General features: G+C 43.1%; 2 protein-coding genes across 2 annotated transcripts; both read left to right on the forward strand.

Annotated features, from left to right (window-relative positions):
- Positions 1 to 26,406: 26,406 nt before the first annotated feature.
- On the forward strand, positions 26,407 to 51,745 carry LOC139266289 (extracellular calcium-sensing receptor-like). Its single transcript, XM_070884116.1, is given in 8 exon segments — positions 26,407 to 26,691; positions 27,901 to 28,734; positions 28,917 to 29,144; positions 30,964 to 31,087; positions 31,187 to 32,080; positions 33,161 to 33,213; positions 43,322 to 43,441; positions 51,641 to 51,745. Coding segments are annotated over 8 exon segments (2,616 nt in total). The 5' UTR covers positions 26,407 to 26,433.
- Positions 51,746 to 51,854: 109 nt separating this feature from the next.
- LOC139265450 (extracellular calcium-sensing receptor-like) lies at positions 51,855 to 59,613 on the forward strand. The gene is made up of 5 exons (XM_070882460.1): positions 51,855 to 52,112; positions 53,314 to 54,147; positions 54,328 to 54,555; positions 58,479 to 58,602; positions 58,709 to 59,613. The coding sequence occupies exons 1-5, from the start codon at positions 51,855 to 51,857 to the stop codon at positions 59,611 to 59,613; spliced, it is 2,349 nt and encodes a 782-aa protein (XP_070738561.1).
- The last annotated feature ends 9,319 nt before the right edge of the window (positions 59,614 to 68,932 follow it).

Here is a 68,932-nt window from a genome sequence, read left to right on the forward strand (position 1 = left end):
AGTTGTAAGCTCAAACCATAGTGACCTTGGTCTCTTTAATATAACTCCAAAGTGAGGCAGCAGCATGGTCGACTGTCTTTTATACCTGCTTGCTCCAGGGTGCACAGGTGACTCATAGGTCTCCCACAGGTGTGCCCCGTAGTGGCAAGTCTTACACATAGGTGAGGTTTGCATACATAACATCACTTCCCCCCAAAGTCTTATCTACAGGTTATTTACAGGTAGAGGCAATCTGGCACTCTGCGTTCCTAGGTCAATCGCCTGAATTGAAGTCCTGGCATGGGTGAGTTGGTCAGATCATTGCGGCACGGCAGCGCAGCTGGTCTGATCAGACTGTCGGGCATGGTAGGTTCATCCTCGTGGTTGACAGCGAGGTCGATTGCTGGTTGGGTGTGTGTTGGTGGATCATAGATAGTAAAGTCTTCTTCAAACTGTTCTTGGTTGTCCGCGAATCGCAGTTTGGTCTGATCCAAGTGCTTTCTGCACATTTGTCCATTCAACAATTTAACAACAAACACTCTATTCCCCTCCTTGGCTAAGACAGTGCCAGCAATGCATTTGGGACTGTGACCGTAATTTAGAACAAACACCGGATCATTAACCTCAATGTCACGCGATACCACCGCAGGATCGTTATGCCGGTGCCTCCGGGTTTCTATGTGATCATTGAGATCTGGGTGGACTAAAGAGAGCCTGGTTTTGAGCGCTCTCTTCATTAACAATTCTGCAGGGGAAACCCCAGTGAGTGAGTGGGGGCGCGTCCGGTAGCTGAGCAGGACTTGAGATAACTGGGTCTGCAAGGAGCCGTCCGTTAAGCGTTTCATGTTCTGCTTGATGGTTTGGACTGCCCGTTCCGCTTGACCATTGGATGCGGGCTTAGATGGGGCAGACCTGACATGCTTAATGCCATTGCGGGTCATGAATTCATTGAATTCCGAGCTGGTGAAACATGGTCCATTATCACTAACAAGGACGTCGGGTAAACCATGGGTGGCGAACATAGCCCTGAGGCTTTCAATGGTGGCAGTGGACGTACATGATGACATTATTATACATTCAATCCGTTTAGAATAAGCGTCCACTGCTACTAGAAACATCTTTCCTAGAAAAGGGCCAGCGAAATCTATGTGGACCCTGGACCACGGTTTGGAGGGCCATGACCACAGGCTTAGAGGGGCCTCCCTGGGTGCATTGCTCAACTGTGAGCAAGTGTTGCATTGATGTACGCATGACTCCAATTCGGAGTCAATGCTAGGCCACCAAACATGCGACCTAGCGATAGCCTTCATCATGACTATGCCTGGGTGGGTACTGTGTAGGTTGCGTATAAATGTTTCCCTGCCTTTTTTTGGCAAAACCACATGATTCTCCCATAGGAGACAATCCGATTGGATGGACAATTCATCCTTACGTCGATGAAACAGTTTAATTTCATCTTGCATTTCCCTGGGAACCGTCGACCAGTTCCCATTGAGGATGCAGCTTTTTACTAGTGATAGCACAGAGTCTTGGCAAGGCCAGGTTCTGATCTGGGGAGCTGTGACGGGTGACCCCTCGCTCTCAGAAGCATCCATTACCAGAAGCAAGTCTGCGGGTTGCGCCATTTCCATCCCGGTGCTGGGCAATGGCAGCCTACTGAGGGCATCAGCGCAGTTTTCAGTGCCTGGTCTGTGGCGGATTACATAGTCATATGCCGACAATGTTAGTGCCCATCTTTGGATGCGGGATGAAGCATTGGCGTTGATACTTTTGCTTTCTGAGAGAAGTGAAGTAAGTGGTTTGTGGTCGGTTTCGAGCTCGAACCGGAGACCAAATAGATATTGGTACATTTTCTTAACCCTGTATACACATGCCAACACTTCTTTCTCAACCATACTGTAGGCTTTTTCAGCCTTGGATAAACTTCTGGACGCATATGCAACCGGTTGCAGTTTGCCTGACACATTTGCTTGCTGTAACAGACAACCGACCCCATACGACGACAAGCTAGTACTAAACGTTTACATGGGTCATACAATACAAGTAACTTGTTGGAGCATAGCGGGTTTCTGGCCTTATTAAAGGCTGTCTCTTGAGATTTACCCCAAACCCAGTCGTCACTCTTGTGTAGCAATAAATGCAAGGGTTCCAGCAAAGTGCTGCTCAACCCCGGTAGGAAGTGACCAAAATAGTTGAGGAGTCCCAGGAACGAACGCAGCTCCATCACATTCTGTGGTCTGGGTGCATTCTTGATGGCCTCCGTCTTGGAGTCCGTGGCTCTGATGCCGTCTGCCGCAATCTTTCTCCCCAGAAATTCGACTTCTGGTGCCAGGAAAACACACTTGGAGCATTTCAGCCTGAGTCCCACTCTGTCCAGTCACTTTAGAACCTCTTTCAGGCTGTGCAAGTGTTCGGTGGTGTTGCGACCAGTGATCAAGATATCATCTTGGAACACCACAGTGCATGGAACCAATTTCAGCAGAATCTCCATGTTTCTCTGGAAGATGGTCGCAGCTGAGCGAATCCCAAAGGGGCATCTGTGGTACACGAACAGTCCTTTGTGCATGTTGATGCATGTCAATTTCTTTGAGGATTCAACCAGCTCTTGTGTGATGTAAGCAGAGGTTAGGTATAGCTTGGTGAACGACTTTCCCCCTGCTAGCGTTGCGAATAAGTCCTCCGCTTTGGGTAGTGGGTACTGATCCTGTAATGAGACTCGATTGATCATTACCTTGTAGTCCCTGCAGATTCTGACCGTTCCATTGCTCTTTAGCACTGGCACAATTGGACTGGCCCACTCGTTGAACTCGACTGACGGTATGATTCCCTCTCGTTGAAGTCTGTCCAGCTTGATCTTGACTTTCTCTCGCATCATATATGAGACTGCTCAGGCCTTGTGATGAAAGGGCCATGCCCCAGGAACAAGATGGATCTGCACCTTGGCGCCTGTGAAGTTACCAATGCCTGGCTCGAATAACGCTGGGAATTTGTTTAGCACCTGGGCGCACGGAGCGTCATCAACGTAGACAGTGCTTTGATGACGTCCCAGTTCCATTGGATCTTTCCAAGCCAGCTTCTGCTGAACAGTATTGAGCCATCGCCTGGTACAATACATAGTGGTAAATCATGCACCATTCCGTTCTATGATACTTTGACTGCTGCACTGCTGATAACAGGTATGAGTCCTTTGGTGTAAGTGCGCAGTGTTGTTGTGAATCGGGCTCAGTTTTGGCCTCTGTGCCTCGTTGCCCTACAGTTTCTCAAAAGTCTTCTGGCTCATGATTGATTGACTCGCTCCCATGTCCAATTCCATGGAGACTGGAATGCCGTTAAGTTTAACTTTTAACATTATTGGAGGGCTTTTGGCGGTGAAGGCGTGTACCCCATATACTTCCTCTTCACCCTCAGGTTGTGTTGCCTCTCCTGCTCGTTCAGCGTGATCCACGCTGGATCATTCATCCTCTGCTGACTCTGCCACATGGTGAGTCAGAGGTCGCTTGCACATTCGCTGGAGGTGCCCCATTGTTCCACAGCCCTTGCACAGATAGTGTTTGAATTGACATTGATGGGCTCTATGACTGCCCCGCAGCGTCAACATGGTGTTAATGGATTTGCATTCACACTCCACAGTGGCCTCTGAGTCACCCTAGGCCTGGCCTCTGCGGTCGTGTGGGCCCTACCATGTACAGTTCTGCCTGCTGAAGGCATTATTTTATGCACAGTACTTGCCGGTGAGCTTCAATGTTGCGAAGCTATCTGTTTCGTGTTGTCGCTCGTGGATATGAAAGCCTGGGCTATCGTGATGGCCTTGCTCAGATCTAAGGATTCAGCAGACAGTTGTTTGCGAAGAATGACCTCGTGGCCGATTCCAAGCATGAATAAGTCCCGCAACATTTCCCCAAAGGTTCTGCAAATTTGCACTGTCCCGCAAGGTGTCTTAGGTCGGCGACAAAGCTCACCACTTTCTGGCCCTTGGAGTGATGGTGCGTGTAAAAGCAATACCTGGTCATTAAGATGCTCTCCTTCGGCTTGAGGTGTTCCCGGGCTAGCATACACAGCTCTGTGTAAGTCTTGCCCGTTGGTTTGTCCAGTGCCAGCAGATTTTTGAGGAAGCCATATATCGAAGACCCACAAACAGTGAGGAGAATTGGCCTGTGCTTGATCGCTGTCTCAGCCGTGTCCGCTCGTTGGCCATGAAGTACTGGTCGAGACGCTCAATGAAGGCTTCCCAATCATCACCCTCAACAAATCTCTCAAGAATATCAACGGCAACCATTTCCATGTGAAAGGTCGTGATCTGTAACTCGTCGCCAGTTGTTAAGTTCAGAATAATTCCATGAGACTGTGTTGTAAGCTCAAACCATTGTGACCTCGGTCTCTTTAATATAACTCCAAAGTGAGGCAGCAGCATGGTGGACTGCCTTTTATACCTGCCTGCTCTAGGGTGCATAGGTGACCCATAGGTCTCCCACAGGTGTGCCCTCTAGTGGCAAGTCTTACACATAGGTGAGGTTTGCATACATAACATGATGCATTTTGGCAGAAGGGATAGTGAGAGACAATATAGACTTAATGGCACAGTTCGAAAGAGTGTGCAGGAACAGAGGGACCTGAGAGTTCATGTGCATAGATCTTGGAAAGTGACAGGTCATATTGAGAGAGTAGTTTGCAAAGCGTATGGGATCTTGGGCTTCATAAATAGAGTTATTGAGTACCAAAGCAGGGAAGTTATGCTGACCCTTTATAAAGCTCTGGCTAGACCACAACTAGAGTATCGCATCCAGTTCTGATCACCACTTTAGGAAGGATGTGAAGGTTCTTCAGAGGGTGCAGAGGAGATTTATCAGAATGGTTCCAGGGATTTCAAGGTTAGGTTGGAGAAACTGAGGTTATTCTCCTTGGAGCAAAGTTGAGGGGAGATTTGATAGAGGTGTACAAGATTATGACGAGTTTGGATAAGGTAGACAGAGAAAAGCTGTTCCAGTATCTGATGGTACAAGGACTTGGGGACACAGGTTTAAAGTTTTGGGCAAGAGATATAGGGAAGATGTGAGGAAGAACTTTTTTACGCAGCGAGTGGTGAAATCGCTGCTGATGAAGATGGTAGACTCAGAGATGATGAATTATTTCAAAAGGAAATTGGATGGGCATTTGAGGGAAATAAACTTAGAGGGCTAAGGGATAGAGCGAGGGAATGGGACTGAATGGATTGCTCTACAGAGAGCCGGCCTGGACTCATTGGGCTGAATGGCCTCCATCTGTGCCATAATTAATCTGTGACTCTATGGGCTAGACTTTCTATAAGTTTTCCATCACTACCACCTACTTAATAGATTGAGTAGACTGGGTCTTTACTCGTTGGAGTTCAGAAGGATGAGGGGTGATCTTATAGAAACATTTAAAATCATGAAAGGGATAGACAAGATAGAGGAAGAGAGGTTGTTTCCACTGGTCGGGGAGGCTAGAACTAGGGGGCACAGCCTCAAAATACGAGGGAGCCAATTTAAAACCGAGTTGAGAAGGAATTTATTCTCCCAGAGGGTTGTGAATCTGTGGAATTCTCTGCCCAAGGAAGCAGTTGAGGCTAGCTCATTGAATGTATCCAAAGTCACAGATAGATAGATTTTTAACCAATAAGGGAATTAAGGGTTACGGGGAGAGGGCGGGTAAGTGGAGCTGAGCCCACGGCCAGATCAGCCATGATTTTATTGAATGGCGGAGCAGGCTCGAGGGGCTAGATGGCCTACTGCTGTTCCGAATTCTTATGTTCTTAACATCCATTTTAACGCTGAGATGAGGTATAACACCCAGATATCACCCATTTAGCCAAAAGATGGAAACTTACGCCCATTTATCGCTCACTTATCACCCAGCATTACTTTCGGCATATAGTTAACGCTGAGAATTAATAATACCGCCTGCCCATTTTTTGTTGCCGTAAACGTCAGAAAAATGGAAACTAACGGCCATAATATCGCCGAGCGTCACTGTCGGCATCTCACCCACATATCGCTGAAAATATTGCTCGCAAAAACAAACGCTGAGAAAAAGCTGCTCTCACCTGACCTTAACCCCGCGATAGGACGCCATTTTGTAAATCGGAGAACTTTTCATATAAAAGGGTGCTTCAACTTCTGGGAAGTTTTGATGTACTCTGGAATTATTTTAAGGTGATTTGAAAATCTGAACAAACATCTTATCATACTGTGGATGAATTGAATTTATTTTATTTGTTTTAGTAGGTAAATTTATTGTTTGTGAATAATAGGCATAATACTGATTGTTATTATAATGGGGCCTGTAATTTCTCAGCCTTTCTTGATGACTACGCATGTGCTGGAGACTAGAGATGGCAGAAGGTATATTGAAGAGCATTATGTGCCCAATCAAAGAGGTGGCAGCCTGAGGAGGAGGAGGAGGACGAGAACTTACACCTGTCATACTTACAGGGAGAAATGGTCTTATCTGAGAAAATACGCAACACTGTTATGTTAAATAAATGAAATTTAATGCTAATATTTGTATTAATTCATACCTATAACTCAAAAAACACCACACCCCACACCCACCCCACCCCACAGCAAATTTATAACATTTATATAATTTATTAAATTTTTAACATTTCCAATAAGACTACTAGCACAAATAACACAAATGCAAAAAAACAAGGTAACCCCCCCACCTCTCCCCCTTCCCCAAAATCTCTCAACATTGATTCACTAGTAACAAAAGCAAGATCAATACTGTCACAACTACAACTCCTGCAGCCATGCACCTCACTTTCCTTTCCCCCCACCCCGAATCTTCTCCCTACCTCTACCCCTTCCCCTACCCCTCCTGACTCCAAGCCACCTTGCCGCAGTGCTCCTCAGGCACTGCTCCATTGGGGGGGTGGGGGGGGAGATGACGGCAGATCTGCTGGTTGGCTGGATGCTGAAGAGAACGTTCCCGAGGAGGGAATGTCCTGCAAGCCAGAAGCAAGAGCTTCCTCCTGGCTCGCATGTATCGTTGGCAATAGGGGTGCAGCACCTTGGGGTTCAGTGCCACATTCCGGAAACACTGGTAGCCCTCTGGCACCAGCATTCCTGGCTATCACCTCCAGGGCCACCACCATCCATGGCATGTTCTCCGTCATGGTTGTGGATATTGTGGCCAGCTGTTGTGATATGCCCCCCATTGTCTGGAGGATCCACTGACCTATGTCAACACTCCTCCTGGACAAATGAACCATGTCCCCGCTGAGATCTGCTGATCATGGAGCAGTCCTGCTGCGTCGAACCACGTCTGTGGGGTCGGCGCTGGCATGGAGACATTTGGGAAAAGTGCTTGGGCCCATTACCTCCACGGTGGAGGAGGACATGGCTGCAGGAGCACTAAATGTCACTGGTGTACTTGACATGGAGCTTGTTGCTGTAGGCTCCTCCAACTCCTCACTGTCATCAGTGGAGAAGGCACCCTGCAGCTCAACTGGTGAGATTTGGGATTCCTCACCACCAGAACGATGATCCCCCGCCAACACCGCCATTGGATCCGCACCTTGCCTTGGTGCTGTTGCAGTGACTGTGCTCTTGGCTGAGTTACAAAACATAAATTAGGTTATTAGAAGAAAAGGGGGTCCTAGGGCCACAGGGTGATTCAAACGCTACACACAGCTTATGCACGAGAACAGCACTACTGCTATCAAAATAATCCCAGACATCACATTTAATGAACATAACCAAATTTTGCATTACAATGATTTTCATGAGCCCATCATTAATTACATAACACTTTCATCAATCATCTATCATATATTGTACGGATATGAGTGGGTGTGGCATCTATTGACTTTACATCATGCAATGGTGTATACTTTACTCATTTGGCATAACATCTGGTTCTGCTGCTGCACGCGTGGCCAACCGTATGTGGATCCCCACTAGTGCCAGTGCCAGCTCCTCAAGGTCGTTCAGCTCACACATGACTGTTGGGCCGACACCCGTGCACCTCTGCTTGGCCCTATTCTTCATAAGCTTCTTTTGCAACAGGTAACAACAGTACGACATGGCATAAGATCATTTTGTAAGATCATTGCTAGGTACTGTCACAGATATTGGTACAATACATAACCGACAGAGGTTATAATAATAATAATTATTATTATCATTATTAACCTAAAGACGTACACCGTAAATGTAGGATTTGAGTAAAACATTACGGGTTTAACTGCAATATATCAGATCTGAATTTATTTACTCACTATAATTCCAATTCCAATTATATAAATATATAAGTAAATGTAAATAAATGTAATAATTACTCTGCCAGAGCCGACAAGGTCATTCCAGCGCTTGCGGCACTGGTTGCCCTCATGCACCTCATGTGTCACCGACAAGACCACCTCAGTGATTTTGGCCCAAATCTTCTGATACACCTTTGGGCTGGGCTTCCCGTGCCCATCCTGGGTCAATTGACCCCAACGTGACTCCACCTCCTGCAGGAGGGCAGCATTTGCCTCATCGGAGAATCTCCTCACTCGTTTTCGTATTCCCATCTCCAATTCCTCTCCAACCTCACTGCCCTCACCAGCCTCCTCCACTTCTACATCGTCCTGTCTCACCTCCTCCAGGCCTTCCATTTTATTACTTTTTCCCCTGATATTTCTGTCTCACCAAACTAAATAGTGCTAAAATTTATTATTACTCCTCACAAAAATCGTTCCAACCTCCCACAATAGCTTAACAAACCACAAAGAGCCAGACAACAAACCCACACATGCTTTCTCTTCCTCTCTGCTCTCTCTCTCTCTCTCCTCTTCTGTGCATGTATTGATAACCCCTGACCTCCTGAAACGCGGGAAAAGACCATTGCTATGGCGTTGCTATGGAAGCCGACATTTTACAACAGAAGAAGAAAAAATACCGCCAATGCCCATTTTACATTGCTACCACTAACACCAATTTTATAAAGTGGAAACTTGGGGTTTGAAAATGGGCGATAATCCAGCGATCCCAAAACCCATAATAAACGTCAATGCAGGAAATAACGGCCATTTTTGGGTGATCTGCACAATAATGGAAAGTCTCGCTCTATGACTCTAAGTGATATGGAGCCGTGGCAAACATGGTGCTTTAACATACACATTAATTATGTTTATTCAACATCTACCACATATCCACACATTTTATAGAACTATACATAAGTATCTATGTGCGAGAAAGCAGACATTGTGACAAGTACATTTTACATAGCTGCCCCTGAATTTCATACAGAGTAGGTGGGAAACTATAACTATTTTTAAGTTACAGTACATAGTCCCTCTTTCTTCACCCATTCTCACCGAAGCATGCTTTTTTTGTGAAAGCCTAGCCGAGTATTTTGGGCTCTGACCTTAGACTGCATTCCAAAAATCAACACGTTGGTATTTTGTTACATAATTGTAACAAAATGCTGATATATGAAATAAGTCCATGTACCAGTTTAATTAAAACTTTTTAAAGTTTTTGAAAGCATTGGAAAGTTTTTCAGATGTAAAATCAATGCAAGAGATTGAAATAAGTTTCTGTGGGCGTGCCTTAGTTTTTGCAGATTTTATGGGCGTGTCCTCCATTAAGCATACGCTGTGCACTGTGCTCCTTGCCTTAATGATGTAATACGCTGCGCAGAACTCTGCAGTGCCGAACAGCAAGTCTACTTTTGGGCCTTGTACAAGGTAAGTTCATATACTTTGTGGAGTTCGATGGCGTACTCTGTAGCTACGCCGCTGACCGCAATGTTTATCAAGGGGCTATAGGGAGGGGGGGGGGGGGGGAAACTAAAACGATCACTATCACTAAATAAAAAGTACTCAGTAAAATAATGGGACTAAAGATGGACAGGTGGATGGCCTGCATCTGAGGGAGTTAAAATATGTGGCTGCAGAGATAGTGAATGCATTGGTTGTAATCTACCAAAATTCCCTGGATTCTGAAGAGGTCCCAGCGGATTGGAAAACCGTAACTGTAATGCCCCCATTTCAAAAAGAAGGGAGACAGAAAGCAAGAAACTATAGACCAGTTAGCCTAACATCTATCGTTGGGAAAATGCTGGAGTCCATTATTAAGAAGCAGCAGCAGGACATTTGGAAAAGCATAATACAGTCAAGCAGAGTCAGCATGGTTTTATGAAAGGAAATTCACATTTGACAAATTTTCTAGAGTTCTTTGAGGATGTAACAAGCAGGGTAGATAAGGGGGCACCAGTGGAGATGTTGTGTTTGGATTTCCAGAAGGCATTTGATAATGTGCCACATAAATGGTTACTGCTCAAGATAAAAGCTCACGGGGTTGGGGGTAATATATTAGCAGGGATAGAGGATTGGCTAACTAACAGAAAACAGAAATTGGAGAAAAATGGGTAATTTTCCGGTTGCAAACGGTAACTAGTGGGGTGCCACAGAGATCGATGCTGGGGCATCAACTATTTACAATCTATACTAATGACTTGGATGAAGGGACCGAATGTAATGTAGCCAAATTTGCTGATGATACAAAGATGGATGGGAAAGCAAGTTGTGAGGAGGACACAAAAAATCTGCAAAGGGATATAGACAAGCTAAGTGAGTGGGCAAACATTTGCCAGATGGAGTATAATGTGGGAAAGCGTGAGGTTATTCACTTTGGCAGAAAAAATAGAAAAGCAAATTATAATTTAAATGGAGAGAGATTACAAAGTGCTGCAGTACAGAGGGACCTGGGTGTCCTTGTGCATGAAACAAAAAAAGTGAGTATGCATGTACAGCAAGTAATCAGGAAGGCAAATCGAATGTTGGCCTTTATTGCAAGGGGGTTAGAGTATAAAAGCAGAGAAGTCCTGCTACAACTGAGAGTGAGAGAGACTGGGGCAGGGGATGGTGGGGGGGAGGGCGGGGAAGAGAGAGATGGGGAGAGACTGAGACTGGGAGAGAGGGAGAGAGAGAGTCGGGGTTGGGGTTGGGGGGGAAGAGAAAGAGAGAGAAAGACTCGGGGGGAGAGAGAGAGAGAGGTTGGGGATGAGAGAGAGGCTGGGGAAGAGAGGGAGGCTGGGGTAGGGAGAGAGAGAGAGAGTCTGGACGAGAGAGAGAATGGGAGAGAGGGAGAGTGAGAGTGGCTGGGGGGGTGGGTGTGGAATGAGAGAGAACTGGGGAGAGAGTGAGGGAGACTGGGGGGGAAGGAGAGAGTGACTGGACGAGAGAGAGAGAGACTGGTAGAGAAGGAAAGTGAGAAGCTGGGGAGAGAGAGAGGCTCGTGGGAGAGTGAGAGAGATGATGGGGGTGGGGGGAGGAGCGGAGAGAGAGTGAGAGACTTGGGGAGAGAGAGGCTGGAGGAGAGAGAGGCTGGGGGAGAGTGGTAGAGACTGGGGGAGAGTGGGAGAGATTGGGAAGAGAGAGAGTCTGCGGGAAAGAGAGAGACTGGTAGAGAAGGAAAGTGAGAGGCTGGGGAGAGAGAGAGGCTGGAGGAGAGAGAGGCTGGGGGAGAGTGGTAGAGACTGGGGGAGAGTGGGAGAGATTGGGAAGAGAGAGAGTCTGCGGGAAAGAAAGAGACTGGGGGAGAGAGAGAGACTGAGGAGAGAGAGACTGGGGAGAGAGAGAGAGAGAGACTAGGGGGCAGTGGAGAGACACGGGTGGGGGGGGGGTGTTATACATGTAAACTTGTATTTACTCTGTACAGCCACCAGAGGGCTCAACCCCTGGAGTCCCAAGGGATCCCATCATCCCTTGGGAGCACAGGTATTTAAGGAGGCTTCACAGGTTGGAGCGACACTCTGGAGAACTGCCATAAAAGACAAAGGTCACACTTTACTTTGAACTCACAGTGTTTAGTCTGACTCTTTCTCCATACACAACAAATGGTGACGAGATACAGTTAGCAAACCCAAAGATGCAGAGAACAGTGGGCATCCTGGAGAAATTAGTGGAGGGTGATGATTGGAAAACTTTTGTGGAGCGACTCGACCAATACTTCATGGCCAATGAGCTAGAGGGGGAAGAGAGCACTGCCAAATGAAGGGCGATCCTCCTCACCCTCTGTGGGGCACCAATGTATGGCCTCATGAAGAATCTGCCCACTCCAGCGAGACCTGCGGAGAAATCATACGATGATTTGTGCACACTGGTCTGAGAGCATTTGAACCCGAAGGAAAGCGTTCTGATGGCGAGGTACTGGTTCTACACCGACAAAAGGTCTGAAGGCCAGGAAATGGTGAATTATGTCGGCGAGCTAAGATGCCTTGCAGACATTGCGAATTTGAAGGACATTTGGAGCACATGCTCAGAGACTTTTTTGTACTTGGCATTGGCCAAGAAACCATACTTCGCAAACTTTTGACTGCAGTGACCCCAACCTTGAGTAAGGCCATAGTGATAGCCCAGGCGTTCATTGCCGCCAGTGAAAATACGAAGCAAATCTCTCAGCATACAAGTGCTGCTACAAGTACTGTGTACGAAGTGATGTTGTTTTCTAATTTTAACGTACAAGGCAGGTCACACATACCTGCAGCTACACATCCGCAGATGTCTCAGAGTCCACCATCAAAGGTGATGAATGCAAGGCCATTAACACCTTGTTGGCGCTGCGGGGGTGATCATCGTTTCCATTCATGCTGGTTCAAAGGATACGTTTGCAAGGGCTGCGGAACAATGGGAACCTCCAACGAGTGTGCAGGCGAGCTGCAAAGCCTGATAAACCTGCAAACCATCATGTTGCAGAGGAGAACAGATCCATGGAGGATCACGACAAACCAGAGCCTCAGATTGAGGAGGCAGAGGTACATGGGGTGCCCACATTCACCACGAATTGTCCCTCGATAATGCTGAATGTTGAACTAAATGGACTCCCAGTGTCAATGGAGCAGGACACGGGCATGAACCAGTCCATCATGGGCAAAAAGACTTCCAAAAGGTTGTTGTGAAACAAGGCCTCAAGGCCGGTCTTAATTCCAGTTCACACGAAACTAAGAACTTTCACAAAAGAACTGATACCTGTAATTGGCAGTGCTACCATAAAGATCTCTTACGATGGAGTGGTGCACAAGCTACCACTCTGGGTGGTACCAGGCGATGGTCCCATGCTGCTCGGCAGGAGCTGGCTTGGAAAGATACGCTGGAACTGGGACAACGTCCGAGTGCTATCGCCCGCTGATGATACTTCGTTAAACAAATTTCCTTCGCTGTTCGAACCAGGCATCAGGAAATTCCAAGGAGCAAAAGTGCAGATCCACCTAATTCCGGGGGCGTGACCCATCCATCACAAGGTGAGAGCAGTACCGTACATGATGAGAGAAAGGGTAGAGATCAAGCTAGACCGACTGCAAAGAGAGGGCATAATTTCCCCGATAAAGTTCAAAGAGTGGGCCAGTCCTATCGTCCCAGTCCTCAAGGGAGAAGGCACCATCAGAATCTGTGGTGATTACAAAGTAACTATCAATCGTTTCTCCCTGCAGGACCAATACCCACTACCAAAGGTCGATGACTTCTTTGCAACGCTGGCAGGAGGAAAGGAATCATCGAAGGCCCTTGCATCACTTGCATCAACATGCACAAAGGTCTTTTTGTTTATAACAGATGCCCATTTGGAATCCGATCGGCGGCGGCGATATTCCAGAGAAACATAGAAAGTTTACTGAAGTCGGTCCCGCACACTGTGGTCTTGCAGGACGAAATCTTGGTCACAGGTCGGAACAGTCGAGCATCTGCAGAACCTGGAGGAAGTTCTTAGTCGACTCAACCACGTGCGGCTCAGGTTAAAATGCTCAAAGTGCGTTTTCCTGGCACTTGAAGTGGAGTTCCTGGGAAGGAGGATTGCGGCGGACGGCATCAGGCCTACCAACGTGAAGACGGAGGCAATCAAGAATGCACCTAGGCCACAGAATGTGACGGAGCTGCGGTCATTTCTGGGACTCCTGAACTACTTTGGTAACTTCTTACTGGGTCTCAGCACACAGTTAGAACCACTGCATGTCTTACTATGAAAAGGGGACGAATGGGTTTGGGGCAAAAGCCAAGAAAATACCTTTGTAAAAGCGAGAAAATTGTTCTGCTCAAACAAATTGCTTGTGTTATATGATCCATATAAGTGTTTGGTACTAGCATGTGATGCGTCATCATATGGCATCAGAGGTATACTGCAACAAGCTAATAATTTCGGGAAATTGCAACTGATTGCTTATGCATCCAGGAATCTGTCTAAGGCTGAGAGAGCCTACAGCATGGTTGAGAAAGAAGCGTTAGCTTGTGTTTATGGGGTAAAGAAATGCATCAATACCTGTTTGGGCTAAAATTCGAATTGGAAACTGACCATAAGCCACTTATATCCCCGTTCTCCGAGAGTAACGGGATAAATACCAATGCATTGACCCGCATCCAGAGATGGGTGCTCACATTGTCCGCATACAACTACGCCATCCGCCACAGGCCAGGCAGAGAAAACTGCGCCGATGCTCTCAGTAGGCTGCCATTGCCCACCACGAAGGTGGAAATGGCGCAGCCCACAGATCTAGCCATGGTTATGGAAGGATCTGAGAGTGAGCAATCACCCGTCACTGCCCGGCAGATCAAAACCTGGACAAGCCAGGACCCCTTATTATCTCTAGTCAAAAGCTGTGTGCTTCATGGGAGCTGGTCCAGTGTCCCAGTGGAAATGCAGGAAGAGATAAAGCCATTCCAGTGGCGGAAAGATGAAATGTCAATACAGGCAGGCTGACTTCTGTGGGGCAATCGAGTAGTGGCCCCCAAGAAGGGCAGAGACACCTTCATCAATGACCTCCACCCAGGCATTGTAATGATGAAAGCGATAGCCAGATCCCACGTGTGGTGGCCCGGTATTGATGCGGACTTAGAGTCCTGCTTTTGCAGATGTAATACATGCTCGCAGTTAAGTAATGTACCCAGGGAGGCGCCACTAAGTTTATGGTCTTGGCCCTCCAAATCATGGTCTAGGGTACACGTCGACTATGCAGGCCCATTCTTGGGTAAAATGTTCCTTGTGGTTGTAGATGCGTACTCCAAGTGGATTGAATGTGAGATAATGGCGGCCAGCATGTTCGCTGCCACTACTGAAAGCCTGCGGGCCATGTTTGCCACACACGGCTTACCCGGTGTCCTGGTGAGTGACAATGGGCCACGTTTTACTAGTGCTGAGTTCAAAGAATTCATGACCCGTAACGGGATCAAACATGTCAATCTGCCCCGTTTAAACCAGCGTCCAATGGTCAGGCAGAGAGAGCAGTGCAAACTATCAAGCAAGGCTTGAAGTGGGTAACTGAAGGCACACTGCAGACACGCCTATCCCGAGTCCTGCTTAGCTACCGCATGAGACCCCACTCACTCACTGGGGTCCCACCTGCTGAACTGCTCATGAAAAGAGCACTTAAGACAAGGCTCTTGTTAGTTCACCCTGATCTACATGAACAGGTAGAGAATAGGTGGCTTCAACAAAGTGCATACCGTGGTAGCGCAAATGTGTCACGCGAGATTGAAATCAATGATCCTGTATTTGTATTAAATTATGGACAAGGTCCCAAGTGGCTTCCCGGCACTGTCGTGGCCAAAGAGGCGAGCGGTGTGTTTCGGGTCTAACTTTCAACTGGACTCATTCACTGGAAACACTTGGACCAAAGCAAACTCAGATTTATGGACTATCCTGAGCAACCCACCTTGGACCCTACCTTTTTTGATCCCCCAACATACACACCAGTGGCAACCGGCACCACGGTTGACCATAAAGCAGAACCCATCATCCACAGCAGCCCAGCAGGGCCCAACACACCAGGCAGCCCAGCAAGGCCAGCTGCACAGCAGCCCGGCGAGGGCCCAACAAATGATTCAACAACACCAGCTTTCACACCGAGATGATCAACCAGGGCAAGAAGGGCCCCAGATCGATTTACATTGTAAATCGTCACACTATTGACTTTGGGGGCTGAGTGTTGCTATATATGCAAACTTGTATTTACTCTGTACAGCCACCAGAGTGCTCATCCCTTGGAGTCCCAAGGGATCCCATAATTCTTTGGGAGCAGAGGTATTTAAGGAGGCTTCACAGGTTGGAGAGGCATTCTGGAGACCTGCAGTAAAAGACTAAGGTTACACTTTACTTTGAACTCACAGTGTTCAGTCTGACTCTTTCTCCATACACAACAGTGGGGAGAGACACATGTGGGGGTCGGAGGGGGGATCAGAGGGGAGAGAGTGAACTCAAGGAAGACCGCTCACGTTCTTTCAACTCCCTACAAGGGACATCGTTGGAGTGGATGATATGCAGACGTCACGACACTGTCACTATTCACCAGACCCAATAAACCTGTTAACAATCTGTACACAATGTCCCATCTATGGGCTGGGGCGAGGGCGGGGTGGGGGGAGCATGCACTTGTGCTGGGGTAAAGTACTTCGACTGGGGGAGGGATGTACTTGGACTGGATTAAGGCACTTCGGCTGGGGAAGAGATGCACTTGCACTGGGATAAGGCACTTAAGCTGGGGGAGGCTTGCACTTCAGCTGGGGTGAGGCACTTCAGCTGGGGGAGGCATGCACTTGGACTGGGATAAGGCACTTTGGCTGGCCTTTGCTGTCTTCTGGGGAGCTCTGTCCTCTGTCGCTTCAGGAAGTCAAAGTGGATCAAGTTACAATTTGCAAAGTCAGTGAGACCTTGCAATGGGCGGTTCAAGTTACACATTCCAGTGAAACTTCAGGGAGTGGCTTGTCCTCTAAGGGGACTAATCATAGGCAAAGAGTGGAGCATCTGTGCAGTACAAATAAGCGCATCTGTGGGCGAAGTTGGGGTCGGGAACCAGTTGAGGCGGGGACTTTCTGTGCCCGGCGCAGATGTCCCACCCCCACCGCTGAATTCAGCTTACTGCTCCTCAAAGGAAGTGAAGCGCAATGTGGAATGCTCCACATTCTTTCAGGGTGGATACCAGGGCAACACTGGGGCGCTGAGGGAAGCGCTACACAGATGCCCTGCATTGCACGGATGCACGTCAAAGCCCCTCCCCTTCATTTAAAGCCGTTGGCCACTGCACGCTCTGCAAGGGCTCTGATGGCCTCCACTCGGTCACCAGGGCAGCGTGCATCCGGGCCAGCAGCCCGGCACCCAAAATGGAGTGCTGGGCTGCACAATAGTGGCCTGGACCACGCTAGGGCCGCCATCATAGAGTCGACCTAAGAGTCGGCAGGCAAACAAAGATGGCGGCCCGGGGCGTGGCGCCATCCCCTTTAAGGAACACCTCGAGAGCGGATGTTGGCCAGCTTCATGACCCGTGACCCGCGAAGCTCGCGCCGACATCCACTCACGCGAGCCTCATGGTCCGTGGTGCAATGTTACCCACGGGGCGCTAAGGTGTGGTGACGAATCACCGTGCATGGAGATGATGTCAGTGTCGGTTGTGCGGCGGCACAGGATGCTTACTGCGGGGTGCGGTGCTGCCGTGACAGCGCCTCCACAAACTCCCGGGCAATTTCCAAGTGGTGGTAGTTCCCCCCTCACCTGGATGAAAATCATCTCTGCCCCCTTAGTGCCCCCTGGAGTTGCTAAGAAGGCTATAAAAAGGGGATATTTCACCCACGTTATGTTATTCTATCCTTTCTATCAAAGTGAATAACCTCACATTTCCTCACATTATACATCATCTCCCACCTTATTATCCACTCACTTAACCTGTCCATATCCCTTTGCAGGTGCATTTTCTCCTTCCCACAGCTTACTTTCCCACCTAGCTTTGCATTGTCAGCAAACTTGGATACATTGCACTCGGTCCCTTCATCTAAATCATTAATGTAGATTTTAAATAGCTGAGACCCAAGCACTGACCATTGCAGCACCTCACTAGTTACAGCCTGCCAACCGAAAAATGAACCCTTTATCCTTATTCTCTGTTTCTTGTCCATCAACGAATCCTCTATCCATGCTAATATATTACCACCAACCACATGAGCTCCTATGTTGTATAGCAACATTTTATGTGGCACCTTATCGTTGAAAATCCTAATATACTACATCCACTGGTTCCCCTTTAACTAACCTGCCAGTTATATCCTCAAAAAATGCTAATCAATTGGTTAAACATGATTTCATTTTCGTAAAACCATGTTGATTCTGCATAATCATATGTTCTTCTAACTGCCCTGTTACCACTTCCTTAATAATGGATTCCAGCATTTTCTCGATGACCGATGTCAGGCCAACTGGCCTATAGTTCTCTGCTTACTCACTCTCTACTTTTTTGAATAGCGGGGTTACATTTGCTACCTTCCAATCCACTGCACCTGTTTTTGAATCTCGGGAATTTTGGAAGATCACAACCAATGCATCTACTATCTGTGCAACCATCTCTTTTGGAACATTAGGATGTAGGCCAGAAGGTCCAGGGGATTTGTCAACTTTTAGTCCCATTAGTTTCTGACTTACTTTTTCTCTACTGATATTAATTACTTTAAGTTCTTCACTCTATTAGCCCTTTGGTTCCCCACTATTGTAGGTATATGTTTGTGTCTTCTACTTTGACGGCAGATAAAAAATATTTGTTTAAAATCTCTGCCATTTCCTTATTCCCCATTATAATGTCTCCTTTCTCAGCCTATAAGGGGTCAACATTCATTTTGCTATGCTCTTTCTTTTAACCTACTTGCAGAAGCTCATATAATCTTTTTTGTTTCTTGCTGGTTTACAATCACATTCTATTTTCTCCCTTTTGATCATTTTTTTGGTCATTCTTTGCTGGTTTCTTTAGCTCTCCCAATTCCCAAGCTTATTACTATTCTTTGCAACATTATAAACCTCGTCTTTTAAGCTCCTTTAGTTAGCCACAAATGGATCATTTTTGCCATGGAGTTTTAATTTCTCAGTGGAATGTAAGTATAGCTTACTAGTAACGTAAGATCTCACCGAATCATTACTTTATTGCAAGGGACCTGTCACCATGTTATATAAAAACGAACTTGCACTTGTACCTTTGTTTAAAAAGGGAGAAATGGATAGACCGAGTCACTAAGGACCAGCCAGCCTAACGTATGTGATGGGAAAATTATTGGGAAAAAATTCTGAGAGACAGGATAAATTTTCATTCTGAAAGACACTGATTATCAAGCATAGTCAGCATGGATTTGTTAAGGGAAGGTCGTGACTGACTAACATTATTGAATTTTTTGAGGAGGTAAAAAGGAGGGTCGATGAGGGCAGTGCGTTTGATGTAGTGTATATGGATAAGGTCCCACATGGCAGATGGGTCACGAAAGTAAAAGCTCATGGGATCCAAGGCAAAGTGGCAAGTTGGATCGAAAATTGGCTTAGAAGTAGGAAACAAAGAGTAATGGTTGATGGATGTTTTTGTGACTGGAACCCCAGTGGGGTTCCACAGGGCTTAGTACTGGGTCCCTTGCTTTTTGTGGTATACATCAATGATCTAGATTTGAATATAGGGAGTATGATTAAGACGTTTGCAGATGACACTAAAATTGGTGCATGGTTGATAATGAAGAGGAAAGTCATGGATTGCAGGAGGATATCAATCTATTGGTCAGGTGGACAGATCAGTGGCAAATAGAATTTAATTTCGAAGACCTTATCAAGAGCCTCTCCTGTCTCTGACTTTAAATGTCATAATTGAGCGAACAAGGGAAATGGAAACTATAAAGAAAGGTAAGGAGATAACAAGGGCATGAAGAGGACACCAGAATTATTACAGCAAAAGAAGGATATGTAACACTATGCTAAGAGGTAATGTAACCCATTAACACATTTAAACAGTAGGACATGTTGGCTAATGGAATTCAGCTTCTGAAAGATGTTCATGTTTAGTTCATTCATATAAGGGAAAATGTTGCTGGTATCATTGGAGAGAGAGAAAGAGAAAGAGATGACTTTCACTTAGCAACAACTGGTATTTGCAACCAACCAGCCTTGGATATTTTCAGAATAAATGTTTAGATTAGATATATTATGTTAGGATAAGAACGTCTAGAGACTAGAAGGATTATGCTTATCACAGCAAGGCCATGAAGTTTTTATGTTCTTCGAACGTTATCGATGTATGTTGAAGAAAATGAAGACTTGTGTCTCTGGATTATGCAGTAACCAGAGACTACCATATTAAGAAATGCCTGCTCCAGTTTGATAAGAAAACAGTGTATAAATGTAAGCTTTTCCCTTTGTTAAAGCAGCAGGAAAAGGCTAATGCATAGATTTGCATAAGAATTAGGAGCAGTAAGCCATTCAGCTCCTCGAGAGTGCTCTACATTCAATCTTCTACTTCAACTCCACTTTCCTGCACTATCCCCATATCCCCAGATTCCCTTAATATCCAAAAATCTATCAATCTCTGTCTTGATTGTATGCAACAACTGAGCCTCCATTGTCTTCTGGGGTAGACAATTCCAAAGATTCACCACCTTCTGAGTGAAGGAGTTTATCATCTTCTCAGTCCTAAATGGCCGACCCCTTATCTTGAGACTGTGGCCCCTAGTTCTAGGCTCCCCAGCCAGAGGAAACATCCTCCCTGCATCTACACTGTAGAGCCATGTAAGAATGTTTTATGTTTAAATGAGATCACCTCTCATTCTTCTCAATTCTAGCGAATATAGACCTAGTTTACTCAATCTCTACTCATAGGACAAGCCCCCCCCCCCCCCATCCCAGGAATCAGTCTGATGAACCTTCATTGCACTCCCTCAATGGCATGTATGTCCTTCCTTAGGTAATGATAACAAAACTGTACACAATACTGCAGGTGCAGTCTCACAGGGGCCCCATATAATTGCAGTAAGGCATCTTTACTCTTATACTTAAATCCTCTTGTAACAAAGGCCAACATACCCTTTGCTCTCTTAATGGCTTGCTATATCTACACGTTAACTTTCAGTGAATCGTGTACAAGGACACCCAGGTCCCTCTGAACACCATTTTAAAAATACTCTGCGTTTCTATTGTTCTTACAAAAGTGAATAACTTCACATTTCTCCACATTATATTCCATTTGGCATATCGTTTCTCACTCATTTCGGCTGTCGATATCCCCTTGAGGATTCCTTGCATCCTCCTCACAACTTATAATCCCACCAAGCTTTGTATCATCAGCAAACTTGGATATATTACATTTGGTCCCCTCTTCCAAATCATTGATATAGATTGATATAGATTGTGAATAGCTTGGTCCCAAGCACTGATCCTTGCGGCACCCCACTAGGTACAGCCTGCCAACCCGAAAATGAGCCATTTATTCTTACTCTCTGTTTTCTGTCTGTTAACCAATCCTCAGTCCTTGCGAGCATATTAACGCCAATCCCAGGAGCCCTAATGTTGTTCAATAACCTCTTGTGTGACACCTTAACGAATGCCTTCTGAAATCCAAATACACTCTATCCACTGGTCCTCCCTTATCTATTTTGGTCGTTACAACTTCAAAACAGATTTGTCAAACATGATTTCCATTTCATAATTCCCTCTTAATAGTTTAATTTTATTGTTCATTCATTTGGAAGTAAATTTTTTTTATACATTGGCATTGCTGAACTCGTGAACTCGTTCTGCATATCCTGCATATCTTCCTCATTAATTCTTGTTCTTCTATCTTCTTATTTTTGCCACTGGGCTTAATTGAAAAATGAACCAAGCATTGATCACTTAGAAACTGACACGTAGGATGGAACATTTCGTAGTCACAAAGGCATTTGTATTCGCTCAGGATATTGACTAATTTCCCAGAGGCAGACACACTAACAAATAAAAAAACATTTTCCTATTGAATTTATCGCTTTCGGTATTTGAAATCTAGTGCCCCAGCAATTCATGTTCAGAGATACTATATAAAGAGCAGAAACAGAATTATTATCTTGTTACAAAATAACCAGGAACAATTATCTCCAATTCTGCGATGTTTCAGCTTATGTTGGGAGTGCTTCTGACAGTGTTTTTTGCATGGGGGTCAGATGAGCGAACCTGCACACTTCGGGAAAGATTCTATCGACCCAATATATCTAAGGATGGGGACATCGTGCTAGGAGGGCTGTTTAACGTGCACTCGAACAGGTTTGAGCAGATAAATGAATTTACAAAACCACCCGAAGAAACTAGATGTACAAGGTTAGTTCAGTTCTGCTGTGACCGTTCGCAGTTGCGCCCAAGTTTTAACTAATAGCCCTGTTTGAGTTTATGCTCATCTGTGTATTCCATTACGAGTGATATTTTGCTCAATATGTTTATTTTATTTCTATTCACGGAGGCATTCTTCAACCGCTGCAATATAATAAATCATTGAATATTCATCTGATCGCAGACTTTGGTCTCTACCAAGCAGCTGGAACTGCACAAAAATGTGGGCGAGACCAAATCTGGGGACCATTACTACAAGATAGTCACGACTAAATCCAACCGGGAATTCAGGAGAAACCTCTTCACCCATAGAGTGGTTAGAACGTGGAACTCGCTACCACAGGGAGCATTTGAGGCGACTAGCATTGATGCATTAAAGGGGAAGCTAGATAAGCACATGAGAGAGAAAGGAATAGAAGGATATGCTGATGGGGTAAGATGAAGCGGGGTGAGAGGAGGCTCGAATGGAGCATAAACACCTGCATGGACCTGTTGGGCCGAATGGCCTGTTTCTGTGTTGTGGGTTCTATGTAGTTCTATGAATTATTTGATCAGCTACCAATTATTGTTGGTTACAACAGAAGTAGTACTCAGTAAAATAATGGAACTAAAGGTGGACAAGTCCCCTGGACCTGATGGCTTGCATGCTAGGGTCATAAAAGAAGTGCCTGCAGAGATAGTGGGTGCATTGGTTGTAATCTACTAAAATTCCCTGTATTCTGGGGAGGTCCCAGCGGATTGGAAAACTGAAAATGTAATGCCCCTTTTTAAAAAAGGAGGCAAGCAAAAAGCAGGAAACTATAGACCAGTTAGCCTAACATCTGTCATTGGGAAAATGCTGGAGTGATTTATTAAGGAAACAGTCGCAGAACATTTGAAAAAGCATAATTCAATCAAGCAGAGTCAGCTTGATTTAGTGAAAGGGAAATCATGTTTGACAAATTTTCTGGAGTTCTTTGAGGATGTAGCAAGCAGGGTGGATAAGGGGGAACCAGTGGATGTGGCATATTTGGATTTCCAGAAGGCATTCGTTAAGGTGCCACATGAAAGATTATTGCACAAGATAAAAGTTCACGGGCTTGGGGGTAATATATAAGCATGGATAGAGGATTGGCAAACTAACAGAAAGCAGAGAGTTGGGATAAATAGGTCATTTGTCTATTGCCAAACAGTGACTAGTGGGGTGCCACAGGGATCAGTGCTGAGTCCTCAGCTATTTACAATCTATATTAATGCCTTAGATGAAGGGGCCGAGTGTAATGTAGCCAAGTTTGCTAATGATACAAAGATGGATGGGAATGCAAATTGTGAGAAGGACACAAAAAATCTGCAAAGCGATGTAGACAGGCTAAGTGAGTGGACAAAACTTTGGCAGATGGAGTATAATGTGGGAAAATGTGAGGTTATCCACTTTGGCAGAAAAAATAGAAAAACAAATTATAATTTACATCTAGAAAAATTGCAAAGTGCTGCAGTACAGAGGGACCTGGGGATGCTTGTGCATGAAACACAAAACTTTAGTATGCAGGTACAGCAAGTAATCAGGAAGGCAAATGGAATTTTGGCCTTTATTGTAAGAGAGAGAAATAAGTAGAGAAATCCTGCTACAGGGTATTGGTGAGGCCACGCCTAGAGTAATGCATACAGTTTTGGTCTCCGTATTTAAGGAAGGATATACTTGCATTGGAGATTGATTCCAGAGATGAGGGAGTTGACTTATGAAGCTAGGTTGATTAGGTTGGGCCTATACACATTGCAGCTCAGAAGAATGCGAGGTGATCTTATCGAAACATATAAGATAATGAGGGGGCTCAACAAGTTGGATGCAGAGAGGATATTTCCGCTCATACATGAAACTAAAACTAGGGGCCATAGTCTCAGAATAATAGGCCGCCCATTTAAATCTGAGATGAGGAGGAATTTCTTTTCTCAGAGGGTTGTAAATCTATGGAATTTTCTGCCCCAGAGAGCTGTGAAGGCTGGGTCATTGAATATATTTAAGGCGGAGATAGACTGATTTTTTGAGCGATAGTGCAGTAAAGGGTTATGGGGAGTGGGCAGGGAAGTGGAGCTGAGTCTATGATCTTATTGAATAGTGGCAAAGGCTCGAAGAGCCAAATGGCCTATTCCTGCTCTATTTATTATGTTCTTATGATCACGGTGTAATGTCCTGACGGAACCTTTATGTCGGTTTACCTGTGTTGATGAATACAGGTTATATTTTGAATTTACTAATAATGATAATAATCATCATCATTGTAATCATCTTTATTCATCCCAGTGTTAATTCATAGGATGTACGATATTGGAGACGGGTATTTGTAGCAGATTTACTAATCTCACATGAAATATGGAGCTGAATTTCCTATCCTGGGTCCTGTCACTTGTGTGCCTTAACTTCTGCACAAGAGCCACAGTATATGCTATACAGGTGTAGCCATCTCTGCTGTTTCTCTGGGGTTTTCGCTTCTCTTATGTTGATGTTTACAGCGGAGGATCAAGAGAACCACGACGACAGTCTACAGTCAGGTTACGAAAATACTTTTCTCAATAAAAACAGAGAAATGCTGGTCTGAGGTGAGAGAAATAGGGTTAACGGACTGAAAATTCCGGCCTTGCCATGTCCGTACGAAATGCTCATGTACGCGGCGAGGCCTCGCAACAGCCGATTCTTAGAGCGCGATGCGCATGTGCCAAAAAGCAGCTTTTCCGATTTGTCAAGATTTCTCTAGACAGATCCTCCGCATCCCTGGGAAGTGGACAACTGCGCCGGAGAGATTGGGCTATTTGCCCATCTGTTGCCCAGCAAATGTCCTTCAAACTTTTAAGCCTGGTAAATGCAGGTGCGTAGCTTACTTTTACCAAAATAACACATTTAAAACATAAAATAATTCAATTTAAAACGCTCATCTTTATCTTAAAATCCATGCCCATTAAGGTAAGTTTATGTTTAACACTAATAAAACACAATGTGCAGAAAATTCCAGCCTCGCTGGGTCCATACGAAGTGCGCACAGACCCGCGAGGCATCACAAAAGCCGATTTTTTGGGGCACAGTGCACATGCGCCGAACACCGGCTTTTCCGATTTGTCAGGATTTCTCTTGACAGATCCTTCGCATCCCCGGGAGAAGGACATTCGTGCAGGAGAGATTGGGCGAATTGCCCATCTCTTGCCCAGCGAATGTCCTTCAAACTTTTACACCTGGTAAAAGTAGGCGTATAGCTTACTTTTGCTAGTTTAGGAGTTTTACAACATATAAAAATTAATTTAATTATACGTTTTATGTTAAAAACCCTGTCCATTAAGGTAAGTTTATTGTTAACCCTATTAAAACACATTACAAAAAATGATATACTTTTTCTAAAACGCTTAGTTACATTTAATTTCAATTAATTTTAAATATGTGAGGTGCTTTATTTATTATGCTGTGTTTCAGTGTTTTAGGGGGTTTTCACATTGATAGTAATGGGAACTTGTACAAACGGAGTTCCCATTTTTATCAATGAGAATACTTGATATTGATTGGTGGTCCAGGTTGTACTTACTACCTAGAAATCATTTCCCCGTGCACTGCGCAGCTCATCTCGGCCTTCAACCGGGATCCTTGGACCACCAGTTGCTTTCGTAGATTTTTTTTCGACTTGGAGGCGTTCGTACAAAGGAAGCCTCCGAGCGCAATTCCCTCCCTAATTTTTCAGACCGATGACATTTCATGTGGGATTATAGGAGCAATACATAGCGGCAGCACCAACTACTTTTGATTTCTGTTGCTCGTTTGAAACATCAGCGGAAAAAAAATAAGTCTATCAGATGCCTTGTGCACAAATTTTGATCTGCCAAGGATTTGATCAGGTTTCTACATAAGATTTATTAATTAAGCTTGCTATGATTATTTTACATATAATTATTCGTCAAACTGTTAATTTTATTTTTCATTAAAAATGTAAAATTGAAACTGTAGCAGAGGATATGTGATGAAACTGTTAAAAGGCTGTATGCAAACGTAGTGTTATCGTTGGCCGATGAAATTAACTGGTGCGATGCTATTAGTTTCAAGGTGTTTTCAAAATAACTGCAGAACTACCTGAAGCAAACAGTTAATATTTTTCCACCGTTGCTTTACTTTATTAGTAAAAGAAAATAAAATGATACGATAAAATAGTCTTCGGAACGAAATGATTCCTATGGTGTCATTTGCACGGCCCATGCGAATTAAATAGCTTTAAAAGGACATTGCGTGCTTTAAGCTTCTTTACGTTGTAAATATACCAAAGGGTTAGGACGTGTAGAGGATAACTGAACTAACTTCTCTAAACCTTAACTGCGTTTGTTCCACAGTTTTGATTTATGGTCGTTTCGCTATGCGCAAGCCATGATTTTTGCAGTAGAGGAAATAAACAAGGATGAGACACTTCTCCCGAACATGACACTGGGCTACAGGATTCACGATGACTGCGCGTCCTCCAAGATTGCAACAGAAGTCGCTCTGGCTCTGGTTAATGGGCAGGAAGAGGCATATGTGGGTCACATCTGTAACGGGTCTCTCAATGTCGCTGGTATTGTTGGTGGCGATGGATCCTCAGAGTCTATAGCAGTGGCAAGAACCATCGGTCCTTTTAAAATACCAATGGTGAGATTTGGTTCAATTACTGCGGTCACTATCACTATCATATAAATAACTCATTGCTAGGTATTTACCGAGATGTATCTTTAGGTGACAGCTGTGGCTCAGTGGGTAGCACTCGCGCCTCTGAAACAGGAGATTTGAGTCCCACTCCAGAGACTTGAGCACAACATCTAGGCTGACTCTCCCAGTTCAGTACTGAGGGAGCGCTACACTTTCTGAGATGCCGTCTTTCCCACGAGATAGAATCATAGAAATCTATAGCACTGAATGAGGCCATTCGGCCCATCGTCTTCGTGACGGCCGTCAAGGAACTATCCAGCCTAATCCCACTTTCCAGCTCTTGATACGGCAGTTCAAGTGCATATCCAAGTACTTTTTAGATGCTATTATAGTTTCTGCCTCTACCACATTTTCAGGCAGCGAGTTCCAGACCCTACCCTCTGGGTGAAAACATTTCTCCTCAAATCCTCCCCAAACCTCCTATCAGTTACTTTAAATCTATGCCCACTGGTTATTAGCCCCTCTGCTAAAGGAAATAGGTCCTCTCTATCTAGGCCCCTCATAATATTACATACCTCAATTAGTTCTCCCTCCAGCTTCCTCTGCTCCAAAGAAAACAAGCCTCTCCAATGTTTCCTCTGCTAAACCGATGTCCGCCATCTGAGTTGCACTTAAAAGATGCCATGGCACTATTTGAAGAAGTACAGGGATCTCTTCCCGGAGTCCTGGTCACTATTTGCTAATCACCTAATATTAGAATATGTTACCTGGTGATATGATTTTGTTGTCTGTGAGCAATTGCTTTGCCCAAACTTGCTGTTGAATTTCCTACATTGCAATAGTGCTTACATTTCAAAAGTACTTCATTGACTATAAAGTGCGTTGTGATGTCCTTAAAGCGCGAAAGTCCCTATATAAATGCCAGTTCCTTCTTTCCTACCTCTTTTGTTACATCTTAATATTATCAAAGTAAAAGCGTGATTTGGTTTTCTCATTAAATGTACTATTATGGTCGGGGCTGATCACTGGCCATTCATTATATCATTAATTATACAGCATGGCACAGCTTCATCATTTACCATTTCCATTCATTTACAATTTATTAATAATTCTTCTTCTTGATTACAATAACTTTTGAATATTTGCAAATCCGAAATATGCTAATTTCAACGGCATGGTCGGTTTCATTTTTCCCTATTTGATTGGATGCAGGTTAGTTACTTTTCCACGTGTGTCTGTCTCAGTAATAGGAACCAATATCCAACCTTTTATAGAACAATACCAAGTGACTACCATCAATCCAAGGCTTTGGTGCAACTTGTCAAGGGGTTTGGATGGACTTGGATTGGAACCATTCGCAGCAACAATGACTACGGCAACTCGGGAATGAAAGCGTTTCGAGAAGCAGCGGTGAATTTCGGCATTTGCATTGCCTTCTCCGAATCGTTTTACAGAACCGATCCTGTAGAAAAGATTAGAAAAATTGTACAAATTATGAAAACATCGACTGCAAAAGTCGTGGTGGTTTTTGCGGCATCCGGCGATATGCGCGTTTTGTTTGAGGAGATTTTACGGCAAAACCTGACTGGAATACAGTGGATAGGAAGCGAAGCTTGGATCACAGCGGATATTATTGCTGCAGATAAAAGATCGAGGTTCCTTACCGGGGCATTCGGAACTGCGGTGCGAGCGGTAGAAGTTCCAGGTCTGCGGGAATTCCTGCTCAGGGTCCATCCTTCTGTGTTTCCCGGTAACAGTTTAGTAAAGGAGTTTTGGGAAACTACGTTCAGATGCGCTCTAATATTCGATAATAACAGAAGCCAAGTAGGTTCATCTTCTCGGCTCCCTCAATGCATCGGAAATGAAACCTTGAATGAAATATACAATGTCTATACTGATCTGTCGATGGACGGAAGTTCCTACAATGTATATAAAGCGGTCTATACTTTCGCACACTCGCTGCACAACATGTTTTCCTGTGAAAATGGCAAAGGGCCATTTGTAAATAATACCTGTGCACATGTTTCAAACTTTGAACCGTGGCAGGTAGGGAATATCTCCTTTTAATTTCATTCATTGTAATGGTAAAATAAGTTGGCGAATGTAAAGTGAAATGTCAGTGAAATAACGTTTTGGAAATATTATTCGAACGATATCATCTTCATGTGTAAAATTCTTGTCTTTACCTGTAAAGTCCCTAAAGAAGTCTATCCCATTGTTTTCTAAAGCTGCTCCATTACATGAAGTCCGTATATTTCACTACGTAAACTGGTGAGAAGGTGCAGTTTGATGATAATGGCAATCCAGCAGCCGGGTACGACTTTGTGAACTGGCAAATGAATACAAACGGTTCTGTTGAAGTAAAGATAGTTGGATACTATAATGGCTCAGCACCTCCGGGGAAAGAACTGGTGCTGAATCCGAAGCACATTTTCTGGAGCGGCGGTGAGCTGGAGGTATCTCTGCCAATTGAAACTGGCTGTAATTTTACTGTATTTCATAGTTAGTGTCTAATCATTATAATTTCGAATAGCCACAGAAACCCGACAGCTAAACTCAGTGTACAGCCGATTATAAAGGACGGATCTGTCTTTACTAATCCGATAATTCATGCAGGAAATTAAGCAGATTGAGACAAGGGGGGAGGGCACATTTTTATCAACTAACCGGGCTGGGAACCCACGGGATCGAGTGCAACGGCGGTCTTACTCCCCGCCCAATGTTGCTCATCCTGGTCTTCAATGGAGAGTCAAATTTGGCGTGGTGGAAAACCAGCATTTCACCCGTTTCCGTCAGTGGACCAACCGCCGGGATAGGTTACAATTGCCCCCGGCCAGGGAGTGATTTGGATCTGATAATCGTCCAAAGCATCGTGATGAAATTCGACATAAGGGACTAGTTAGCAAAATGAGGACGTTTTAAATTATAGATGAATTGGTCACATGGTAAAAAAAATGGCTGAAGCAAAGAAAACAGCGGAAGTGCGCGATAGCGCTTTAGTGCCCATTATTGTTGGTGGAGAAGAAAATCTGGCCTTGGAGAGTGCAGATGGCGAAAGCCATGGCCCATTAATTGGGGTGGGAAGCTTCCCGCGGGCGGATGCCTCCGACCTGAGAATGTCTACCTGGTGGTCCCAGGCTTGCGGTCTTGGCCCTCCACGCGAAGGCCTTCCGAGACGCACATGTATCCAAAGATTGCAAGGGTTTTCCACACTTCAATGTGATCACGTGGGCCAGCACAACCTATCAGAGTAGGGGGTTCCCCATTCATACTTATGATGGGGCACCTTTTTATCGAGCTGCCATAATATGAATGGGAATACCCCCGAAAACATTGAAAATAGCTAAAAAAAAACATCACATATTTCAAATTAATAAAGATGAAATGTAATTCATTATTTACAATAAAAATTTAATTTTTTGACATGTAAAATTTACATAGCTTAAAGTGTCTAAAAATAAACTTGTTATGTAACAGTATTTTAAATGTTTACATTATTAAAAATCTATGTTTTTCTGTACAGTAAAAGTCTTACACTGATAAAAGCAGTTATTTCACCAGCTTTTTTTAGTCGTAAGAATTTGAAGGACATAGCCCACCTCTCTGCCCGCGCAGACCCTTTAGTTTCGGATTTGGTGGATCTGTCAAAAGGATTTTGAGCGAATGCCAGTGCCGAGTATAGGCGCATGCACTTCGCATACTTAAACCAAAAACCAACGGATATGTGCACCCCTCGTACACTCCAGTGGGGAGCGCGATTTCAGGCATTTGAGGACATTTACCTCAATGGGCATGTCAGACTGGTGATCATGTAGGAGACTGCAAGAGCACAATTAGAGGCTTGGGCAGACATGTGCCAATTGTTGTTCAACTTAAAAAGAAAAAAAAGTGATTTATAGAGTAGTTTTCACCTCTGTAAATCACTTTTTTAGCGGCACAGCGAAAGGGTTGTTTTTGAAATATAGTCCTTGAAGTTTTGTAGATATTTGGCGCATAGAAATATCCCAGAAACAATAATGATGCTAAATGCCTAGTTACTGTGTTTGTGATGACATTGATTGAACGACAACTGCTAGGGTATGGAGCTTCCCCTGGTCTTCAGAAATGACAGGACTTTAGTCAGTAACACATATGAATACGATATGATATTTAACCTAAATTGTAAACATGGAATTTTACCGATGAAGACACAGATATTGATGTTAGGAATAAGTGCACGTGCAGTGCATCTATCAACATCACAAGGTAGATAATCTATCATTTCCTTCTTTTAAGATTCCCCGTGCAGTATGCTCTGAAAGTTGTTCTCCTGGAACAAGGAAAAAGGCTAGGAAAGGACAACCTGTTTGTTGCTTTGACTGCACTCCCTGTGTGGATGGAGAGATCAGTAATACCACAGGTGAGTCAAAATACAGTTTTTAATTTAATATGTATATTTCGACAAGTATCCTCAGAGATATCTAAAACTGAACTATATAATGTTGTCATTTTCCCTTAGACTCCACAGACTGCATCAAATGTCCTGTCCTATACTGGTCCAATGAGCGGAAAGATCAATGCATACCAAAGAATATAGAATATCTGGCCTTCACAGAAGTCCTGGGAATTGTATTGGCGACCCTTGCATTGATTGGAGTATGCATGGCTATAAATATAGCTGTTCTATTCTTTCGATATCGAGATACACCTCTAGTCAAAGCTAACAATTCCGAGCTGAGCTTCCTCCTTCTTATAGCATTAGCAGCTTGTTTTTTGTGCTCAGTTACATTCATTGGCGAACCGTCCGACTGGTCTTGTATGTTACGACGCACAGCGTTCGGTGTTACATTTGTGATGTGCATTTCCTGCGTTTTGGTGAAAACCATTCTCGTGTTGATGGCATTTAAGGCAACGCATCCCAGCAACAGCAGGATGAAATGGTTTGGTCAAAAACAGCAGCGTATAAGTGTTTTCCTCCTAACCTTTGGTCAGAGTTTAATATGCACCCTTTGGCTGATCACTGCACCCCCATTTCCAGTGAGAAACACAAACTATTACAGGGACATTATTATTTTAGAATGCGATGCGGGTTCTTCTGCAGCATTCTATTTGGTGTCAGGTTATATCGCTTTGTTATCGTGTCTATGTTTTGTATTGGCCTTTCTCGCTCGGAAGCTGCCAGATAATTTCAACGAGGCTAAATGTATAACTTTCAGCATGCTTATATTTTGTGCCGTTTGGATAACTTTTATTCCAGCTTCTGTGAGTTCACCTGGGAAATATACTGTGGGCGTAGAAGTGTTTGCAATTCTGGCCTCCTGCTTCGGATTGCTGCTTTGTATATTTGCTCCGAAATGTTTCATTATCATGATAACTCCAGAGAAAAATACAAAGAAATTTCTAATGGGCAAAGGGATTGACATGAAGCTTTAATGCAGGACAAGGCTTGGCGTTATGACAAGTTGGTGGCGCATAATTTTACTTCGAAGGCTCTGTGTAGCAATTATCTCATATTCCAAAATCGATTAATTTATCAAGCTCAAGTATATGTTTTACTGTGATTCATCTGTCGAACAATATTGTGCTGGAACCATCGACTTTAATGTGTGGTATTAAAATTCAGCACGTAATTAATAAACATATTTGACTCAGTTAATATGTCATGCATTGATTCATTTGTGCATTTATGTATTACATATTTATGCATTTAACATTGTTAGTATATTACTGGCTTCACCCTGTAAGGCACTGAGTCGCAGTCTGGGAAGATACTAGTTTATTTATTTGATGCTGGCGGATTTTAAAGCTAACTTTTTTTCGGGGGTTTTGGTGGTGACTTCGTGCTTTAATGTGTAATCCAACAATGGATTGGTGTATGATCACAAGCATTGGTTAGCCGTTCAATTTACATAGTATTGCGTAGCATTTGTAGCACAGGAATAGGGCATTCGTACAAACAGATCTATGCAGGTGTTTATGCTTCAACTGGACTTCTGCCACCCTTCTTCCTCTTACCCATCAACATATCCTTCTATTCCTTTCTCCCTCGTGTATGTATCGAATTTCCGCTTAAATACTTCCAGCTGATCGCTTCAACTATACATTATGATGGCCAGTTCCACATTATAACTATCTCTGGGAAAAGACGTTGCCCCTGAATTGCCTATTTGATTTATTAGTGACTATCTTATATTAATAATTCTTCGTTCCGATCACCCTCGCTAGTGGAAACATCTCCTCTACCTCTACCCTACCAAATAGTTTTATAATATTAAAGTCCAAGAGCAAATCACCCTCAGTTTTCGCTTTTCTAGAGAAATGAACCCCAGACTGTTCTTTATTTCTTTATAGATTTAACATCACAGTTCTGGTATCATTGTAGTAAGTCACGTTTGCACTTTCTCCATTGCCTCTATATTTTTTTTATAATATGGCTACCAACACTGTTTACAGTACTCCAAGCGTGCTATATACAAGTTCAACAACCAATATTTGAATTTCCAAAAGGCATTCGACAAGGTTACACATAAAAGGCTATTACCCGAGGTAATGTATTAGTATGGATAGAGGATTGGTTCACGGACATAAAAAGAGAGAGTAGGGATAAACAGGTATTTTTCAGGTTGGTAGGCTGCAAGGATTGGTGCTTGGGCCCCAACCAGTCAAAATCTATATGGATGATTCGACGAACGCCTCTGACGCAAAATTTTTTCATGAAAGTAGCTGGTGTTCCCGGAGACGCCTTTGATTGCGGTCGGAGGCCTTCATTCGACGTGCAGCGTACAGGGTGAGGACTTCACCATATGCACGGAAATGCTGGAGTCACGTGGCCCGGACCACCAATCACTCTGCAGTATTCTCATTGCTAATCTGTTTCTCCGAGTTCCCATTATCAATGAGAATAACCCCCTAAAACAAGAAACGCAACATAATAAATAAAAAAACAGCTCACATATTTAAAATTATTTGAAATTAAAGTTAATTCAATGTTTTTGGAATGTTTTTAATATGTTTTAATAGGGTTTAAAATAAACTTACCTTAATGGACAGGGTTTTTAACCATAAAAATGTGTATTTAAATTACATTTTTATATGTTTTAAAACTCTTATGCTGGTAAAAGTAGGCTATGCACCTGCTTTCACCAGGCATAAGAGTTTGAAAGACATTCGCTGGGCATGAGTTGGGCAAATAGCTCAAGCTCTCCCGTGCAAATGTCCTTCTCCGATGGATGTCGAGGACCTTTCAATAGAAATCTTGACAGGTTGGAAATACCGGTTTTCTGCACATTTGTGGGAATTTTAGCACCGATATTAATGACCTAGATGACGGGATCGAGTGAAATGTGAGGTTATTCACTTTGTTAGGAAGAATAGAAAAAAGAGAATATTTTTTAAAATGGTGAGAAACTTTTATATTTTGCTGTTCAGAGAGATGTGTGTGTCCTCGTGCAAGAAACACAGAACACCAGCATGCAGGTACAGCAAACAATAAGGAAGGCAAATGGTGCCTCACCCTGTGCAGTTCTGCTACGATGCTAGCCTCTAAAGAATGCGTAATTCCAGTATCTGAGCTGGTGCCAGCGGGTGAGACATGCAGTGTGATCCTCCTCCTCATCTTCTCCCTCCTTGCTCTCCACAGTGCCCCTCAGGGACAGGCTGCTCAGGTGCTTGCTGATTATCTGAAAGCACAAAGGCGCAGAATCGGGTTAAGGTGAGGGGAGGGAAGGGGAGAGGAAGGGAGAAATGCATGTATACAGCATGATTAGTTGGAAAAAGCGAACCACTTGTAGCTTGAGTGGGAAGTGATGTGTGAGAAAAGGAGTAGGGATGAGCAAACCATTGTTGTCCCCAAGGGGTTGTGAAAGTTACCGGTGGCCATGGCACCCCACCGGGCACTCAATACTCTGTAGCACTCTATTTTCCAGTGCTGACAGTGGTTGGGTTTCGGTTTGTCCTTTGCGTGATTGCTCCTGCTCCCTCCTTTTGTGAGCCATCTTGGTCTGCAAGAGAAAGAAAAGTGTGTGAGTTAGTCTGAACCAATGTTTGGGTGATGTGCCTGCCATAGTTGAATATCTTTCATTGTGTGCAAAATGCGAGCTGTGGGTGTGAGTGTTGGTGGGTAGAGATTGTTGGTGGGTGAGTCCTGTGGGTGTGGTGCTTTGGGCCGTGTGTCTAGGTTGTGGTTGAGATGTTGGTATGTAGCATTTGTTGAAGCAGTCACTCACCTTGACTAACCGAGTGAGGTCATTAAATCTCTTCCTGCACGGTGTGTGGGTTCTGGGGACCACAGTGCTGCCCGAGACGTGCTTTGCTACCTATCTCCACATGGTGCTGAAGGCTTGTGGTGAGGGCCTCCTGCCAATTTCTGGGCAGAGCACCATCCCCCGTCTCTCAACAGTGGTGATCAATACCTCCAATGCTTGATTGCTGAATCTGCGGGCACTCTCCTGGGGCGTGGGTCTGCCATGAGTACAGCTGCTTCAATCCTGTAGCTCTCTTTCCTTAACCTGCTGCTATCTGCGAAGGCAGTAGCACAGCCAGCAATGCTGAGAATGATGTTCTGCAGCATCAATAAAATTCGCCTTTAAGATCTAGAAAAAGCCTGTAGTAACCATGATGTGCGATTAGATTGCGCCTGATATTGGTCCATCCTTTCAGTGTAACACCAATGAGCTTGATCTTGAAGACTTGAATTAGTTCTCCAATCATTTCTTTGAGCAGTGAGCATTAGTTTTGCATGCAGTCTAAGGAATTATTGCCTGCTGCTAATTCTCCAACCTTTGTATTTATATCAGCCATTCCTGGGTTATTATGAATTTCTAGCCCTTAAACTTAAGTAAAGCTAATTGTATAGGTATGAGGAGCGAGTTAGCGAAGGTAGATTGGGAAGTTGGATTTTAAAGTATGACGCTAGTTAAGCAGTGGCAGACATTTAAAGAAATATTCCAAAGTTCACAAAGAACATACATTCCATTGCAAAATTAATACTATACGGGAAAAGTAATACATTCGTGGCTAACTAGAAACATAGAAACATAGAAAATAGGTGCAGGAGTAGGCCATTCGGCCCTTCTAGCCTGCACCGCCATTCAATGAGTTCATGGCTGAACATGCACCTTCAGTACCCCATTCCTGCTTTCTCGCCATAGCCCTTGATCCCCCTAGTAGTAAGGACTTAATCTAACTCCTTTTTGAATATGTTTAGTGAATTGGCCTCAACAACTTTCTGTGGTAGAGAATTCCAGATGTTCAACACTCTCTGGGTGAAGAAGTTTCTCCTCATCTCGGTCCTAAATGGCTTACCCCTTATCCTTAGACTGTGATCCCTGGTTCTGGACTTCCCCAACATTGGGAACATTCTTCCTGCATCTAACCTGTCTGAACCCGTCAGAATTTTAAACGTTTCTATGAGGTCCCCTCTCATTCTAAATAAGTTAAGTATTTTATTTGCTTAAAAGAAGATATTTATGATGTTCCAAAGAAATTAAATAAGCCTGAGGATTGGAAAAGCTTTAGAAACCAGCAAAGCATGGCCAAAAATTGTTAAAAAGGAAAATACATAGAAGTGAGAGTAAAGTAGTTGGAAATATAAAAACAGTTTCTAAGAGGTTCTACAAGTATTTAAAAAATAAGAGAGTAGCAAAAGTAAGCATTGGTCTCTTAGAGGTTGAGACAGGAGCAATTATAATGGGGAATTAGGAAATGGTAGAGAGTTTAACAAATATTTTGCATCAATCTTCACAGTTGAAGACACAAAAAGCCTACCAGAAATGGCGGGGAACAAAGGGGCTACTAAGAGTGAGGAACTTAAAGTAATTAATATCAGTTGAAAGAAACTATAGGGACTAAAAGCCAACTAAACCTCTGTATCTGATGGCCTACTTCCTTAGGTTCCAAAAGAGATGGCTGCAGAGATAGTGGATGTATTAGTTGTTATCTTTCAAAATTCCCTAGATTCTAGAACTGTCCCAGCAGATTGGAAGGTAGCAAATGTAACCCGCCATTCAAAAAAGGAGGGAGAGAAAAAACCAGGAACTATAGGCCAGTTAGCCTAACAGCAGTCATTGGGAAAATATTGGAAGTCATTATTAAGGAAGTGGTAACAGAGTACTTAGAAACTCAGCTTAAGATTAGGCAGAGTCAACATGGTTTTATGAAAGGGAAATCGTGATTAGCATATTTTTAGAGATTTTTGAGAACGTAGCTAACAGTGTAAATGAAGGGGAACCAGTAGATATAGTATATTTGGATTTCCAAAAGGCATTCGATAACACACCGCACAAAAGGATGTTATGCCAAATAACAGCTCATGGGGCTGGGGTAATATATTAGAATGGATAGAAGATTGATTGATGGACAGAACACAGGGAATAGGGATACACGTGTAATTTTCTGATTGGCAGGCTGTAACTTTTAGAGTGCCACAAGGATCAGTACTGGTGCCTCAGCTATTCACAATCTATATTAATGATTTAGCTGAAGAGACTGAGTGCAATGTATCGAAATTTGTTGAGGAAAGAAAGCTAGATGGGAAAGTAAGCAATGAGAAAGACACAAAAAGGCTGCAAATGGATGTAGACAGGTTAAGTAAGTAGGCAATAACGTGGTAGATGGAGTATAATGTGGAGAAAATGTGAGGTTATTAACTTTGTTCGGAAGAATAGCAAAACAGAATATTTTATAAATGGGAGAAATTGTTAAATGTTGGTGGTCAGAGAAATTTAGGTGTCCTTGTACATGAAACAGAGAACGATAGTATGGAGATACAGCAAGCAGTTAAGAAGGCAAATGCAGGTTGGCCTTTATTTAAGGAAGTTGGAATACAAGAGTAAGGATGTCTTGCTACAATTGTACAAGGTCTTGTTGCGACCACACCTGGAGTACTTTGCACAGCTTTGGTCTCGTTATCTGAGAAAAGACATACATGCCTTAGAGGTGGTGCAACAAAGGTTCACTAGAATGATTCGTGGGATGAGAGGATTATCCTATGAGGAGAGATTGAGTAGATTAGGTATTTAGAAAAATGAGAGATGTTCTCATTGAAACATATACGATTCTGAGGGGGAGTGCTAAGAGGCTGGAAAGACTAGAACTAGGGGGCATAGTCTCAGGATAAGGGTTTGGCCATTTAAGACTGAGATGATGAGGAATTTATTCACTCAGAGGGTTGTGACTCTTTGGCATTCTCCTTTAAACGGTTTGTTGAGCATTAAATGTATTGACTTGTTCAGCTAACACTAAAATGCTTACCGCTATTAAAAACTGCTAACCACGAGAAATAATGGGGCAGATTTTGCCGTGGCTACGAAGGCATACTCTGAGGTTACCAAGTCATACTACCTTTGAAATTGATTGCAATTCAGGTTGCGCATACACTAAATCCAGAAATTGGTACCTGTTAAGATACGCCTTGACAGATTATCCACACCGATGGGAAATACTCATTGCTGGCGCAGGGTTGAATTAATTGCCCAACAACTGCCAGCAATTACGCCCAAAAATCTTACAGTTAGTGAAAACAGGTGCAGGAGCCTGGTTCATGGCGAAATAAACCCATTGATATTGAACATTGTAAGTAAGCAGCGGATATATTTGGAAGCAATACAACTTTTACCCTAAACGGGCAAAATCTGCAAATTGTCCAGAAAGTTTAAATAAAATTGACACGATGCTGTTAGCAGAAAATCACCTACAGCCACAGAAACAAACTATTTGTACTGATCATATACCGTTTCAAAAATCAACATATTGGTATTTTGTTACATAATTGTAATAAAATGCTGATATATGAAATAAATCAAAGTACCAGTTAAATGTTTTTGAAAGTTTTAAAAAGTTTTTCAAAGTTTTTCAAATGTAAATTCAATAATTGGGTCATTAACAACAACAACACCGTGTCTTTATATAGCGCCTTTAACATAGCAACTCTCAAGGGGCTTCACATGAGTACTATCCGACAAAAAATTGACAGAGAGCCAAAAAAGGATATATTAGGACCGATGACCAAAACTTGGTGAAAGAGGTTTTAAGGAGCTTCTTGAGGAGCAAAGAGAAGTGGAGTGGTTTAGGAAGTGAATTCCAGAGATTAGGGCCCAGGCAGCTGAAGGCACGGCTACCAATGTTGGAGCGATTATGATCAGGTATGCTCAAGAAGCTCAAGGTGATCTGCACAGAGAGGTCTTAAACAGAGTGGCGGTAAACAGAGTGGGTTATTCAGAAATTTGGAATGAGTAGGAATTCGGAGAAGAGGGGAAGATTCATTTAAACATTACAAATATGTAAGTGATATTTCACAGCGGACCTGCATGGGAGCAGCAGTGGGAGCTGAGGCGGAGGTGGAGGCTCAAAAGGCAAGGCTCAACAGGCAACATTCGAAAGGGACGTCAGAGTTTAAAAGTGAAATCGGCACAAGGGAAGTAGCTGATTGGTGACTTTTTTGTGTCTGTTAAGTTAGTACTTTGTCTTTAACTAAAGATCAGTTAAATCAGCTGATTGCTGAGTAGTTGCTGGGTGTGTTTTGCTATGGTTTAGAGTTTATGTTTGCTTGGTAGTTCCAAATCTAACTTGAGGGATGGCAGGGCAGCTCAATCCCTTGGATTGCATATCCTGTGGTATGCGGGAAGACCTGGATGCTTCACGCAGCCAGGATGACCATGTGTGTAGAAGGTGTCTCCAGCTGCACCAACACGTGCTCCGCGTTTTGGAGCTTGAGTGGTGTCCGGAGTCACTGCTGTGCATCCACGAGGCTCAGAGCTATGTCGATAGCACATTTCCAGAGATGATCACCCCACAGCTTAAAAGTGTGCAGGCAGAGAGGGAATGGGCGACTGCCAGACAGAAGAGGAGGACTAGGCAGGTAGTGCAGGAGTCCCCTGAGTCCATCTCGCTCTCCTTCCGTTATTCTCTTCTGAGCAGTGAAGCCAGAGCCAAGACCACGACACCACACGTGACTCAGCTGCACGGGGGGGAGGCGAGGAAGAAGAATGGAAGAGTTCTAGTGCTAGGGGATTCAATAGTCACGAGAGCAGACAGGCGTTTCTGTGGCAGCACAGGTGACTCCAGGATGGTATGTTGCATCCTTGGTGCCAGGGTGAAGAATGTAACCAAGTGGCTGCAGGGCATTCTGGGTGGAGAGGGTGAACAGCCAGAGGTCGTGGTCCACATTGGGACCAATGGCATAGGTAGATCGAGGGATGAGGTCCTGCAGGCTGAGTTTAGGGAGCTAGGTGAGAGATTAAAAAGCAGGTCCTCAAAGGTTGTAATCTCCAGATTACTCCCAGTGCTACGAGCTAGTGAGTACAGAAATAGGAGGATAGAGCAGATGAATGCGTGGCTGGAGAGATGGTGCAGGTAGGAAGGCTTTAGATTCCTGAGGCATTGGGATCGCTTCTAGGGGAGGTGGGACCTGTACAAACTAGACGGGTTGCACGTCAACAGAGCCGGGACCAATATCCTCACGGTGGAGTTTGCTAGTGCTGTTGGGGAGGGTTTAAATTAACTTAGCAGGGGGATGAGAACATGAGAATAGATTCAGTAAGCAGAGGAATAAAGCTGGAATTAGAAAGCAAAAATTTAGCAAGTGAGTTTGAAGGACAGAGGAGACAAGCAGGAAAAAAGGTAAAAAAAAACAAATTTCGAAGCTCTTTGTCTAATTGCACGTAACATTCATAAAAAAATAGATGAGTTGACGACACAAAGATCTGACAACCATTACAGAGACACGGTTGCAAGGTGACCAGAATTGAGAACTAAATATTCAGGGATATTTGACAATTCAGAAGGACAGACAGAAAGGAAAAGGAGGTTGGATAAAGGATGGGATCAGTGCGTTCATGAGAAATGATATTGGCTCAGAGGATCAAGATGTTGAATCAATTTGGGTAGGGATAAGGAATAATAAAGGGAAAAAGTCACTGGTGGGCGTAGTCTATAGCTCCCAAACAGTAGCTTCACTGTTGGACAGAATATAAATCAAGAAGTAATGGAGGCTTGTAATAAAGGAACGGCAATAATCATGGGTGATTTTACCTTCTTATTGATTGGACAAAGCAAATTGGCCAGGGTAGCCTTGAGGAGGAGTTCATAGAGTGTATCTCGGATAGTTTACTTGAACAGTATGTTGCAGAACCAACCAGGGAGCAGGCGATCTTAAATCTAATATTGTGTAATGAGGCAGGATTAATAAACGATCTGGTCGTAAAAGTTCCTCTAGGAATGAGTGACCATAATATGGTTGTCTTTCAAATTCAGTTGGAGGGTGAGAAAGTTGGTTCACAAACCAGTGTCCTATGCTTAAATAAAAATATAAGTAGAACATAAGAAGTAAGATCACGGCTGATCTGATCATAGACTCAGCTACACTTCCCTCCCCGCTCCCCGTAATCCTTAACTCATTTATCGCTCAAAATTCTGTCTATCTCCGCCTTAAATATATTCAATGATCCAACCTCCACAGCTCTCTGGGGCAGAGAGTTCCATAAAGGAGACTACAAAGGTATGAGGGCAGAGTTGGCTAAAGTGGGTTAGGAAAATAGACTAAAGAATGGGATGGTTGATAAGCAATGGCAAACATTTAAGGAGATATTTCACAACTCGCAACAAAAATATATCCCAGTGAGAAGGAAAGACTATAAGAGAAGGGTAACCATCCATTGCTCACTAAGGAAATAGGGGAGTGTTTCAAATTGAAAACAAGGGCATAAATGTGGCCAAGACTAGGGGGAGGCCAGAGGACTGGGAACTTTTTAAAAGCCAACAGAGAACGACTAAAACAATGATTAAGAGAGGGAAGTTAGATTTTGAATTAAACTAGCATGAAATATAAAAACAGATAGTAAGAGTTTCTACAGGTACATGAAAAGGCAAAGAGTGGTTAAAGTAAATGTAGCTCCCCTAGAGGATGAGACTGGGGAATTGATAATGAAGAACAGGGAGATGGTAGAAACGTTGAACAAATATTTTTTATTGGTCTTCATGGTAGAAGACAGTAAAAAATCCCAATAGTGGATAATGAAGTAGTGAGGAACTTAATACAATCACTATCACAAATGAAGTAGTACTAGATAAAATAATTGTATTAAAGGCGGACAAGTCCCCCAGAGCTGATGCCTTACATCGTATGGTCTTAAGAGAAGTCTTGTAGAGATAGTGGATGCATTGGTTGTAATCTACCAAAAATTCCCTGCATTCTGGGGCAGTCGCAGCAGATTGTAAAACTGCAAATGTAACACCCCAATTTAAAAAAGAAGGCTGACAAAATGCAAGAAACTATAGACCAGTTAGCCTATTGGGAAAAAGCTGGAGTCCATTATTAAGGAAGCAGTAGCAGGATATTTGGAAAAGCATGATTCAATCAAGCAGAGTCAGTATGGTTTTATGAAAGGGAAATCATGTTTGATAAAATAACTGGAGTTCTTTGAGGATATAACTAGCAGGGTGGATACGGGGGAACCAGTGGATGTGGTGTATTTGTATTTGCAAAAGACATTCAATAATGTGCCACATAAAAGGTTACTGCACAAGATAACATTGCACAGGGTTGGGGGTAATATATTAGCAAGGATAGAGGATTGACTAACTAGCACAAAACAGAGAGTTGGGATAAATGGGTCTTTTTCCGGTTGGCAAAAAGTGGCTAGTGGGGTGCTGCAGGAATCGGTGCTGGGTCCTCAACTATTTACAATCTATATTAATGACTTTGATGAAGGAGCTGAGTGTAATGTTGCCAAATTTTCTGATGATACGAAGAAGGGTGGGAAAGCAAATTGTGAGGAGGACACAAAAAATCTTCAAACAGATATAGACAGGCTAAGTGAGTGGGCAAGAATTTGGCAGATGGAGTATAATGTGGCAAAATGTGAAGTTATCCACTTTGGGAGAAATAGTAAAAAAGCAAATCATAATTTAAATGAAGAAAAATTGCAAAGTGCTGCAGTACAGAAGAACCTGGGGGTCCTTGTGCATGACACACAAAATGTTAGTATGCAGATACAGCAAGTAATCAGGAAGGCAAATGGAATGTTGGCCTTCATTGCAAGGGGGATAGAGTATAAAAGCAGAGAAGTCCTGCTACAACTGTACAGGGTATTGGTGAGGCCACACCTAGAGTACTGCGAACAGTTTTGGTCTCCGTATTTATGGAAGGATATACATTCATTGGAGGCTATTCAGAGAAGGTTCACTAGGTTGATTCCAGAGATGAGGCGTTTGACTTATGACGGTAGGTTGAGTAGGTTGGGCCTATGTATATTGGAGTTCAGAAGACTGAGAGGTGATCTTATCAAAACATATAAGATAATGAGGGGGATCGAAAGTGTGGATGCAGAGAGGATATTGCCACTCATAGGGGACATAGTCTCAGAATAAGGTGCCACTCACTTAAAACTGAGATGAGGCTGAATTTCTTCTCTCAGAGGATTGTAAATGTGTGGAATTCTCTGCCCCAGAGAGCTGTGGAGGCTGGGACATCGAATATATTTAAGGCGGAGATGCGCAGATTTTTGAACAAGAAGGCAATAAAGATTTATGGGCACCGGATAGGGAAGTGGAGCTGAGTCCATGATCAGATTAGTCATGAGCATATTAAATGGCGGAGCAGCCTCGAGGGGCCAGGTGGCCTACTTCTGCTCCTATTTCTTATGTTCTTATGTTGCAGTGTGACCGTTCACCACATGGCTGTAAAGTGAAAGAGGTCGTATCTAGTGGATGTAATAAAACCATACCACTAGTGGGCTCCACTAGTGTTTACGTGGATGATTCCGAGTTTAATGAACAGGTATAATACCATACAGATGCTGTATGCCGGATCCCATAGGACACTTAAAGTCTCCTCAGTAAATTTCCGCCTCAGCACTCTGCCGAAAAGCCCGAAGTTATTGCTGTAGTTACAGCTGTCCAGACAATTATAGGGAAGGTCGCTGTATACACTGACAGTTCGTGTGTGCGCAATTCCATCACAGAGTATTTGCCTATCCGGCAAGAACGTGGCTTCTAACTGCGGAAGTTAAATCCCTCGCCCACCATTCGGAACTCCAAATGATTTGAGATATCGCCAGTGAGCGACTGGGGAAAATGGCTATTTGTAAAGTGAAACCCCATCAGTGGGATGGAATTAGATGATAATAATGTGACTGATGAATTGGCTAGGGTAGCAGCTATAAAATCGGTTCCATAGAAACCGCCTACCTCACAACCACTGGCACCAGTGCGACAGACTCCAGTCATACCTGATTTGAAAACCTGTCAGGATACTGACCCCAATGTGGTAAAGGCTAAAGAGGTCATACACCATGGGAACTATCTTCCCCCACCCTTTGCAGGGAGTAAGGGTTCTCTTGTACTGCATAAAAATGTTTTGTGGCATGAGGATGGCCCAAACTGACATAGGTCACCCTCCCTGTCTCAGAAAATAAATGACACTGTATATGTATCAAATTGGAGGACATGTCTCCGTTTTTCGGATTATGGATAAGCTACGCTGTTGTTACTGGTGGCCAATGATGTGCCGGGAAGTTCAACATCACCTAGCTTTGTGTCTCATTTTTGCCCAAATGAATCCAGCCCCAACGAAACGAAAGGTCCCTATGGATACCTCCTACCGGAATAATGGTCCGTGGGAAACATTGCAGATTGATTACGCAGGCCCATTACCCACAGCAAAAGTGGGTATCGGTTTATCTTAGATGTTATAGATATTTTCGACGGGTGGATCGAAGCATTCCCAGTGCATAACAATGATACAGTTACCACGGCAATGATTTTGTAAGGAATCAATTTTTAGTAGGTGTTTTCCTAAAAGGGTAGAAAGTGATAATGGATTGCATATTACAGTGGAAGTGATGCAACACCTGTGCTGCATCATCGATGTGGAACAACGTTTCCACATCCCCAACCTCCCGCTGTTTAGTGGAATGGTGGAATGCTTAAATTGCAATCTGAAAGCAGGGCTGAAAAAAGCTGTCATATAGAGAACTGGTTAAGACCATTACTGATTGGGTTATGGCTTTGCCTGGTATTCTGATGGCCATCCGTGTTATACCAGTGATCTTACGGATTACAGCCCATGTGAGCTGATCAGAGGCCGACAGATGCAACTTGCACATCCAAATCATAGAATCATAGAAAATGACGACACAGAAGGAAGCCATTCGGCCCATCGTGTCTGTGCCGGTTGAAAGAGAGTTACCGAGCCTAATCCCACCTTCCAGCACCAGGTCTGTAGCCCTGTATGTTACGGCTCTTTAAGTGCACGTCCAAGTACTTTTTAAATTTGATGAGGTTTTCTGGCTCTACTATCATTTCAGGCAGTTATTTCCAGACTCCGAGCACTCTCTGGGTGATGAAATGTTTCCTCATCGCCCCTCTAATCCTTCTACCATCCACTTTAAATCGATTCCCCCTGTTTATTGACCCTTCTTCTAAGGGAAATAGGTTCTTGCTATCCGCTATCTAGGCCGCTCATAATTTTATTTACCTCAATGAAATCTACCCTCAGCCTCATCTGTTCCAAGGAAAACAAACACAGCTTTCCCCTCAGCTAAAGTTTTCCAATCCTGGCAACACCTTCGTAAATCTCCTCTGCACCCTTTCTAGGTGAATCACATCCTTCCTGTCATGTGTCCCACTCCCCATTGCTACTCGCCAGATCCATAACATAAGAACATAAAAAATAAGAAGTAGGAACAGGAGCATGGTCCCTCGAGCCTGCTCCGCAATTCAAAAAGATCATGGCTTATCTGATCATGGACTCAGTTCCACTTCCACGCCCGCACCCCATAACCCTTATCGTTTAAGAAACTGTCTATTTCTGTCTGAAATTTAGTCAATGTCCGAGCTTCCAGTGCTCTCTGAGGCAGCGAATTCCACAGATTTACAACCTTCTGAGAGAAGAAATTTCTCCTCACCTCTGTTTTAAATGGGCGGACCCTTATTCTAAGATCATGCTCTCTAGTTCTAGTCTCCCCCATCAGTGGAAACATCCTCTCTGCATCCACCTTGTCAAGCCCCCTCATAATATTATACGTTTAGATAAGATCACTTCACATTCTTCTGAATTCCAATGAGTAGCGGCCCAACCTAGTCAACCTTTCCTCATAAGTCAACCCCCTCATCCCCAGAATCAACCTAATTAACCTTCTCTGAACTGCCTCCAAAGCAAGTATATCCTTTAGTAAATATAGAAACCAAAACTGCACGCAGTTTTGCAGGTGTGGCCTCACCAATACCTTCTACAGCCGTAGCAAGACTTCCATGCTTTTATATTCCATCCGCTTTGCAATAAAGGCCAAGATACCATTGGCCTTCCTGATCACTTGCTGTACCTGCATGCTCTCCTTTTGTGTTTCATGCACATGTACCCCCAGGTCCCGCTGTACTGCGGCACTTTGCAATCTTTCTCCATTTAAATAATAACTTGCTCTTTGTTGCCAAAGTGCATGACCTTGCACTTTCCGACATTATACTCCATCTGCCAAATTTTCGCCCACTCACTTAGCCTGTCTATGTCCTTTTGAAGATAACCGGTTCCTCCAGACCGTGTCCACTCTGCTCCGTGCAGCGGGGAGGATGGTTGCTACCCATTTTAATACCACCAGGGATGACAACTCACCCATTGCATAAGTACTTGATTGGCGATCAAGTCATGCTGGAAAAGCTTTTACAAGATGGGTGGTGGGGGTTTGGAGGCTGATCGGTCGGCCAGACGGATCCAGTGAGTAAAGCAATTGGAGAGAACAAGTACCAGAAAGGGATGGGTTTAAAATACGATATCGTTGTATGGGAAATTATATTTCTGTTTAACTAAGAACACTTTTAAGTGGACCTATCAGCAACAACATTGGGGATTTGGGGATCCCGTATGAAGGAGTCTTATTAATTAATGCTAATTACAGTGAGTTGAAACAAACATTGAACTGGTTGAGAATCTGTAAACACAGCTTTCCCAAAGAGGAATTTTCCAAATAGGAGTTGGATGCTCCATAAGGGACAGTATTCTCCATTTAACTGCATTATGCGGAAACGTTGTTTATATTAAAGTAACAGATGTTGAGAAAAAGCTTGAGCATGTGCTCAACTCAAGTCCACAAGATTATACCTGCCCACCTCAACGACCAAGCCCAAATAAAAATGGACTCGAAGTAATCGAATCCGGGATTGTACTAAATAATGATGTCCGTTTTGAGATTATACCGTGTTATTGAATAGGAAATTAGACATATCCAAAAAGCTTTTTCATTGTAATTGTACAGATATGTTGCAATGGAAGCAAGGGAGAGAAGCATAACGGATCAGAAGAGTCAAATTAGTGGGGAGGATAATCACAAGGAGGGTAGGAAACGAAGGATGAATGGGCTAGTGAATTGGATGGGCATAAGAGGAACAGCAGGCTTGAACCGAGCCGATATAGAGGGAATGTGGGAACATGATGAGATGATGAGCAAGCAATTGAAATACATTTTATCCAACATGAGCCGATATGGGGGAGATAATGTACTGGAACAACAAAACGCCTTATTATCTACTGAAGAGTTAATGAGAGAATTGGGCAAAATACAAAAGAGAATTAATCAGTTAATAAATAATAATAATGAGGCTATTGAAAAACCGGAGGCAACGAGAGGTATTGTGTGCAGCCTGTATGCGGCTTTTGTGATGAACATAATCCAGAAAGGAATGGATCAAGTAAAGGGACGTGAGGTGCCTATGTTTATTCATGAGAAACAGATGTGAGGGTGGTTTAACAACTCGAAGAATTCTAAGAATGAATGGGAGTAAGATTTGATGCAGCAAATGTGAAAAGTGTTTTTTGCCGCTCGTGAAGGGGAAATAAATGAAACTATTATACCAGTGGTATTGGTACTGCATTTGTTAAGGAAAAATGAAACCTTGGAAGGTGCATAGGAGAGAATTGATTGGAATGGTGGAAGACTCTGAGTTAGGTCCGGTCTATAAACAGTATGAAGAATATCCAAGATATCTGATTAAGAAGGGAGCAGCTTGGATAGCACTAGATATGCAGTGTTGTACTCTGAAAGGGACACCGTGTGTTTGTAGATGTGACGTAGTGCATTATCCTAATGTTCCAGCTTGTGTTTTCATCCTCAATAAAGTATCACCAAAATGGCAGATTGGAATATGAAAGTGGGTCGAAGACCAAACTAACACCGTGTATGAAGGAAAATGACAGTTTTGTGTGACTTCAACAGCCACTTATATGACTGTGGGTTCAATCCGATGCGCCAAACTAGAACGCCTATTTTGTCTAACACCGATGAGAAAGTTGTTTCGGTGCGAAAGTGTTGGAACCGGTGCATTATCATAACACCATTTATCTACAGATGGGACTGCTTTGAGCCATTTCGCTAATGGAACACTATATACCTCCCCTGTCTCTGACTTTAAAGGCCATAATTGAGGGAACGACAACATCCCAGAGACACATAGTGCACATGATACAGATAAATAGAGAGACAAAGCAGGCAATCACGAGACTAGGGAGGCAGCTTTAGGGATTCTGGTCATTGCATTATGCTATATAAGAAATTTGATAAGGGACATAGAAAATATAAGGAAAGGTGAGGAGATAGCAAGAACATTAAGAGGACGCCAGAATTATTAAAGACAAAGAAGGATATAAAATACTTTGTGAAGAGGTAACGTCACCAATAAAAATATTAAAAAATAGGACATGTTGGCTTATGGAACTCAGCTTCTGAATTGTGTTCATGTTAATTCATTCAATATAGGGGGAAATGTATCATTGGAGAGAAAGGGAGAGAGATACACAGATTTCACTTAGCAACAGCTGATGTTTGCAACCAACCGGCCTTAGATATTTTCAGAATAAATGTTTAGATTAGAAATATTATGTTCGGATAAGAAGGTCTAGAGACGAAAAGTTTTACGCTTGCCACAGCAAGGCCACGACGTTTTTTATGTTCTTCTAACGCTGTTGATGTATATTGAAGAAAATGCAGACTTGTGTGTCTGGATTATGCAGTAGCCAGAGACTGCCATATTAAACAATGCCTGCTTCAGTTTGATAAGAAAACAGTGTATAAATTTATTCAAGCAGCAGGAAAAGGCCCATGCCTAGGTTGGCGTGATCTATCTGTGACTATACTCTGCTTGTAACTTGACTTTTATGCTGACGTTAAAATATAAAATGATTATAACAAGAGGACTGAATTCCTCACTACTCAAGTGAACAACAGAACATTGTTTTAAAACAACATTCATCCGCATCTTCAACTCGATATGGTGCTCTAGACATGAACTTAATCCATGACTAGTCTTTTGCCGCGATAGTAGCGGAAGAGTTTTGCATTTTCTGCGGTATTCCTTTCCACTCCCCCTCCCTCCCCTTGGCACATGCCAACATCTTTTTTTCCTACTTGTTCAGCTTTCAAACCTAATTTTCACCCTGCAAGCTTAGTAAATATTTCCCCCCAATATTTTAATTTTATTGTCCATTCATTTGGAAGTAACTTTTTTTTACATTGGCCTTGCTGAACTCGTGAATTCATCCTGCATATCCCGCATGGCTTCCTCATTAATTCTTGTTCTTCTGTCTTCTTGTTTTTGCCTTTCGGCTTAATTGAAAAATGAACCAAGCACTGATCACTTAGAAACTGACACGGAGGATGTGATGGAACATTTCGTAGTCACAAAGGCATTTGGATTCGCTCAGGATATTGACTAATTTCCCGAAGGCAGACACAATAACAAATTAAAAAATAATTTTCCGACTGAGGTTATTGCTTTCGGTATTTGAAATGCAGTGCCCCACCAATTCATGTTCAGAGATAATATATAAAGATCAGAAACAGAATTGTTAACGTGTTGTAAGGTAATCAGTAGTAGTTATCCTCCATTCTGTGATGTTTCAGCTTATGTTGAGAGTGCTTCTGATGGTGTTTTTTGCATGGGTGTCAGATGGGCAAACCTGCACACTTCGGGAAAGATTCTATCTACCCAATATATCTAAGGATGGGGACATCGTGCTAGGAGGGTTGTTTAACGTGCATTCGAACAGGTTTGAGCAGATCAATGAATTTACAAAACCACCCGAAGAAACCAGATGTACAAGGTTAGTTCAGTTCTATTGTGACCTTTCGTAATTGCGCCCAAGTTTTAACTAATAGCCCTGCTTGAGTTTATGCTCATCTGTGTATTCATTTACGAGATATTTTGCTAAATATGTTTATTTTATTTGTATTCAGGGAGGCAATTTGCAACCGCTGTAAATTGCTAAATCATTTAACATCGCAGAGTTTGTTCTCTACCAAGCTGCTGGGACTGCACAAAAATGTGGGCGAGAACAAAACTAGGAGCCATTACTGTAAGATAGTCATGAATAAATCCAATTGGAAATTCAGGAGACATCTATTTACCCAGAGAGTGTCTACAATGTGGAACTCGCTACCACAGGGAGCATTTGAGGCGACGAGCATAGTTGCATTTAAGGGGAATTTGAGGGAGAACACATGAGGGAGAAACGAATAGAAGGATATGCTGATGTAGTGAAATGAAGAAGGGTGAGAGGCGGCTGGAATGGAACATAAACACCGGCGTGGATCTGTTGGGCCGCATGGCCTGTTTCTGTGTTGTGCGTTCTATGTAGCTCTATGAATTATTCGTCTTGCAACCTATTATTATTCGTTACAATGATGAATATCGCAGCCAATTGAAACAACACACATCAGTATAAGTATATTGTCGTGAACTAAATACAATAGTAAAGCTTTGGTGACTACTTTATGGTGAAATGTCCTGACAGATCCTTTATATCGGTTTAACCGCGGTGATGAATACAGGTTATATTTTGCATTTACCAATAATAATAATCACAATCAGCGTCATCGTAATTATCTTTGGTCATCCCGGTGTCAATTCACAGCATTGAAAATAGGTGCAGGAGTCGGCCATTCGGCCCTTCGAGCCTGCACCACCATTCAATAAGATCATGGCTGATCATTCGCCTCAGTACTCCTTTCCTGCTTTCTCTCTATACCCCTTGATCCCTTTAGCCGTAAGGGCCATATCTAACTCCCTCTTGAATATATCCAATGAATTGGCATCAATAACTCTCTGCGGTAGGGAATTCCACAGGTTAACAACTCTCTGAGTGAAGACATTTCTCCACATCTCAGTCCGAAATGGCTTACCCCTTTATACTTAGACTATGTCCCCTGGTTCTGGACTTCCCCAACATCGGGAACATTCTTCTTGCATCTAAGCTGTCCAGTTCCGTCAGAATGTCATATGTTTCTATGAGATCCCTATGGGTCCTGTCGCTTGCGCGCCCAAACTTCCGCTCAAGAGCCACGGTACACGCTATAAAACGGTGTAGCCATCTCTGCTGTTTCTCCGGGGTTTTCGCTTCTCTTACACCGAAGTGACAGCGGACGATCAGAAGATCCGCCCCGACAGTCTACAGTCAGCTTACGAAAATATTTTTCGCATTAAAAATAGAAAAGTGCTGGAGATACTCAACAGGTCAGACAGCACCTGTGGCTAGAGAAACAAAGTGAACGTTTCAGTTCGATGACCTTTGTTGTGGGATTTCTTGAGCAACAAATAGCAGCAGCGCTAACTACTTTTGCTTTCTGTTGCTTGTTTCAAATACCAGCGTAAAAAAACACGTCTATTCATCAGATGCCTTCTTCACAAATTTTGATCTACCAAGGATTTCATCAGGTTTCTACATGAGATTTATTAATTAATCTTGGTATGATTATTTTAACTATAATTCTTGGCCAAATTGTTAGCTTTATTTTGCATTAAAAAGGTAAAACTAAAACTGTAGCAGATGATATGTAATGTAACTGCTAAATGCCTGTGAGCAAACGTGATATTAGTTTCAAAGTGTTTTCAAAGTAACTGCGGAACGACCTGAACAAAACAGCAAACATTTTGCGACCATTGTTTTACTTTATTTGCAAAAGAACGTAAACTGTTATGATCTTTATTCTAGAATCGTCTTTTGAACGCAATGGTTCCTATGGTATCACTTGCACGGGCCATGCTAACTAAAAGCTTTAAAAGGGCATTGCGTGCTTCAAGATTCTTTATGGTTTAAATATTCCAAGATATTAGTACGTATAGAGGATAACTGAACTAACTTCTCTAAACCTTAACTGCGTTTGTTCCGCAGTTTTGAATTAAGGGCGTTTCGTTATGTGCAGGCTATGATTTTTGCCGTAGAGGAAATAAACAAGGATGAGACACTTCTCCCGAACACGACACTGGGCTACAGGATTCACGATGACTGTGCGTCCTCCAAGATTGCAACAAAAGTCGCTCTGGCTCTGGTTAATGGGCAGGAAGAGACAAATGTGGGTCACATCTGTCACGGGTCTCTCAATGTCGCTGGTATTGTTGGTGGCGATGGATCCTCAGAGTCTATAGCAGTGGCAAGAACCATCGGTCCTTTTAAAATACCAATGGTGAGATTCGGCCCAATTACTGCGGTCACTATCACTATTATATAAATAATTGCTAGATATTTACCGTGATGTATAATTAGGTGACAGCTGTGGCTCAGTGGGTAGCATGTGAATCAGGAGGTCTTGGGTTCAAGTCCCACTCCAGAGACTTGAGCATAACATCTAGACTGACTCCCCCAGTTCAGTACAGAGGGAGCGCTGCACTTCCGGAGGTGGCATCTTTCCGATGAGATAGAGTCGTAGAAATTTACAGCACAGAGGAGGCCATTCGGTCCATCATGTCTGCGCCGGCCGAAAAAGAGCTATCCAGTGTAATCCCACTTTCCAGCTCTTGGTGTGTAGCCTTGTAGGTTACGGCACTTCAAGTTCTTTTTAAATGCTATGATGGTTTCGGCGTCTCCCACCCTTTCAGGCACTACCGTCTTGATGAAAGCATTTCTCCTCAAATCCACTCCACACCGCCTATCAATTACTTAAAATCCATGCCCCCTGTTTATTGGCCCCTCTGCTAAGGGAAATATGTCCTTACTATCCACCCTATCTAGGCCCCTCATAATGTTATATACCTCAATACAATCTCCCCTTGTCTCCTATATTCCAAAGAAAACAACCGCAGCTTATCTAATCTTTCCTAGCTAAACCGATGTCTGATATCTGAGGTGCATTTAAAAGGTCCCATGCCACTCATGAAGAAGAGCTGGGGATTTCTCCCCGGTGTCCTGATTACTATTTCCTTATCAACTAACAACATTAGAATATATTATCTCATGATATGATTTTGCTGTCTGTAAGCCATTGCTTTGCCCAAACTGGCTATTGGATTTCCTACATTACAACAGTGCATACATTTCAAAAGTACTTAAAGTGCGTTGTGATGACCTTAAAGCGCGAACTTCCCTATATTAATGCCAGTTCCTTCTTTCTTATCTCTTTTTGATTCTTCTTGAACTTGTCAAAGTAAAATCGTGATTTGGTTTTCTGATTAAATGTACTATTATGGTCGGGGCTGGTCACTGTCCATTGATTGTAACATTAATTCTATAGCATGCACACAGCTTCATAATTTACCGCAACCATTCAATTACAATTTATTAATATTTTTTCTTCTTCATTCCAAAGACTTTCGAATATTTGCAAATCCAAAATATGCTTATTTCAACGTCATAGTTGTTTTCATTTTTCTCTATTTGATTGGATGCAGGTTAGTTACTTTTCCACGTGTGTCTGTCTCAGTAATAGGAACCAATATCCAACCTTTTATAGAACAATACCAAGTGACTACCATCAATCCAAGGCTTTGGTGCAACTTGTTAAGGAGTTTGGATGGACTTGGATTGGAACCATTCAAAGCAACAATGACTATGGCATCTCGGGAATGAAAGCGTTTCGAGAAGCTGCGGAGAAGTTAGGCATTTGCATTGCCTTCTCCGAATCGTTTTACAGAACCGATCCTGCAGAAAAGATTAGAAAAATTATACAAATGATAAAAACATCGACTGCAAAAGTCGTGGTGGCTTTTGCGCAATCCGGGGATATGCGAATTTTGTTTGAGGAGATTTTACGGCAAAACCTCACTGGAATACAATGGATAGGAAGTGAAGGTTGGATCACAGCGGATATTATTGCTCCAGATAAAAGATCGAGGTTCCTCACCGGGGCAATCGGAACTGCGGTCCGAGCGGTAGAAGTTCCAGGTCTGCGGGAATTCCTGCTCAGGGTCCATCCTTCTGTGTTTCCCGGTAACAGTTTAGTAAGGGAGTTTTGGGAAACGACGTTCAGATGCGCTCTAATATTAGATAATAACAGAAGCCAAGTAGGTTCATCTTCTCGGCTCCCTCAATGCACCGGAACTGAAACCTTGAATGAAATATACAATGTCTATACTGACCTATCGATGGACGGAAGTTCCTACAATGTATATAAAGCGGTTTATACCTTCGCACACTCGCTTCATAACATGTTTTCCTGTGAAAATGGCAAAGGACCATTTACAAATAGTAGCTGTGCACATGTTTCAAACTTTCAACCGTGGCAGGTAGGGAAGATCCCCAATTAATTTCATTCATTTTAATGGCAAGACAAGTCGTTCAATGTAAACAAATATCTGTGAAATAGAGTTTGGGAAATATTATTCGAACAGTATCATCTTCAAATGTAAAAATCGTGTCTTTACCTGTAAAGTCCCTAAAGACGTCTGTCCCATTATTTTCTAAAGCTGCTCCATTACATGAAATCCGTATATTTCACTACGAAAACTGGTGAGAAGGTGCAATTCGATGATAATGGCAATCCAGCAGCCGGGTACGACTTTGTGAACTGGCAAAATAATGCAAAAGGCGCTGTTGATGTTAAAATAGTTGGACATTATAATGGCTCAGCACCTCCGGGGAAAGAACTGGTGCTCAATCCGAAGCACATTATCTGGAGCGGTGGTGAGCTGGAGGTATGTCTGCCAATTGAAACTGGCTATAATGTTAATGTATTTCACAGTTAATGTCTAATCATTTTAATTTGGAATAGCCACAGAAACCCGACAGCTAGACCCAGTCTACAGCTGTTTATAAAGGGTGGTCAGGCTTTATTAATCCGATACTTCATGCAGGAAAGTAATCTGATTTAGGTAAGGGGTAAGGCACAATGTTAATCAACTCTCCGGGCTGGGAACATAGAAACATAGAAACATAGAAAGTAAGTGCAGGATTAGGCCATACGGCCCTTCGAGCCTGCACCACCATTCAATATGATCATGATATGATCATGCAACGTCAGTACCCCATTTCTGCTTAACTCCAGACCCTTTGATCCCTTTTAGCCGTAAGTGCCACATCTAACTCCCTTTTGATTATATCTAACGAAGTGGCCTCAACAACTTTCTGTGGTAGATAATTCCACAGGTTCACCTTTCTCTGAGGGAAGAAGTTTTTCCTCATCTTGGTCCTCAATGGCTTACCCCTTATCTTCAGACTGTGATCCCTGGTTCTGGACTTCCCCAACATCGGGAACATTCTTCCTGCATCTAACCTGTCCAATCGCGTCAGAATTTTATATGTTTCTATGAGATCCCCTCTCATTCTTCTAAATTCCAGTGAATATAAGCCTAGTCGTTCCAGTCTTTCTTCATATGTCAGTCCTGCTATCCCGGGAATCAGTCTGGTGAACCTTCGCTGCACTCCCTCAATAGCAAGAATGCCCTTCCTCAGATTAGAAGACCAAAACTACACACAATACTCAAGGTGTGGTCTCACCAAGGCCCTGTACAACTGCAGTAAGACCTCCATGCTCCTATACACAAATCCCCTCGCTATGAAGGCCAGCATGCTATTTACCTTCTTTATTTCCTGCTGTACCTGCATGCCTACCTTCAATGATTGGTGCACCATGACACTCAGGTCTCGTTGCACCTCCCCTTTTACTAATCTGTCACCATTCAGATAATAATCTGCCTTCCTGTTTTTACAACCAAAGTGGATAACCTCACATTTATTCACATTATACTGCATCTGCCATGCATTTGCCCATTCACGTTACCTGTCCAAATCCCCCTGCAGCCTCCTAGCATCCTCCTTGTAGCTCGCACTGCCACCAAGCTGAGTGTCATCTGCAAACTTGGTGGAGATATTACATTCAATTCCTTCGTCATATTTTTAATGTATATTGTAAATAGCTGGGATCCCAGCACTGAACCCTGTGGCGCTCCACTAGTCACTGCCTGCCATTCTGAAAAGGACCCGTTTATTCCCACTCTTTACTTCCTGTCTGCCAACCAGTGCTTTATCCACGTCAATACATTACCCAATACCATGTGCCTTAATTTTTCACACTAATCTCTTGTGTGGGACCTCGTCAAAAGCCTTTTGAAAGTCCAAATACACCACATTCACTGGTTCTCCCTTATCCACTCTACTAGTTACATCCTCAAAAAATTCTAGAAGATTTGTCAAGCATGATTTCCCTTTCATAAATCCATGCTGACTTGGACTGTTCCTGTCATTGCTTTCCAAATGCGCTGCTATTACATATTTAATAATTGATTCCAACATTTTCCCCACCACCGATGTCAGGCTAACCAGTCTATAATTCGCTGTTTTCTCTCTCCCTCCTTTTTTAAAAAGTGGGGTTACATTAGCTACCCTCCAATCCATAGGAACTGAACCAGAGTCTATAGAATGTTGGAAAATGACTACCAATGCATCCACCATTTCTAGGACCGCTTCCTTAATACTCTGGGATGCAGACTATCAGGCCCTGGGGATTTATCGGCCTTAAATTCCAACAATTTCCCTAACACATTTTCCTGGTTAATAAGGATTTTCTTCAGTTCCTCCTTCTTCCTAGATCTCCGGTCCCCTAGTATTTCTGGAAGGTTATTCGTGTCTTCCTTAGTGAATACAGAACCAAAGTATTTGTTCAATTCGTCTGCTATTTCCTTGTTCCCCATTATGAATTTCCCTGATTCTGACTGCAAGGTACCTACATTAGTCTTCACTAATCATTTTCTCTTCACATATCTATAGAAGCTTTTGCAGTCAGTTTTAATGTTCCCTACAAGCTTACTCTCATACTCCATTTCCCCCTCCTAATTAAATCCTTAGTCCTCCTCTGCTGAATTCTAAATTTCTCTCAGTCCTCAGGTTCGCTGCTTTTTCTCGCCAATTTATATGCCACTTCCTTGGATTTAACATTTTCCCTAATTTCCCTTGTTGGTCACGGTTGAGCCATCTTCCCTTTTTTATTCTTCTGCCACACAGGGATGTACAATTGCTGTAGTTCATCCATGTGATATTTAAATGTCTGTGATTGCCTACCCACCGTCAACCCTTATAAGTATCATTCTCAAGTCTATCCTAGCCAATTCACGTCTCATACCGTCGAAGTTTCCTTTCTTTAAGTTCAGGACCCTAGTCTCTGAATTACGGGATCGGGATGAACGCCGGTCTTACTCCCTGCCCAATATTGCTCACCCTTTTCTTCAATCCAGAAGTCAAATTTGGGCTGATGCAAAATCAGCATTTGACCTGTTTTCATTGGTGTCCTAACCGCTGGGCTAGGTTACAATTGCCTCCGGTTACAGGGAGAGATTTGGGTCTGATAATCGTCCAAAGCATCGATTGATGAAATTCCACATAAGATACTAGATAGTGATATTAACACGCATTATATTACAAATGAATTGGAAACATAGTAGAAAAATGGTTGAAACATAGAAAACAGAGTAGAAGTTTGTTTTCTGATTGACAGAATTAGTCGTGTAGTCCCATGTGCATAGAGTCCATGGTTTCCTCTGAAGCACACGTTAGCACGTTATTCCCCATCATTATTGATGGGCGACAAAATCTGGGTTTGGAGAGTGCAGATGCCGAAAGCCGTGAGATATTATCAAATTTTAGGCCAACATCAAGTCAATGGGCATTACAGATTGGAGAGCATGTAGGAGACGGCAAGATGACAGATTAGAGGCTTGGGCAGACATGTGCCAATTGTAGATCAAATTAAAAAATAAAACAAAATCATCACTAATATAGCACCTTTCACCTCCTCATGAAGTATCATATAACGGCAAACCAAATGATAGTTTTGAGTGAAGAGGGACGTCACCAAGCTCTAGGTCGGTGATTGATGTGTGCGCAGGTATTGCAGGAGCAGCGAGGCCTGGGCAAAGGAGCGTCGAGAGATTGCAGAAGGATGTGATCGGGGCTCAGGAGAGGTGTGAGTTCGAGGCCAGCGGCACAGGGGTAGCACGGGCCAGCCCACACTTCGATATGTGTGTGCACTTGGCCTATGCAGCAGAGCTGGTCTCCAGTCGTCTTGATTAATCCTTGCTACTGGACCAAGAGTAGCTCTGTCAAGCCTGTGTGATGGCTGGTGTGCAACTGTCACCAAGTTAAAAAAATCCACGCACAGGCATCTTCCACCCTTCAAGATTTAGTTCGGGACCTGGGATAATAGGTCCTTTGTAGAAACACCTGTGAACTTTTTGAAGTGGAAGTAAGTCATCCTCGGTTCGAGGGATTGCTTATGATGATGATGATGATGAATAGTTTTTGAAGTATAGGCCCTGAAGTTTTGTAGCTATTTGGCGCAGCACAATATCCACAAACAATAATGATGCCAAATGAACAGCTAATGTGTTTGTGATGACATTGATTGTGAGAAAGCGGGTATGGAGCGCTCCCTGGACTTCATAAATGACAGGAATTTAGTCAGTAACACATATGAAGGTCTCGGAATACGATATGAACTTTAACCTAAATTGTAAACGTGACATTTCACTGATGAAGGCATAGATATTGATGTTAGGAATAAGCCCATGTGCAGTGTATCTATCGACATCACAAGGTAGATAATCTACCGTTTCTTTCTTTGAAGATTCCCCGTGCAGTGTGCTCTGAAAGTTGTTCTCCTGGAACAAGGAAAAAGGTGAGGAAAGGACAACCTGTTTGTTGCTTTGACTGCACTCCCTGTGCGGATGGGGAGATCAGTAACACTACAGGTGAGTCGAGATACAAATTTTAATTTAATATGCATATTTCGACAAGTATCCTCAGAGATATCTAAAACTGCACGTCTTTACTATATAATGTTCCCTTTTCCCTTAGACTCCACAGACTGCATCAAATGTCCTGTCCTATACTGGTCCAATGAGCGGAAAGATCAATGCATACCAAAGAATATAGAATATCTGGCTTTCACAGAAGTCCTGGGAATTGTATTGGCGAGCATTGCATTGTTTGGAGTGTGCGTGGCTATAAATATAGCTGTTCTATTCTTTAAATATCGAGAGACACCTCTAGTCAAAGCTAACAATTCCGAGCTGAGCTTCCTCCTTCTTTTAGCATTAACATGCTGTTTTTTGTGCTCAGTTACATTCATTGGCGAACCGTTGGACTGGTCTTGTATGTTACGACGCACAGCGTTCGGTATTACATTTGTACTGTGTATTTCCTGCGTTTTGGTGAAAACCATCCTCATGCTGATGGCGTTTAAAGCAACGCATCCCAGCAACAGCAGGATGAAATGGTTTGGTCAAAAACAGCAGCGTGTAAGTGTTTTCCTTCTAACATTCGCTCAGGGTTTAATATGTGCCCTTTGGCTGATCACTGCGCCCCCATTTCCCCTGAGAAACACAAACCATTACAGGGACATTATTATTTTAGAATGCGATGCGGGTTCTTCTGCAGCCTTTTATTGTGTGTCAGGTTATATCGCTTTGTTATCATGTCTATGTTTTGTCTTGGCTTTTCTCGCCCGGAAGCTGCCAGATAATTTCAACGAGGCTAAATGTATAACTTTCAGCATGCTTATCTTTTGTGCCGTTTGGATAACTTTTATTCCAGCTTCTGTGAGTTCACCTGGGAAATACACTGTAGCGGTGGAAGTGTTTGCGATCCTGGCCTCCTGCTTCGGATTGCTGTTTTGCATTTTTGCTCCAAAATGTTACATTATCATGATAACTCCAGAGAAAAATACAAAGAAATTCCTAATGGGGAAAGGGGTTGAATAGAAACTTTAATGCACGATTATCCATAGTGGTATGAATATTTGGTGGCACATAATTTTAGTTCGAAGGTTTTGTGTAGCAATTAACTCATAGTCTACAAATCGATTCGCTTATAAAGCTTATGTATACCGTTTTACTGTGATTCATCTGTCCTACAATATATTGCTGGAAACATCGACTTTAAAGTGTGGAATTAAAGTTCAACATATAATGAATAAACATATTGGACTCAGTTATTATGGCATGCATTAATTCACCTGCGCATTTATGTATTTCATATTTAAGCATTTATCAATGTTAGTATATTACTGGCTTCGTCCTGCAAGGCACTGAGTCGCAGTCTGTGAACATTATAGGTTATATTCTTGCTATTAACGGATATTAAAACTAGCTTTTTGTTCCGGGGCCCAGTCAGGGTAAACTAATTGAGGTTGAAATTATGGTGACTTCGTGCTTGATTGTTCAATCCTGGAATGAATTGGTGTATGATCAAATGCAGTGAGAAGCCGTTCCATTTACATAGTATTGCATAGTACTTATAGCACTGGAATAGGCCATTTGTCTCAAACAGGTCTATGCCGGTGTTTATGCTTCAACGGGCCTCCTCCCACCATTCTTCCCTCTTACCCCATCAACATATCCTTCTATTCCTTTCTTCCTCATGTATGTATCCAGCTTCCGCTTAAATGCTTCTATGCTAATCGCTTCAACTGCAACTTGTGGTGGCGAGTTCGACATTCTAACCACTCTTTGGGTAAAGATGTTGCCTCTGAATTGCCTATTTGATTTATTAGCGACTATCTCATATTAATGACACCTCGCTGTGATTTCCCCCGCAAAGGGAACATCTCCTCTAAATTACCAAATAGTTTTATAACCTTAAAAACCTCGAACAATTCACCCTCCGTTTTCTCTTTCCTAGGTGAATGAGCACCAGACTGTTGAACATTTCTTGATAGATTTAACCTCTCAGTTCTGGTATAATTGGAGTAATTAATTTTTGAGTCTTCTCCATTGTCCCTATATACCTTTTTAAAATAAATACCAGAATCACAGTACTCAAAGTTTAATGTAACATCTCAGATTTTCAAATCTATTCTTGTACACATGACCCAATGGTTTATTTGCTTTGCTATCGCCCTATGAACCTATCCTGCATCTTTTGTGATCTGCCTATCTGTACCCACAGCATCCTCCCCCTCCCTCCTCTACCCCATATAGACACTTATTTGCCAGAAGTATGTAATATGTAACCTCGTTAATCCTCTTACCAAAATGTACCGACTCACACTTATCTGTATTGAATTTCATTTTCTAATTATCGCCGTTCTGCAAGTTTATTAATGTGCTCCTGTAGTTTGCCAGAGTCCTCCTCTGTATTAAGTACACCCCCAAACTTTGTGTCGTCCACAAATGTTGTAATTATATTTCGGATTCTCGAGTCCAAATCATTTATGTATATGGTGAAAAACAGTGATCTCAGCAGCGAGTATCTTTTGCCAATCTAGCTAACTTCGGCATTGAACAATTGATCAGTATCTTTAACTGTAGTTGATTCAAGCATTGAATATGACGCCCTTTGCCAGCATCCTTGGTACATAAGAACATGATAAATAAGAACATAAGAAATAGGAGCAGCAGTAGACCACCTAGCCCCTTGAACCTGCTCCGCCAAATAATAAGATCATGGCTGATGTGATCATGGACTCAGCTCCACTTCCCTTCGCACTTCCTGTAACCCTTTATTCCCTAATTGCTCAAAAATCTATCTATCTTTGCCTTAATTTTCAATAACCCAGCCCCCACAGCTCTCTGCGGCAGAAAATTCCATAGATGTACAACCCTCTGACAGAAGAAATTCCTCCTCATCTCAGTTTTAAATGGTCGGCCTCTTATTCCGTGTCTATCTCCCCTAGTTTAATTTCCCGAGAGTGGAAATATCCTCTCTACATCCACCTTGCCGAGCCCCCTCATTATCTTATATGTTTCGATAAGATCACCTCTCATCCTTCTCAATTCCAATGAGTTTAGGCCCAACTTACTCAAACTATCTTCATAAGCCAACCCCTCATCTCCGGAATCAACCTAGTGAACCTTCTCTGAACAGCCTCCAATGTAAATATATTCTTCCTTAAATACGGAGACCAAAGCTGTACGCAGTAGTCCAGATCTGGCCTCAACAATACCCTGTTCGGTTGTAGCAGGACTTTGCTGTTTTTATACTCTATGCCCCTTGCAATAAAGGCCAACATTCCATTTGCCTTCCTGATTACTTGCTGTACCTGCATACTCATTTTTGTGTTTCATGCACAATGATCCCCAAGTCCCTCTGTTCTACAGCACTTTGGAAATTTATTTATAATTTGCTTTTCTATTTTTTTCTGCCAAATTGGATAACCTCACATTTTCCCACATTATACTCCATCTGCCAAATTTTTGGCCACTAATTTAGCCTGTCTACATACCTTTGCAGATTTGTTGTGTCCTCCTCACAATTTGCTTTCCCACCCATCTTTGTATCATCAGCAAACTTGGCTACATTACACTCGGTTCCTTCAACCAAGTCATTAATTTAGATTGTAAATAGTTGAGGCCCCAGCTCAGATCCCTTCGGCATGACACTAGTTACTGTTTGCCAACCGGAAAATTACTCATTTATCCCAACTCTGTTTTCTGTCAGTTAGCCAATCCTCTATCCATGCTAATATATTACCCTTAACCCCGCAAACTTTTATCTTGTGCAGCAACCTTTTATGTGGCACGCTATCGAGCACCTTCTGGAAACCCAAATATACCACATCCATTGGTTCACCCTCATCCACCCTGCTTGTTGCATCCTCAAAGAATTCCAGCAAATTTGTCAAACATCATTTCCCTTTCATAAAACCATGCTGATTATGCTAAATTGAATTATGCTTTTCCAAATGTCCTGCTACTGCTTCCTTAGTAATGGACTCCAGCATTTTCACAATGACAGATGCTAGGACAACTGATCTATAGTTTCCTACTTTTTGTCTGGCTCCTTTATTAAATAGGGGCATTACATTCTAATCCGCTGGGATCACCCCAGAATCCATGGAATTTTGGTAGATTACAACCAATGCATTCACTATGTCTGCAGCCACGTCTTTTAAGATCCTAGGATGTAAGCCATCAGGCCCGGCGGACATGACCACCTTTAATCCGATTAGTTTACTGAGTACTCCTTCTTTAGTGATAACGATTGTATTAAGTTCCTCCCTCCCTGTAGCCCCTTGATTATCCACTATTGGGATGTTTTTAGTTTCTTCTACCGTGAAGACTGATACAAGTTATATGTTCAACATCTCTGCCATCTCCCTGTTCTCCATTATTAATTCCCCAGTCTCATCCTCTAGGGGACCAACATTTACTTTAGTCATTCTTGTTCATTTTTATGTACCTGTAGAAACTCTTACTATCTGTTTTTATATTCCATGCGAGTTTACTTTCACAATCTATCTTCTCTCTCTTTATCATTTTTTTAGTCGTTCTTTGCTGGCTTTTAAAAGTTTCCCAATCCTCTGGTCTCCCACTAATCTTGGCAACATGGTATGCCCTTGTTTACAATTTGATGCCATCCCTTACTTCCTTAGTTAGCTACGGAATGGCTATCCCTTATCTTACAGTCTTTCCTTATTGGGATATATTTTTATTGCGAGTTATGAAATATCTTCTTAAATGTCTGCCACTGCTCATCAACCGTCTCATTGCTGAATGTTTTTTCTCAGTCCACTTTAGCCAACTCTGCATTCATACCTTTGTAGTCTCCTTTATTCAAACTTAGGACACTAATGGGTATCGGGTAAAAGCCAAGAAAATGCCTTTGCAAAAACTAGAAAACTGTAATGCTCAAACAAATTGCTTGTGTTGTATCATCCATGTAAGCATTTGGTACTAGCATGTGATGCGTCATCATACGGTGTCGGGTGTGTATTGCAACAAGGTAATGAATCTAAGATATTGCATCCAGTTGCTTATGTATCCAGAAGTCTGTATAAGGCTGAGACGGCCTATAGCATGATTGAAAAAGAAGCGTTAGCATGTGTTTATGGGGTAAAGAAAATGCATCAATATCTGTTTGGGCTCAAATTTGTATTAGAAACTGACCATAAGCCACTGATAACCCTCTTTTCCGAAAGTAAGTGGATAAATACTAATGCATCGGCCCGCATCCAGAGATGGGCGCTCACGTTGTCCGCATACAACTACGCCATCTGCCACAGGCCAGGCAAAGAAAACTGTGCCGATGCTCTCAGTAGATTGCCATTGCTCACATCCCACAGAATTAGTCATGGTAATGGAAGCATTTGAGAGTGAGCAATCACCCGTTACCGCCCAACAGATTAGAACCTGGACGAGCCAGGACCCCTTACTGTCCTTAGTAAAAAACTGTCTGCTTCATGGGAATTGGTCCAGTGTCCCATTAGAAATGCAGGAAGAGCTAACGCCAAAGCAGTGGTGCAAAGATGAAATGTTTATACAGGCAGACTGCCTTCTGTGGTGTAATCAGATAGCCGTACCCAAAAAGGGCAGGGACTCTTTCATTAGTGATCTCCACAGCACCCACCCAGGCATTGTAATGATGAAAGCGATAGCCAGATCCCACTTGTGGTGGCCCGGTATCGATGCGGACTTAGAGTCCTGCGTGCAGAAATGTAACACATGTTTACAGTTAAGCAAAGCATCCAGGGGAGCGCCACTAAGTTTATGATCTTGGCCCTCCAAACCGTGGTGTAGTGTTCATGTCGACTATGCAGGCCCGTTCTTGGGTAAAATGTTCCTAGTGGTCGTAGATGTGTATTCCAAATGGATTGAATATGAGATAATTTCGGCAAGCACGTCCGCTGCCACCACTGAAAACCTGTGGGCCATGCCTGCCATGCACGGCCTGCCTGATATCCTGGTGAGCGACAACATGCAATGTTTCACCATTGCCGAGTTCAAAGAGTTCATGGCCCGCAATGGGGTCAAACATGTTACCATTTGCCCTGTTCGAACCAGCATCCAATGATCAGGCAGAGAGTGCAGTGCAAACAATCAACCAGAGCTTGAAGAGGCTAACTGAAGGCTCATTGCAGACTCGCCTATCCCGAGTCCTGCTTATTTAGCGCACGAGACCCCACTTGCTCACTGGGATTCCACCCGCTGAATTGCTCATGAAAAGGGCACTTACGACAAGGCTCTCATTCGTCCATCCTGATCTACACAAACAGGTAGAGAGCAGGTGTCTTCAACAAATCATGATAGCACAAATGTGTCACGAGAAATTGAAATGAATGATCCTGTATTTAGGTTGAACTATGGACAAGGTCCCAAGTGGCTTCCCAGCGCTGTCATGACCAAACAGGGAAGTAGGATGTTTCGGGTCAAACTTTCAAATGGACTCATTCACCGGAAACACTTGGACCAAATCAAACTCAGATTCACGGACTATCCTGAGCAACCCACTTTGGACCCCACCTTCTTTGACCCCTCAATATACACACCAGTGACAACTGACACCACGGTTGGCTATGAAGCGGAACCCATCATCCGCAGCAGCCCATCAGGACTCACCACACCAGGCAGCCCAGCAAGGCCAGCTGCACAGCAGCCCAGCGAGGGCCCAACAAATGACTCATCAAAACCAGCATTTGCACTGAGATGATCAACCAGGGAAAGGAAGGCCCCAGATCGACTCACCTTGTAAATAGTTACACTATTGACTTTGGGGCGGTGTGTTTTATAGATGTAAACCTGTAAATACGTTATTTAACCACCAGAGGGCTCATCCCCTGGAGTCCCAAGGGATCCCACAATCTCTTGGGAGCATTGTATTTAAGGTGGCCTCACAAGCTGGAGAGGCACTCTGGAGACCTGTAATAAAAGACTAAGGTCACACTTTACTTTGAACTCACAGTATCTGGTCGGACTCTTTATTCATACATAACAAATCCTGCCTCATTATACAGTGCCAGATCTAAGATAGCATGCTTCCTGGTTGCTTCCGCAACATACTGTTCAAGGAAACTATCCCAGATACACTCTATGAACTCTTCCTCAATGCTACCCTGGCCAATTTGCTTTATCCAATCAATATGAAGCTAAGGGAATAAATGCGGTCATAACATCATATGCGTTATTATGGCATTTGTGGGCAGAGCATGGAAATAGCTTTGAAAATGTAGTTGCCAAAATGTGTGGCAGGTAACCGGTGTAAAAGGATCCACCCCAATTTCCAACTCTTTGCCCTCAGCTCTCAATACAGTGGGATTCAATTTATACGGGAGTTCTGCTGATTCCCAAAAAAAGGAGAAACATAAATGGGATATGAGTTGAATTATCCAGAATTTTGAAGGGCCTATGGCGATGATAATGGTAGAGATGTAAGACGGGCTGCGGCTTTGATTTCACCAATTTTGCAGTATGGCATCAAGATAACATTAGCTAGGTGATTTCTACCATGGACCAGCATCCCGCAATTCCAATTGTAAGCGTAGGGGAATAGTTAAAAACCTGTCACTATATCCCTGGCTATGCCCTACCAGATGCACATGGTCCTGGTTATTGTCCCTTTCACCCATATCCCCTGTGCTTGCTGACCAACTTTGGTTACCTGTTTGGCAATGCCTCAATTTTAAAATTCTCATTCTTATTTTTAAATCCCTCCATGGCTTCGCCTCCTCCTATCTCTGTAATCTGCCTCGACCCACAACCCCCTTCCCCCGCCACCCCACCGAGTTTTCTCTGCTCCTATAATTCTGCTTTCCTGAGCCAATGGCGGCCGTGCCTTCAGCTGCCTGGGTCCTAAGTTCTAGAATTCCCTTCCTAAATCTCTCCACCTCTCTACCTGTCTATGGTGCCTTAGGACGCTTCTTAAAACCTGCCTCTTTGAGCAAGCTTTTGGACATCTGCCTTAAATTCTCCCTGTGGGGCTTGGTGTGAAATATTGTTTGATAGCACTCCTGTGAAGCGCCTTGGGACGTTGTTGTTGTTGTTCTGAGGCTCCATACCCACTAACATGTCATCACTTCACCCCACCCCCACATCGTATTTCATTTCTCTGCTGATTAATTTCATGCTGCTCATGTACCAGTTTCTTTCCTCTTCGCCTTATTATTGGTTTTGAAACAAGCTATTTACGTGACATCAGAAAAGAAATAAAACACTCAGCTGGACAGGCAGCATCGGTGCAGTGAGAAATATATAGTTAGCATTCGGGTTTATTAACTTTCCTCAGAATCCACGTTGAAAAGAAGAGCTGAACGTCCTGAAGGTTGATCTGCTTGGGATATTATTTGCAATGAATTATACAACAAAAGTGTGCACAAGAGAATTTTCTTGATCAGCATGTTTGCAGCCCAATAATGAAGGAAGCAGTTGGAGGCATTTTGGATTCTTTCCAATTGTCCGAAGTTATCGCTGCATTGATAACAGTGGTAGCTTTTATTTGATGCCGGACTTAATACATTAAAATATTTGAGCAACAGTTTACGAGGTACAGTTGAGAATTATATTACTCAAGAATTATATTGTTCCTTGGATTGCAGTTGTGATGTCATTCTATATTCCCGCTACAGTTCGTCATCGCCCATCCTTCAGGTGCTCGCTGTTGAATCTTCTACACGGACAGTGTTCACAAACCCACCGTATATACCCCATAAACAGGACCTGCGGCAGAATTCATCCAATTACGTGCTCTCCCATAATCCTCAACCATCCCAAACAGATTCATTATCCGCACATGTCCAGCGACAGACGGTGCACAGGCCCCCTTATCTATGTATTTAACCACATCACAAGCTTGTATTATCTCTGGATTATTGGCCCATCATTCAGGCCTTGAAAGTAACAGCTTTACTGATTAATCAATTCTCACAACATTGTTCCCTTTACTAATTTAATTAGAGGAATGCATGTAACTGTGGCCTAACAATGCTAAGAAATTAAACATAGTCTACCAAGGCCCAATATTATAAATTCATTAAATAGGTTATAAATTGGCCAAAGGCATAAGAATTCTATAGTACACGTGGATCCACTGGGCAGGTAAATACCGAGTGCTAGAATTTCCTATCAGCCCGCCAACGCCCGATAGCGTCCAAAAGACTGCTGAGGCATGGAAGATTATGGCTGGAAAAAACTTCCCCCCCCCAAAATAAAAAAAATCCGTTGAGCGAAAAACATGGGCGTTGCAGCCCCATTCTGGGCGAAAAGTGAAATTTAGGGTCCATTGGGTGGTTCCTAAACAAAATGGGCGATAAAAAAAAACAATAAAAAATTACAGGGAGCAGAAAAACAATAAAAATAATGTTTCAAAAAACATCATCTAAAAAATCAAGAAAACATTCCCAAGACACTTTTAAACTAAAGCACCACATAGATTTTTAAAACAATTAGTAAAAAAAAAATCACTAACCTTTTTCTTATAGAGGTACTCACCTACCACCCAACTCTGTTGATCCTCGTGGACATTTTTTTATACTCACCTACCGGTCACCGCTGACCCAAATATCGTGCCAGGGCGATCTCAGGACGGTACACATCGGCGGTCCGCTCCCCAGCGGTACCTTCAAAGCCGCCGGCATAACTCAGGTAAGGAATTTCTTGCTCACCTTATTACCGCACACAATGGCCAATACTGACCAGAAACCGGGCGGTAAGCCATAGGAAATTCTAGTCCCGAGAAAGCGAGCTTCATATCTCAAGGTTCCTCCTTTGTTTTCTTAGTAACAGAATACTTGCTAGTTTGGAAAAGCCTACTATCAATTGTAGTAGCTTAAGCTTCCTGGGCTGCAAGGAATTGATGGCAAATAATTGAACTGGTTATGAAATTGGCTGAGCGGCAGGAGACAGAGAGTAAGTATAATATTTGGCAGGATGTGACTAGTGGTATCCAGCAGGGATCTGCTTTGGGTCCTCAACTATTTACTCTATATGTATTAAAGACTTAGATGATAGGTCAGAAAATCACATATGCACATTTATCGATGACACAAAGATTGATTCATTATAAGCTGTGTAGATGGAGGCATAAAATTACAAACATTTATTGATAGATTGAGTGAATGGTCAAAACTGTGGAAAATGGATTTCAATGTAGGCAATGTGAGGTCATTCACTTTGGACCTAAAATGATAGAACAGGGGGTATTTCTAAATGGTGAAAAGCTAAAAACAGAAGGGTCCAAAGAGGCGTGGGTGACCAGGTACATAGATCACACCTGAAGTACTGTAAGCAGTTCTGGCCACCACACATTAGGAAGGATAAATTGGTCATTACAGTACGTAGGCGATGCGTGCACCTGCACACACTTGGAGGC

The sequence above is a fragment of the Pristiophorus japonicus genome, chromosome 6, assembly GCF_044704955.1.
Source record: "Pristiophorus japonicus isolate sPriJap1 chromosome 6, sPriJap1.hap1, whole genome shotgun sequence".
Taxonomy (NCBI): domain Eukaryota; kingdom Metazoa; phylum Chordata; class Chondrichthyes; family Pristiophoridae; genus Pristiophorus; species Pristiophorus japonicus.

Excerpts from the sequence above, each read along its gene's own strand:
- LOC139265450 (XM_070882460.1), top strand. The coding sequence starts at position 51,855 with ATGATTTTTGCCGTAGAGGAAATAAACAAGGATGAGACACTTCTCCCG. Across the intron at positions 54,148-54,327 it reads CAAACTTTCAACCGTGGCAG|CTGCTCCATTACATGAAATC; the intron begins GTAGGGAAGATC and ends TATTTTCTAAAG. Across the intron at positions 54,556-58,478 it reads GGAGCGGTGGTGAGCTGGAG|ATTCCCCGTGCAGTGTGCTC; the intron begins GTATGTCTGCCA and ends CTTTCTTTGAAG.